The sequence below is a fragment of the Spermophilus citellus genome (assembly GCF_964194105.1).
Source record: "Spermophilus citellus genome assembly, chromosome: 11".
In the NCBI taxonomy this organism is placed as follows: domain Eukaryota; kingdom Metazoa; phylum Chordata; class Mammalia; order Rodentia; family Sciuridae; genus Spermophilus; species Spermophilus citellus.
In genome coordinates, this window is record NC_138192.1 from 11,029,081 (window position 1) to 11,101,169 (window position 72,089).

Genomic DNA, 72,089 nt, shown 5'->3' on the forward strand with positions numbered 1-72,089 from the left:
TGAAAGTATCATCCAGTTTGGGTGAAAAAATATTTGCTGAGATTTCTGGAGATTCGTAATTTTGGGAAGCCTGGCAACCCCTTTCCATGAAAGTGTTTCTCGCCAGTCACTGCTTAGGGCTACATCAAGAGGAAACAAAACATAGAGATAGAACGTGAAACTACTTTATTGTGTCAAGTTTCAAGAAGCTAGCACAAACCGTGTTGGATTTAGAGTTCCAAATACATCTATCAATATAGGAGAAAACAGAGTGAAACCTAAAAATTCAGAGTGTTACTGCAAATGAACGCTTCAACATAGAAGAACGAAATTTGGGGAACCAAGTCGGCTTAGTGTACTGATCATTACTTCAAAGTATCATCCAGTTTGGGTGAAAAAATATTTGCTGAGATTTCTGGAGATTCGTAATTTTTGGCAGCTTGGCAAACCCTTTCCATGAAAGTGTTTCTCGCCAGTCACTGCTTAGGTATACATCAAGAGGAAATAAAACACAGAGATAGAACGTGAAACTACTTTATTGTGTCCGGTTTGAAGAAGTTAGCACAAACCGTGTTGGATTTAGAGTTCCAAACACATATATCAATATAGGAGAATACAGAGTGAAACCTAAAAATTCAAACTGTTACTGGAAATGAACGCTTCAAGATAGAAGAACGATATTTGGGGAACCAAGTCGCCTTAGTGCACTGATCAATACCTGAAAGTATCATCCAGTTTGGGTGAAAAAATGTTTGCTGAGATTTCTGGAGATTCGTATTTTTGGAAGCTTGGCAATCCCTTTCAATGAACGTGTTTCTCGCCAGTCACTGCTTAGGGCTACATCAAGAGGAAAGAAACCATAGAGATAGAACGTGAAACTACTTTATTGTGTCATGTTTCAAGAACCTAGCACAAACCGTGTTGGATTTAGAGTTCCAAATACATCTATCAATATAGGAGAAAACAGAGTGAAACCTAAAAATTCAAACTGTTACTGCAAACGAACGATGCAACATAGAAGAACAAAATTTGGGGAACCAAGTCGGCTTAGTGTACTGATCATTACCTGAAAGTATCATCCAGTTTGGGTGAAAATATATTTGCTGGGATTTCTGGAGATTCCTAATTTTTGGAAGCTTGGCAACACCTTTTCATGAAAGTGTTTCTCGCCAGTCACTGCTTAGGGCTACATCAAGAGGAAACAAAACGTAGAGATAGAACGAGAAAGTACTTTATTGCTTCAAGTTTCAAGAAGCTAGCACAAACCGTGTTGGATTTAGAGTTCCAAATACATGTGTCAATATAGGAGAAAACAGAGTGAAACCTAAAAATTCAAACTGTTACTGGAAACGAACGCTTCAACATAGAAGAACGAAATTTGGGGAACCAAGTCGCCTTAGTGTACTGATCATTACCTGAAAGTATCATCCAGTTTGGGTGAAAAAATATTTGCTGAGATTTCTGGAGATTCGTAATTTTGGGAAGCCTGGCAACCCCTTTCCATGAAAGTGTTTCTCGCCAGTCACTGCATTGGGCTACATCAAGAGGAAACAAAACATAGAGATAGAACGTGAAACTACTTTATTGTATCATGTTTCAAGAAGCCAGCACAAACCGTGTTGGATTTAGAGTTCCAAATACATCTATCAATATAGGAGAAAACAGAGTGAAATCTAAAAATTCAAACTGTTACTGGAAACGAATGCTTCAACATAGAAGTACGAAATTTGGAGAAGCAAGAAGGTTTAGTGTACTGAACATTACCTGAAAGTATCATCCAGTTTGGGTGAAAAAATATTTGCTGAGATATCTGGAGATTCGTAATTTTAGGAAGCCTGGCAACCCCTTTCCATGAAAGTGTTTCCCGCCAGTAACTGCTTAGGGCTACATCAAGAGGAAACAAAACTTAGAGATAGAACGTGAAACTACTTTATTGTGTCAAGTTTCAAGAAGCCAGCACAAACCCTGTTGGATTTAGAGTTCCAAATACATCTATCAATATAGGAGAAAACAGAGTGAAACCTAAAAATTCAAACTGTTACTGGAAACGAACGCTTCAACATAGAAGAACGAAATTTGGGGAACCAAGTCGCCTTAGTGTACTGATCATTACCTGAAAGTATCATCCAGTTTGGTTGAAAAAATATTTGCTGAGATTTCTGGAGATTCTTAATTTTGGGAAGCCTGGCAACCCCTTTCCATGAAAGTGTTTCTCGCCAGTCACTGCTTAGGGCTACATCAAGAGGAAACAAAACATAGAGATAGAACGTGAAACTACTTTATTGTGTCAAGTTTCAAGAAGCCAGCACAAACCCTGTTGGATTTAGAGTTCCAAATACATCTATCAATATAGGAGAAAACAGAGTGAAACCTAAAAATTCAAACTGTTACTGGAAACGAACGCTTCAACATAGAAGAACGAAATTTGGGGAACCAAGTCGCCTTAGTGTACTGATCATTACCTGAAAGTATCATCCAGTTTGGGTGAAAAAATATTTGCTGAGATATCTGGAGATTCGTAATTTTGGGAAGCCTGGCAACCCCTTTCCATGAAAGTGTTTCTTGCCAGTCACTGAATTGGGCTACATCAAGAGGAAACAAAACATAGAGATAGAACGTGAAACTACTTTATTGTGTCATGTTTCAAGAAGCCAGCACAAACCGTGTTGGATTTAGAGTTCCAAATACATCTATCAATATAGGAGAAAACAGAGTGAAACCTAAAAATTCAAACTGTTACTGGAAACGAACGCTTCAACATAGAAGAACGAAATTTGGGGAACCAAGTCGCCTTAGTGTACTGATCATTACCTGAAAGTATCATCCAGTTTGGGTGAAAAAATATTTGCTGAGATTTCTGGAGATTCGTAATTTTAGGAAGCTTGGCAACCCCTTTCCATGAAAGTGTTTCCCGCCAGTAACTGCTTAGGGCTACATCAAGAGGAAACAAAACGTAGAGATAGAACGTGAAACTACTTTATTGTGTCAAGTTTCAAGAAGCTAGCACAAACCCTGTTGGATTTAGAGTTCCAAATACATCTATCAATATAGGAGAAAACAGAGTGAAACCTAAAAATTCAAACTGTTACTGGAAACGAACGCTTCAACATAGAAGAACGAAATTTGGGGAACCAAGTCGCCTTAGTGTACTGATCATTACCTGAAAGTATCATCCAGTTTGGGTGAAAAAATATTTGCTGAGATTTCTGGAGATTCGTAATTTTAGGAAGCTTGGCAACCTCTTTCCATGAAAGTGTTTCCCGCCAGTAACTGCTTAGGGCTACATCAAGAGGAAACAAAACGTAGAGATAGAACGTGAAACTACTTTATTGTGTCAAGTTTCAAGAAGCTAGCACAAACCGTGTTGGATTTAGAGTTCCAAATACATCTATCAATATAGTAGAAAACAGAGTGAAACCTAAAAATTCAGAGTGTTACTGGAAACGAACGCTTCAACATAGAAGAACGAAATTTGGGGAACCAAGTCGCCTTAGTGTACTGATCATTACCTGAAAGTATCATCCAGTTTGGGTGAAAAAATATTTGCTGAGATATCTGGAGATTCGTAATTTTAGGAAGCTTGGCAACCCCTTTCCTTGAAAGTGTTTCTCGCCAGTCACTGCTTAAGGCTACATCAAGAGGAAACAAAACGTAGAGATAGAACGTGAAACTACTTTATTGTGTCAAGTTTCAAGAAGCTAGCACAAACCGTGTTGGATTTAGAGTTCCAAATACATCTATCAATATAGGAGAAAACAGAGTGAAACCTAAAAATTAAAACTGTTACTGGAAACGAACGCTTCAACATAGAAGAACGAAATTTGGGGAACCAAGTCGCCTTAGTGTACTGATCATTACCTGAAAGTATCATCCAGTTTGGGTGAAAAAATATTTGCTGAGATTTCTGGAGATTCGTAATTTTGGGAAGCCTGGCAACCCCTTTCCATGAAAGTGTTTCTCGCCAGTCACTGCTTAGGGCTACATCAAGAGGAAACAAAACATAGAGATAGAACGTGAAACTACTTTATTGTGTCAAGTTTCAAGAAGCTAGCACAAACCGTGTTGGATTTAGAGTTCCAAATACATCTATCAATATAGTAGAAAACAGAGTGAAACCTAAAAATTCAGAGTGTTACTGCAAACGAATGCTTCAACATAGAAGAACGAAATTTGGGGAACCAAGTCGCTTTAGTGTACTGATCATTACCTGAAAGTATCATCCAGTTTGGGTGAAAAAATATTTGCTGAGATTTCTCGAGATTCGTAATTTTAGGAAGCTTGGCAACCCCTTTCCATGAAAGTGTTTCTCGCCAGTTACTGCTTAGGGCTACATCAAGAGGAAACAAAACGTAGAGATAGAACGTGAAACTACTTTATTGTGTCAAGTTTCAAGAAGCTAGCACAAACCCTGTTGGATTTAGAGTTCCAAATACATCTATCAATATAGGAGAAAACAGAGTGAAACCTAAAAATTCAAACTGTTACTGGAAACGAACGCTTCAACATAGAAGAACGAAATTTGGGGAACCAAGTCGCCTTAGTGTACTGATCATTACCTGAAAGTATCATCCAGTTTGGGTGAAAAAATATTTGCTGAGATATCTGGAGATTCGTAATTTTGGGAAGCTTGGCAACCCCTTTCCTTGAAAGTGTTTCTCGCCAGTCACTGCTTAAGGATACATCAAGAGGAAACAAAAGGTAGAGATAGAACGTGAAACTACTTTATTGTGTCAAGTTTCAAGAAGCTAGCACAAACCGTGTTGGATTTAGAGTTCCAAATACATCTATCAATATAGGAGAAAACAGAGTGAAACCTAAAAATTAAAACTGTTACTGGAAACGAACGCTTCAACATAGAAGAACGAAATTTTGGGAACCAAGTCGCCTTAGTGTACTGATCATTACCTGAAAGTATCATCCAGTTTGGGTGAAAAAATATTTGCTGAGATTTCTGGAGATTCGTAATTTTGGGAAGCCTGGCAACCCCTTTCCATGAAAGTGTTTCTCGCCAGTCACTGCTTAGGGCTACATCAAGAGGAAACAAAACATAGAGATAGAACGTGAAACTACTTTATTGTGTCAAGTTTCAAGAAGCTAGCACAAACCGTGTTGGATTTAGAGTTCCAAATACATCTATCAATATAGTAGAAAACAGAGTGAAACCTAAAAATTCAGAGTGTTACTGCAAACGAACGCTTCAACATAGAAGAACGAAATTTGGGGAACCAAGTCGCTTTAGTGTACTGATCATTACCTGAAAGTATCATCCAGTTTGGGTGAAAAAATATTTGCTGAGATTTCTCGAGATTCGTAATTTTAGGAAGCTTGGCAACCCCTTTCCATGAAAGTGTTTCTCGCCAGTTACTGCTTAGGGCTACATCAAGAGGAAACAAAACGTAGAGATAGAACGTGAAACTACTTTATTGTGTCAAGTTTCAAGAAGCTAGCACAAACCCTGTTGGATTTAGAGTTCCAAATACATCTATCAATATAGGAGAAAACAGAGTGAAACCTAAAAATTCAAACTGTTACTGGAAACGAACGCTTCAACATAGAAGAACGAAATTTGGGGAACCAAGTCGCCTTAGTGTACTGATCATTACCTGAAAGTATCATCCAGTTGGGTGAAAAAATATTTGCTGAGATATCTGGAGATTCGTAATTTTGGGAAGCTTGGCAACCCCTTTCCTTGAAAGTGTTTCTCGCCAGTCACTGCTTAAGGCTACATCAAGAGGAAACAAAACGTAGAGATAGAACGTGAAACTACTTTATTGTGTCAAGTTTCAAGGAGCTAGCACAATCCGTGTTGGATTTAGAGTTCCAAATACATCTATCAATATAGGAGAAAACAGAGTGAAACCTAAAAATTTAAAGTGTTACTGGAAACGAACGCTTCAACATAGAAGAACGAAATTTGGGGAACCAAGTCGCCTTAGTGTACTGATCATTACCTGAAAGTATCATCCAGTTTGGGTGAAAAAATATTTGCTGAGATTTCTGGAGATTCTTAATTTTGGGAAGCCTGGCAACCCCTTTCCATGAAAGTGTTTCTCGCCAGTCACTTCTTAGGGCTACATCAAGAGGAAACAAAACATAGAGATAGAACGTGAAACTACTTTATTGTGTCAAGTTTCAAGAAGCCAGCACAAACCCTGTTGGATTTAGAGTTCCAAATACATCTATCAATATAGGAGAAAACAGAGTGAAACCTAAAAATTCAAACTGTTACTGGAAACGAACGCTTCAATAGAAGAACGAAATTTGGGGAACCAAGTCGCCTTAGTGTACTGATCATTACCTGAAAGTATCATCCAGTTTGGGTGAAAAAATATTTGCTGAGATATCTGGAGATTCGTAATTTTGGGAAGCCTGGCAACCCCTTTCCATGAAAGTGTTTCTTGCCAGTCACTGAATTGGGCTACATCAAGAGGAAACAAAACATAGAGATAGAACGTGAAACTACTTTATTGTGTCATGTTTCAAGAAGCCAGCACAAACCGTGTTGGATTTAGAGTTCCAAATACATCTATCAATATAGGAGAAAACAGAGTGAAACCTAAAAATTCAAACTGTTACTGGAAACGAACGCTTCAACATAGAAGAACGAAATTTGGGGAACCAAGTCGCCTTAGTGTACTGATCATTACCTGAAAGTATCATCCAGTTTGGGTGAAAAAATATTTGCTGAGATTTCTGGAGATTCGTAATTTTAGGAAGCTTGGCAACCCCTTTCCATGAAAGTGTTTCCCGCCAGTAACTGCTTAGGGCTACATCAAGAGGAAACAAAACGTAGAGATAGAACGTGAAACTACTTTATTGTGTCAAGTTTCAAGAAGCTAGCACAAACCCTGTTGGATTTAGAGTTCCAAATACATCTATCAATATAGGAGAAAACAGAGTGAAACCTAAAAATTCAAACTGTTACTGGAAACGAACGCTTCAACATAGAAGAACGAAATTTGGGGAACCAAGTCGCCTTAGTGTACTGATCATTACCTGAAAGTATCATCCAGTTTGGGTGAAAAAATATTTGCTGAGATTTCTGGAGATTCGTAATTTTAGGAAGCTTGGCAACCTCTTTCCATGAAAGTGTTTCCCGCCAGTAACTGCTTAGGGCTACATCAAGAGGAAACAAAACGTAGAGATAGAACGTGAAACTACTTTATTGTGTCAAGTTTCAAGAAGCTAGCACAAACCGTGTTGGATTTAGAGTTCCAAATACATCTATCAATATAGTAGAAAACAGAGTGAAACCTAAAAATTCAGAGTGTTACTGCAAATGAACGCTTCAACATAGAAGAACGAAATTTGGGGAACCAAGTCGCTTTAGGGTACTGATCATTACCTGAAAGTATCATCCAGTTTGGGTGAAAAAATATTTGCTGAGATATCTGGAGATTCGTAATTTTAGGAAGCTTGGCAACCCCTTTCCTTGAAAGTGTTTCTCGCCAGTCACTGCTTAAGGCTACATCAAGAGGAAACAAAACGTAGAGATAGAACGTGAAACTACTTTATTGTGTCAAGTTTCAAGAAGCTAGCACAAACCGTGTTGGATTTAGAGTTCCAAATACATCTATCAATATAGGAGAAAACAGAGTGAAACCTAAAAATTAAAACTGTTACTGGAAACGAACGCTTCAACATAGAAGAACGAAATTTGGGGAACCAAGTCGCCTTAGTGTACTGATCATTACCTGAAAGTATCATCCAGTTTGGGTGAAAAAATATTTGCTGAGATTTCTGGAGATTCGTAATTTTGGGAAGCCTGGCAACCCCTTTCCATGAAAGTGTTTCTCGCCAGTCACTGCTTAGGGCTACATCAAGAGGAAACAAAACATAGAGATAGAACGTGAAACTACTTTATTGTGTCAAGTTTCAAGAAGCTAGCACAAACCGTGTTGGATTTAGAGTTCCAAATACATCTATCAATATAGTAGAAAACAGAGTGAAACCTAAAAATTCAGAGTGTTACTGCAAACGAATGCTTCAACATAGAAGAACGAAATTTGGGGAACCAAGTCGCTTTAGTGTACTGATCATTACCTGAAAGTATCATCCAGTTTGGGTGAAAAAATATTTGCTGAGATTTCTCGAGATTCGTAATTTTAGGAAGCTTGGCAACCCCTTTCCATGAAAGTGTTTCTCGCCAGTTACTGCTTAGGGCTACATCAAGAGGAAACAAAACGTAGAGATAGAACGTGAAACTACTTTATTGTGTCAAGTTTCAAGAAGCTAGCACAAACCCTGTTGGATTTAGAGTTCCAAATACATCTATCAATATAGGAGAAAACAGAGTGAAACCTAAAAATTCAAACTGTTACTGGAAACGAACGCTTCAACATAGAAGAACGAAATTTGGGGAACCAAGTCGCCTTAGTGTACTGATCATTACCTGAAAGTATCATCCAGTTTGGGTGAAAAAATATTTGCTGAGATATCTGGAGATTCGTAATTTTGGGAAGCTTGGCAACCCCTTTCCTTGAAAGTGTTTCTCGCCAGTCACTGCTTAAGGATACATCAAGAGGAAACAAAAGGTCGAGATAGAACGTGAAACTACTTTATTGTGTCAAGTTTCAAGAAGCTAGCACAAACCGTGTTGGATTTAGAGTTCCAAATACATCTATCAATATAGGAGAAAACAGAGTGAAACCTAAAAATTAAAACTGTTACTGGAAACGAACGCTTCAACATAGAAGAACGAAATTTTGGGAACCAAGTCGCCTTAGTGTACTGATCATTACCTGAAAGTATCATCCAGTTTGGGTGAAAAAATATTTGCTGAGATTTCTGGAGATTCGTAATTTTGGGAAGCCTGGCAACCCCTTTCCATGAAAGTGTTTCTCGCCAGTCACTGCTTAGGGCTACATCAAGAGGAAACAAAACATAGAGATAGAACGTGAAACTACTTTATTGTGTCAAGTTTCAAGAAGCTAGCACAAACCGTGTTGGATTTAGAGTTCCAAATACATCTATCAATATAGTAGAAAACAGAGTGAAACCTAAAAATTCAGAGTGTTACTGCAAACGAACGCTTCAACATAGAAGAACGAAATTTGGGGAACCAAGTCGCTTTAGTGTACTGATCATTACCTGAAAGTATCATCCAGTTTGGGTGAAAAAATATTTGCTGAGATTTCTCGAGATTCGTAATTTTAGGAAGCTTGGCAACCCCTTTCCATGAAAGTGTTTCTCGCCAGTTACTGCTTAGGGCTACATCAAGAGGAAACAAAACGTAGAGATAGAACGTGAAACTACTTTATTGTGTCAAGTTTCAAGAAGCTAGCACAAACCCTGTTGGATTTAGAGTTCCAAATACATCTATCAATATAGGAGAAAACAGAGTGAAACCTAAAAATTCAAACTGTTACTGGAAACGAACGCTTCAACATAGAAGAACGAAATTTGGGGAACCAAGTCGCCTTAGTGTACTGATCATTACCTGAAAGTATCATCCAGTTTGGGTGAAAAAATATTTGCTGAGATATCTGGAGATTCGTAATTTTGGGAAGCTTGGCAACCCCTTTCCTTGAAAGTGTTTCTCGCCAGTCACTGCTTAAGGCTACATCAAGAGGAAACAAAACGTAGAGATAGAACGTGAAACTACTTTATTGTGTCAAGTTTCAAGGAGCTAGCACAATCCGTGTTGGATTTAGAGTTCCAAATACATCTATCAATATAGGAGAAAACAGAGTGAAACCTAAAAATTTAAAGTGTTACTGGAAACGAACGCTTCAACATAGAAGAACGAAATTTGGGGAACCAAGTCGCCTTAGTGTACTGATCATTACCTGAAAGTATCATCCAGTTTGGGTGAAAAAATATTTGCTGAGATTTCTGGAGATTCGTAATTTTAGGAAGCTTGGCAACCACTTTCCATGAAAGTGTTTCTCGCCAGTAACTGCTTAGGGCTACATCAAGAGGAAACAAAACGTAGAGATAGAACTTGAAACTACTTTATTGTGTCAAGTTTCAAGAAGCTAGCACAAACCCTGTTGGATTTAGAGTTCCAAATACATCTATCAATATAGGAGAAAACAGAGTGAAACCTAAAAATTCAAACTGTTACTGGAAACGAACGCTTCAACATAGAAGAACGAAATTTGGGGAACCAAGTCGCCTTAGTGTACTGATCATTACCTGAAAGTATCATCCAGTTTGGGTGAAAAAATATTTGCTGAGATTTCTGGAGATTCGTAATTTTGGGAAGCCTGGCAACCCCTTTCCATGAAAGTGTTTCTCGCCAGTCACTGCTTAGGGCTACATCAAGAGGAAACAAAACATAGAGATAGAACGTGAAACTACTTTATTGTAGTAGTTGAACGAGAAAGTGCTTTATTGCTTCAAGTTTCAAGAAGCTAGCACAAACCGTGTTGGATTTAGAGTTCCAAATACATGTGTCAATATAGGAGAAAACAGAGTGAAACCTAAAAATTCAAACTGTTACTGGAAACGAACGCTTCAACATAGAAGAACGAAGTTTGGGGAACCAAGTCGGCTTAGTGTACTGATCATTACCTGAAAGTATCATCCAGGTTGGGTGAAAAACTATTTGCTGAGATTTCTGGAGATTCGTAATTTTAGGAAGCTTGGCAACCCCTTTCCATGAAAGTGTTTCTCGCCAGTCACTGCTTAAGGCTACATCAAGAGGAAACAAAACATATAGAACGTGAAACTACTTTATTGTGTCAAGTTTCAAGAAGCTAGCACAAACCGTGTTCGATTTAGAGTTCCAAACACATCTATCAATATAGGAGAAAACAGAGTGAAACCTAAAAATTCAAACTGTTACTGGAAACGAACGCTTCAACATAGAAGAACGAAATTTGGGGAACCAAGTCGCCTTAGTGTACTGATCATTACCTGAAAGTATCATCCAGTTTGGGTGAAAAAATATTTGCTGAGATTTCTGGAGATTCGTAATTTTAGGAAGCTTGGCAACCCCTTTCCATGAAAGTGTTTCCCGCCAGTAACTGCTTAGGGCTACATCAAGAGGAAACAAAACGTAGAGATAGAACGTGAAACTACATTATTGTGTCAAGTTTCAAGTAGCTAGCACAAACCCTGTTGGATTTAGAGTTCCAAATACATCTATCAATATAGGAGAAAACAGAGTGAAACCTAAAAATTCAAACTGTTACTGGAAACGAACGCTTCAACATAGAAGAACGAAATTTGGGGAACCAAGTCGCCTTAGTGTACTGATCATTATCTGAAAGTATCATCCAGTTTGGGTGAAAAAATATTTGCTGAGATATCCGGAGATTCGTAATTTTAGGAAGCTTGGCAACCCCTTTCCTTGAAAGTGTTTCTCGCCAGTCACTGCTTAAGGCTACATCAAGAGGAAACAAAAAGTAGAGATAGAACGTGAAACTACTTTATTGTGTCAAGTTTCAAGAAGCTAGCACAAACCGTGTTGGATTTAGAGTTCCAAATACATCTATCAATATAGGAGAAAACAGAGTGAAACCTAAAAATTAAAACTGTTACTGGAAACGAACGCTTCAACATAGAAGAACGAAATTTGGGGAACCAAGTCGCCTTAGTGTACTGATCATTACCTGAAAGTATCATCCAGTTTGGGTGAAAAAATATTTGCTGAGATTTCTGGAGATTCGTAATTTTGGGAAGCCTGGCAACCCCTTTCCATGAAAGTGTTTCTCGCCAGTCACTGCTTAGGGCTACATCAAGAGGAAACAAAACATAGAGATAGAACGTGAAACTACTTTATTGTGTCAAGTTTCAAGAAGCTAGCACAAACCGTGTTGGATTTAGAGTTCCAAATACATCTATCAATATAGTAGAAAACAGAGTGAAACCTAAAAATTCAGAGTGTTACTGCAAACGAATGCTTCAACATAGAAGAACGAAATTTGGGGAACCAAGTCGCTTTAGTGTACTGATCATTACCTGAAAGTATCATCCAGTTTGGGTGAAAAAATATTTGCTGAGATTTCTCGAGATTCGTAATTTTAGGAAGCTTGGCAACCCCTTTCCATGAAAGTGTTTCTCGCCAGTTACTGCTTAGGGCTACATCAAGAGGAAACAAAACGTAGAGATAGAACGTGAAACTACTTTATTGTGTCAAGTTTCAAGAAGCTAGCACAAACCCTGTTGGATTTAGAGTTCCAAATACATCTATCAATATAGGAGAAAACAGAGTGAAACCTAAAAATTCAAACTGTTACTGGAAACGAACGCTTCAACATAGAAGAACGAAATTTGGGGAACCAAGTCGCCTTAGTGTACTGATCATTACCTGAAAGTATCATCCAGTTTGGGTGAAAAAATATTTGCTGAGATTTCTGGAGATTCGTAATTTTAGGAAGCTTGGCAACCCCTTTCCATGAAAGTGTTTCCCGCCAGTAACTGCTTAGGGCTACATCAAGAGGAAACAAAACGTAGAGATAGAACGTGAAACTACATTATTGTGTCAAGTTTCAAGTAGCTAGCACAAACCCTGTTGGATTTAGAGTTCCAAATACATCTATCAATATAGGAGAAAACAGAGTGAAACCTAAAAATTCAAACTGTTACTGGAAACGAACGCTTCAACATAGAAGAACGAAATTTGGGGAACCAAGTCGCCTTAGTGTACTGATCATTATCTGAAAGTATCATCCAGTTTGGGTGAAAAAATATTTGCTGAGATATCTGGAGATTCGTAATTTTAGGAAGCTTGGCAACCCCTTTCCTTGAAAGTGTTTCTCGCCAGTCACTGCTTAAGGCTACATCAAGAGGAAACAAAAAGTAGAGATAGAACGTGAAACTACTTTATTGTGTCAAGTTTCAAGAAGCTAGCACAAACCGTGTTGGATTTAGAGTTCCAAATACATCTATCAATATAGGAGAAAACAGAGTGAAACCTAAAAATTCAAACTGTTACTGGAAACGAACGCTTCAACATAGAAGAACGAAATTTGGGGAACCAAGTCGCCTTAGTGTACTGATCATTACCTGAAAGTATCATCCAGTTTGGGTGAAAAAATATTTGCTGAGATTTCTGGAGATTCGTAATTTTGGGAAGCCTGGCAACCCCTTTCCATGAAAGTGTTTCTCGCCAGTCACTGCTTAGGGCTACATCAAGAGGAAACAAAACATAGAGATAGAACGTGAAACTACTTTATTGTGTCAAGTTTCAAGAAGCTAGCACAAACCGTGTTGGATTTAGAGTTCCAAATACATCTATCAATATAGGAGAAAACAGAGTGAAACCTAAAAATTCAGAGTGTTACTGCAAACGAACGCTTCAACATAGAAGAACGAAATTTGGGGAACCAAGTCGCCTTAGTGTACTGATCATTACCTGAAAGTATCATCCAGTTTGGGTGAAAAAATATTTGCTGAGATTTCTGGAGATTCGTAATTTTAGGAAGCTTGGCAACCCCTTTCCATGAAAGTGTTTCCCGCCAGTAACTGCTTAGGGCTACATCAAGAGGAAACAAAACGTAGAGATAGAACGTGAAACTACATTATTGTGTCAAGTTTCAAGTAGCTAGCACAAACCCTGTTGGATTTAGAGTTCCAAATACATCTATCAATATAGGAGAAAACAGAGTGAAACCTAAAAATTCAAACTGTTACTGGAAACGAACGCTTCAACATAGAAGAACGAAATTTGGGGAACCAAGTCGCCTTAGTGTACTGATCATTACCTGAAAGTATCATCCAGTTTGGGTGAAAAAATATTTGCTGAGATATCTGGAGATTCGTAATTTTAGGAAGCTTGGCAACCCCTTTCCTTGAAAGTGTTTCTCGCCAGTCACTGCTTAAGGCTACATCAAGAGGAAACAAAACGTAGAGATAGAACGTGAAACTACTTTATTGTGTCAAGTTTCAAGAAGCCAGCACAAACCGTGTTGGATTTAGAGTTCCAAATACATCTATCAATATAGGAGAAAACAGAGTGAAACCTAAAAATTAAAACTGTTACTGGAAACGAACGCTTCAACATAGAAGAACGAAATTTGGGGAACCAAGTCGCCTTAGTGTACTGATCATTACCTGAAAGTATCATCCAGTTTGGGTGAAAAAATATTTGCTGAGATTTCTGGAGATTCGTAATTTTAGGAAGCTTGGCAACCCCTTTCCATGAAAGTGTTTCCCGCCAGTAACTGCTTAGGGCTACATCAAGAGGAAACAAAACGTAGAGATAGAACGTGAAACTACATTATTGTGTCAAGTTTCAAGTAGCTAGCACAAACCCTGTTGGATTTAGAGTTCCAAATACATCTATCAATATAGGAGAAAACAGAGTGAAACCTAAAAATTCAAACTGTTACTGGAAACGAACGCTTCAACATAGAAGAACGAAATTTGGGGAACCAAGTCGCCTTAGTGTACTGATCATTATCTGAAAGTATCATCCAGTTTGGGTGAAAAAATATTTGCTGAGATATCTGGAGATTCGTAATTTTAGGAAGCTTGGCAACCCCTTTCCTTGAAAGTGTTTCTCGCCAGTCACTGCTTAAGGCTACATCAAGAGGAAACAAAACGTAGAGATAGAACGTGAAACTACTTTATTGTGTCAAGTTTCAAGAAGCCAGCACAAACCGTGTTGGATTTAGAGTTCCAAATACATCTATCAATATAGGAGAAAACAGAGTGAAACCTAAAAATTAAAACTGTTACTGGAAACGAACGCTTCAACATAGAAGAACGAAATTTGGGGAACCAAGTCGCCTTAGTGTACTGATCATTACCTGAAAGTGTCATCCAGTTTGGGTGAAAAAATATTTGCTGAGATTTCTGGAGATTCGTAATTTTAGGAAGCTTGGCAACCCCTTTCCATGAAAGTGTTTCCCGCCAGTAACTGCTTAGGGCTACATCAAGAGGAAACAAAACGTAGAGATAGAACGTGAAACTACATTATTGTGTCAAGTTTCAAGTAGCTAGCACAAACCCTGTTGGATTTAGAGTTCCAAATACATCTATCAATATAGGAGAAAACAGAGTGAAACCTAAAAATTCAAACTGTTACTGGAAACGAACGCTTCAACATAGAAGAACGAAATTTGGGGAACCAAGTCGCCTTAGTGTACTGATCATTATCTGAAAGTATCATCCAGTTTGGGTGAAAAAATATTTGCTGAGATATCTGGAGATTCGTAATTTTAGGAAGCTTGGCAACCCCTTTCCTTGAAAGTGTTTCTCGCCAGTCACTGCTTAAGGCTACATCAAGAGGAAACAAAAAGTAGAGATAGAACGTGAAACTACTTTATTGTGTCAAGTTTCAAGAAGCTAGCACAAACCGTGTTGGATTTAGAGTTCCAAATACATCTATCAATATAGGAGAAAACAGAGTGAAACCTAAAAATTAAAACTGTTACTGGAAACGAACGCTTCAACATAGAAGAACGAAATTTGGGGAACCAAGTCGCCTTAGTGTACTGATCATTACCTGAAAGTATCATCCAGTTTGGGTGAAAAAATATTTGCTGAGATTTCTGGAGATTCGTAATTTTGGGAAGCCTGGCAACCCCTTTCCATGAAAGTGTTTCTCGCCAGTCACTGCTTAGGGCTACATCAAGAGGAAACAAAACATAGAGATAGAACGTGAAACTACTTTATTGTGTCAAGTTTCAAGAAGCTAGCACAAACCGTGTTGGATTTAGAGTTCCAAATACATCTATCAATATAGGAGAAAACAGAGTGAAACCTAAAAATTCAGAGTGTTACTGCAAACGAACGCTTCAACATAGAAGAACGAAATTTGGGGAACCAAGTCGCCTTAGTGTACTGATCATTACCTGAAAGTATCATCCAGTTTGGGTGAAAAAATATTTGCTGAGATTTCTGGAGATTCGTAATTTTAGGAAGCTTGGCAACCCCTTTCCATGAAAGTGTTTCCCGCCAGTAACTGCTTAGGGCTACATCAAGAGGAAACAAAACGTAGAGATAGAACGTGAAACTACATTATTGTGTCAAGTTTCAAGTAGCTAGCACAAACCTTGTTGGATTTAGAGTTCCAAATACATCTATCAATATAGGAGAAAACAGAGTGAAACCTAAAAATTCAAACTGTTACTGGAAACGAACGCTTCAACATAGAAGAACGAAATTTGGGGAACCAAGTCGCCTTAGTGTACTGATCATTACCTGAAAGTATCATCCAGTTTGGGTGAAAAAATATTTGCTGAGATATCTGGAGATTCGTAATTTTAGGAAGCTTGGCAACCCCTTTCCTTGAAAGTGTTTCTCGCCAGTCACTGCTTAAGGCTACATCAAGAGGAAACAAAACGTAGAGATAGAACGTGAAACTACTTTATTGTGTCAAGTTTCAAGAAGCCAGCACAAACCGTGTTGGATTTAGAGTTCCAAATACATCTATCAATATAGGAGAAAACAGAGTGAAACCTAAAAATTAAAACTGTTACTGGAAACGAACGCTTCAACATAGAAGAACGAAATTTGGGGAACCAAGTCGCCTTAGTGTACTGATCATTACCTGAAAGTATCATCCAGTTTGGGTGAAAAAATATTTGCTGAGATTTCTGGAGATTCGTAATTTTCGGAAGCCTGGCAACCCCTTTCCATGAAAGTGTTTCTCGCCAGTCACTGCTTAGGGCTACATCAAGAGGAAACAAAACATAGAGATAGAACGTGAAACTACTTTATTGTGTCAAGTTTCAAGAAGCTAGCACAAACCGTGTTGGATTTAGAGTTCCAAATACATCTATCAATATAGGAGAAAACAGAGTGAAACCTAAAAATTCAGAGTGTTACTGCAAACGAACGCTTCAACATAGAAGAACGAAATTTGGGGAACCAAGTCGGCTTAGTGTACTGATCATTACTTCAAAGTATCATCCAGTTTGGGTGAAAAAATATTTGCTGAGATTTCTGGAGATTCGTAATTTTTGGCAGCTTGGCAAACCCTTTCCATGAAAGTGTTTCTCGCCAGTCACTGCTTAGGTATACATCAAGAGGAAATAAAACACAGAGATAGAACGTGAAACTACTTTATTGTGTCCGGTTTGAAGAAGTTAGCACAAACCGTGTTGGATTTAGAGTTCCAAACACATATATCAATATAGGAGAATACAGAGTGAAACCTAAAAATTCAAACTGTTACTGGAAATGAACGCTTCAAGATAGAAGAACGATATTTGGGGAACCAAGTCGCCTTAGTGCACTGATCAATACCTGAAAGTATCATCCAGTTTGGGTGAAAAAATGTTTGCTGAGATTTCTGGAGATTCGTATTTTTGGAAGCTTGGCAATCCCTTTCAATGAACGTGTTTCTCGCCAGTCACTGCTTAGGGCTACATCAAGAGGAAAGAAACCATAGAGATAGAATGTGAAACTACTTTATTGTTTCAAGTTTCAAGAACCTAGCACAAACCGTGTTGGATTTAGAGTTCCAAATACATCTATCAATATAGGAGAAAACAGAGTGAAACCTAAAAATTCAAACTGTTACTGCAAACGAACGATGCAACATAGAAGAACAAAATTTGGGGAACCAAGTCGGCTTAGTGTACTGATCATTACCTGAAAGTATCATCCAGTTTGGGTGAAAATATATTTGCTGGGATTTCTGGAGATTCCTAATTTTTGGAAGCTTGGCAACACCTTTTCATGAAAGTGTTTCTCGCCAGTCACTGCTTAGGGCTACATCAAGAGGAAACAAAACGTAGAGATAGAACGAGAAAGTACTTTATTGCTTCAAGTTTCAAAAAGCTAGCACAAACCGTGTTGGATTTAGAGTTCCAAATACATGTGTCAATATAGGAGAAAACAGAGTGAAACCTAAAAATTCAAACTGTTACTGGAAACGAACGCTTCAATATAGAAGAACGAAGTTTGGGGAACCAAGTCGGCTTAGTGTACTGATCATTACCTGAAAGTATCATCCAGTTTGGGTGAAAAAATATTTGCTGAGATTTCTGGAGATTCGTAATTTTGGGAAGCCTGGCAACCCCTTTCCATGAAAGTGTTTCTCGCCAGTCACTGCATTGGGCTACATCAAGAGGAAACAAAACATAGAGATAGAACGTGAAACTACTTTATTGTATCATGTTTCAAGAAGCCAGCACAAACCGTGTTCGATTTAGAGTTCCAAACACATCTATCAATATAGGAGAAAACAGAGTGAAACCTAAAAATTCAAACTGTTACTGGAAACGAACGCTTCAACATAGAAGAACGAAATTTGGGGAACCAAGTCGCCTTAGTGTACTGATCATTACCTGAAAGTATCATCCAGTTTGGGTGAAAAAATATTTGCTGAGATTTCTGGAGATTCGTAATTTTAGGAAGCTTGGCAACCCCTTTCCATGAAAGTGTTTCCCGCCAGTAACTGCTTAGGGCTACATCAAGAGGAAACAAAACGTAGAGATAGAACGTGAAACTACATTATTGTGTCAAGTTTCAAGTAGCTAGCACAAACCCTGTTGGATTTAGAGTTCCAAATACATCTATCAATATAGGAGAAAACAGAGTGAAACCTAAAAATTCAAACTGTTACTGGAAACGAACGCTTCAACATAGAAGAACGAAATTTGGGGAACCAAGTCGCCTTAGTGTACTGATCATTACCTGAAAGTATCATCCAGTTTGGGTGAAAAAATATTTGCTGAGATATCTGGAGATTCGTAATTTTAGGAAGCTTGGCAACCCCTTTCCTTGAAAGTGTTTCTCGCCAGTCACTGCTTAAGGCTACATCAAGAGGAAACAAAACGTAGAGATAGAACGTGAAACTACTTTATTGTGTCAAGTTTCAAGAAGCCAGCACAAACCGTGTTGGATTTAGAGTTCCAAATACATCTATCAATATAGGAGAAAACAGAGTGAAACCTAAAAATTAAAACTGTTACTGGAAACGAACGCTTCAACATAGAAGAACGAAATTTGGGGAACCAAGTCGCCTTAGTGTACTGATCATTACCTGAAAGTATCATCCAGTTTGGGTGAAAAAATATTTGCTGAGATTTCTGGAGATTCGTAATTTTGGGAAGCCTGGCAACCCCTTTCCATGAAAGTGTTTCTCGCCAGTCACTGCTTAGGGCTACATCAAGAGGAAACAAAACATAGAGATAGAACGTGAAACTACTTTATTGTGTCAAGTTTCAAGAAGCTAGCACAAACCGTGTTGGATTTAGAGTTCCAAATACATCTATCAATATAGGAGAAAACAGAGTGAAACCTAAAAATTCAGAGTGTTACTGCAAACGAACGCTTCAACATAGAAGAACGAAATTTGGGGAACCAAGTCGGCTTAGTGTACTGATCATTACTTCAAAGTATCATCCAGTTTGGGTGAAAAAATATTTGCTGAGATTTCTGGAGATTCGTAATTTTTGGCAGCTTGGCAAACCCTTTCCATGAAAGTGTTTCTCGCCAGTCACTGCTTAGGTATACATCAAGAGGAAATAAAACACAGAGATAGAACGTGAAACTACTTTATTGTGTCCGGTTTGAAGAAGTTAGCACAAACCGTGTTGGATTTAGAGTTCCAAACACATATATCAATATAGGAGAATACAGAGTGAAACCTAAAAATTCAAACTGTTACTGGAAATGAACGCTTCAAGATAGAAGAACGATATTTGGGGAACCAAGTCGCCTTAGTGCACTGATCAATACCTGAAAGTATCATCCAGTTTGGGTGAAAAAATGTTTGCTGAGATTTCTGGAGATTCGTATTTTTGGAAGCTTGGCAATCCCTTTCAATGAACGTGTTTCTCGCCAGTCACTGCTTAGGGCTACATCAAGAGGAAAGAAACCATAGAGATAGAATGTGAAACTACTTTATTGTTTCAAGTTTCAAGAACCTAGCACAAACCGTGTTGGATTTAGAGTTCCAAATACATCTATCAATATAGGAGAAAACAGAGTGAAACCTAAAAATTCAAACTGTTACTGCAAACGAACGATGCAACATAGAAGAACAAAATTTGGGGAACCAAGTCGGCTTAGTGTACTGATCATTACCTGAAAGTATCATCCAGTTTGGGTGAAAATATATTTGCTGGGATTTCTGGAGATTCCTAATTTTTGGAAGCTTGGCAACACCTTTTCATGAAAGTGTTTCTCGCCAGTCACTGCTTAGGGCTACATCAAGAGGAAACAAAACGTAGAGATAGAACGAGAAAGTACTTTATTGCTTCAAGTTTCAAAAAGCTAGCACAAACCGTGTTGGATTTAGAGTTCCAAATACATGTGTCAATATAGGAGAAAACAGAGTGAAACCTAAAAATTCAAACTGTTACTGGAAACGAACGCTTCAATATAGAAGAACGAAGTTTGGGGAACCAAGTCGGCTTAGTGTACTGATCATTACCTGAAAGTATCATCCAGTTTGGGTGAAAAAATATTTGCTGAGATTTCTGGAGATTCGTAATTTTAGGAAGCTTGGCAACCCCTTTCCATGAAAGTGTTTCTCGCCAGTCACTGCTTAAGGCTACATCAAGAGGAAACAAAACATAGAGATAGAACGTGAAACTACTTTATTGTATCATGTTTCAAGAAGCCAGCACAAACCGTGTTCGATTTAGAGTTCCAAACACATCTATCAATATAGGAGAAAACAGAGTGAAACCTAAAAATTCAAACTGTTACTGGAAACGAACGCTTCAACATAGAAGAACGAAATTTGGGGAACCAAGTCGCCTTAGTGTACTGATCATTACCTGAAAGTATCATCCAGTTTGGGTGAAAAAATATTTGCTGAGATTTCTGGAGATTCGTAATTTTGGGAAGCCTGGCAACCCCTTTCCATGAAAGTGTTTCTCGCCAGTCACTGCATTGGGCTACATCAAGAGGAAACAAAACATAGAGATAGAACGTGAAACTACTTTATTGTATCATGTTTCAAGAAGCCAGCACAAACCGTGTTCGATTTAGAGTTCCAAACACATCTATCAATATAGGAGAAAACAGAGTGAAACCTAAAAATTCAAACTGTTACTGGAAACGAACGCTTCAACATAGAAGAACGAAATTTGGGGAACCAAGTCGCCTTAGTGTACTGATCATTACCTGAAAGTATCATCCAGTTTGGGTGAAAAAATATTTGCTGAGATTTCTGGAGATTCGTAATTTTGGGAAGCCTGGCAACCCCTTTCCATGAAAGTGTTTCTCGCCAGTCACTGCATTGGGCTACATCAAGAGGAAACAAAACATAGAGATAGAACGTGAAACTACTTTATTATATCATGTTTCAAGAAGCCAGCACAAACCGTGTTGGATTTAGAGTTCCAAATACATCTATCAATATAGGAGAAAACAGAGTGAAATCTAAAAATTCAAACTGTTACTGGAAACGAACGCTTCAACATAGAAGTACGAAATTTGGAGAAGCAAGAAGGTTTAGTGTACTGAGCATTACCTGAAAGTATCATCCAGTTTGGGTGAAAAAATATTTGCTGAGATATCTGGAGATTCGTAATTTTAGGAAGCCTGGCAACCCCTTTCCATGAAAGTGTTTCCCGCCAGTAACTGCTTAGGGCTACATCAAGAGGAAACAAAACTTAGAGATAGAACGTGAAACTACTTTATTGTGTCAAGTTTCAAGAAGCCAGCACAAACCCTGTTGGATTTAGAGTTCCAAATACATCTATCAATATAGGAGAAAACAGAGTGAAACCTAAAAATTCAAACTGTTACTGGAAACGAACGCTTCAACATAGAAGAACGAAATTTGGGGAACCAAGTCGCCTTAGTGTACTGATCATTACCTGAAAGTATCATCCAGTTTGGGTGAAAAAATATTTGCTGAGATTTCTGGAGATTCGTAATTTTAGGAAGCTTGGCAACCTCTTTCCATGAAAGTGTTTCCCGCCAGTAACTGCTTAGGGCTACATCAAGAGGAAACAAAACGTAGAGATAGAACGTGAAACTACTTTATTGTGTCAAGTTTCAAGTAGCTAGCACAAACCCTGTTGGATTTAGAGTTCCAAATACATCTATCAATATAGGAGAAAACAGAGTGAAACCTAAAAATTCAAACTGTTACTGGAAACGAACGCTTCAACATAGAAGAACGAAATTTGGGGAACCAAGTCGCCTTAGTGTACTGATCATTACCTGAAAGTATCATCCAGTTTGGGTGAAAAAATATTTGCTGAGATAACTGGAGATTCGTAATTTTAGGAAGCTTGGCAACCCCTTTCCTTGAAAGTGTTTCTCGCCAGTCACTGCTTAAGGCTACATCAAGAGGAAACAAAAAGTAGAGATAGAACGTGAAACTACTTTATTGTGTCAAGTTTCAAGAAGCTAGCACAAACCGTGTTGGATTTAGAGTTCCAAATACATCTATCAATATAGGAGAAAACAGAGTGAAACCTAAAAATTAAAACTGTTACTGGAAACGAACGCTTCAACATAGAAGAACGAAATTTGGGGAACCAAGTCGCCTTAGTGTACTGATCATTACCTGAAAGTATCATCCAGTTTGGGTGAAAAAATATTTGCTGAGATTTCTGGAGATTCGTAATTTTGGGAAGCCTGGCAACCCCTTTCCATGAAAGTGTTTCTCGCCAGTCACTGCTTAGGGCTACATCAAGAGGAAACAAAACATAGAGATAGAACGTGAAACTACTTTATTGTGTCAAGTTTCAAGAAGCTAGCACAAACCGTGTTGGATTTAGAGTTCCAAATACATCTATCAATATAGGAGAAAACAGAGTGAAACCTAAAAATTCAGAGTGTTACTGCAAATGAACGCTTCAACATAGAAGAACGAAATTTGGGGAACCAAGTCGGCTTAGTGTACTGATCATTACTTCAAAGTATCATCCAGTTTGGGTGAAAAAATATTTGCTGAGATTTCTGGAGATTCGTAATTTTTGGCAGCTTGGCAAACCCTTTCCATGAAAGTGTTTCTCGCCAGTCACTGCTTAGGTATACATCAAGAGGAAATAAAACACAGAGATAGAACGTGAAACTACTTTATTGTGTCCGGTTTGAAGAAGTTAGCACAAACCGTGTTGGATTTAGAGTTCCAAACACATATATCAATATAGGAGAATACAGAGTGAAACCTAAAAATTCAAACTGTTACTGGAAATGAACGCTTCAAGATAGAAGAACGATATTTGGGGAACCAAGTCGCCTTAGTGCACTGATCAATACCTGAAAGTATCATCCAGTTTGGGTGAAAAAATGTTTGCTGAGATTTCTGGAGATTCGTATTTTTGGAAGCTTGGCAATCCCTTTCAATGAACGTGTTTCTCGCCAGTCACTGCTTAGGGCTACATCAAGAGGAAAGAAACCATAGAGATAGAACGTGAAACTACTTTATTGTGTCATGTTTCAAGAACCTAGCACAAACCGTGTTGGATTTAGAGTTCCAAATACATCTATCAATATAGGAGAAAACAGAGTGAAACCTAAAAATTCAAACTGTTACTGCAAACGAACGATGCAACATAGAAGAACAAAATTTGGGGAACCAAGTCGGCTTAGTGTACTGATCATTAACTGAAAGTATCATCCAGTTTGGGTGAAAATATATTTGCTGGGATTTCTGGAGATTCCTAATTTTTGGAAGCTTGGCAACACCTTTTCATGAAAGTGTTTCTCGCCAGTCACTGCTTAGGGCTACATCAAGAGGAAACAAAACGTAGAGATAGAACGAGAAAGTACTTTATTGCTTCAAGTTTCAAGAAGCTAGCACAAACCGTGTTGGATTTAGAGTTCCAAATACATGTGTCAATATAGGAGAAAACAGAGTGAAACCTAAAAATTCAAACTGTTACTGGAAACGAACGCTTCAACATAGAAGAACGAAATTTGGGGAACCAAGTCGCCTTAGTGTACTGATCATTACCTGAAAGTATCATCCAGTTTGGGTGAAAAAATATTTGCTGAGATTTCTGGAGATTCGTAATTTTGGGAAGCCTGGCAACCCCTTTCCATGAAAGTGTTTCTCGCCAGTCACTGCATTGGGCTACATCAAGAGGAAACAAAACATAGAGATAGAACGTGAAACTACTTTATTGTATCATGTTTCAAGAAGCCAGCACAAACCGTGTTGGATTTAGAGTTCCAAATACATCTATCAATATAGGAGAAAACAGAGTGAAATCTAAAAATTCAAACTGTTACTGGAAACGAACGCTTCAACATAGAAGTACGAAATTTGGAGAAGCAAGAAGGTTTAGTGTACTGAACATTACCTGAAAGTATCATCCAGTTTGGGTGAAAAAATATTTGCTGAGATATCTGGAGATTCGTAATTTTAGGAAGCCTGGCAACCCCTTTCCATGAAAGTGTTTCCCGCCAGTAACTGCTTAGGGCTACATCAAGAGGAAACAAAACTTAGAGATAGAACGTGAAACTACTTTATTGTGTCAAGTTTCAAGAAGCCAGCACAAACCCTGTTGGATTTAGAGTTCCAAATACATCTATCAATATAGGAGAAAACAGAGTGAAACCTAAAAATTCAAACTGTTACTGGAAACGAACGCTTCAACATAGAAGAACGAAATTTGGGGAACCAAGTCGCCTTAGTGTACTGATCATTACCTGAAAGTATCATCCAGTTTGGTTGAAAAAATATTTGCTGAGATTTCTGGAGATTCTTAATTTTGGGAAGCCTGGCAACCCCTTTCCATGAAAGTGTTTCTCGCCAGTCACTGCTTAGGGCTACATCAAGAGGAAACAAAACATAGAGATAGAACGTGAAACTACTTTATTGTGTCAAGTTTCAAGAAGCCAGCACAAACCCTGTTGGATTTAGAGTTCCAAATACATCTATCAATATAGGAGAAAACAGAGTGAAACCTAAAAATTCAAACTGTTACTGGAAACGAACGCTTCAACATAGAAGAACGAAATTTGGGGAACCAAGTCGCCTTAGTGTACTGATCATTACCTGAAAGTATCATCCAGTTTGGGTGAAAAAATATTTGCTGAGATATCTGGAGATTCGTAATTTTGGGAAGCCTGGCAACCCCTTTCCATGAAAGTGTTTCTTGCCAGTCACTGAATTGGGCTACATCAAGAGGAAACAAAACATAGAGATAGAACGTGAAACTACTTTATTGTGTCATGTTTCAAGAAGCCAGCACAAACCGTGTTGGATTTAGAGTTCCAAATACATCTATCAATATAGGAGAAAACAGAGTGAAACCTAAAAATTCAAACTGTTACTGGAAACGAACGCTTCAACATAGAAGAACGAAATTTGGGGAACCAAGTCGCCTTAGTGTACTGATCATTACCTGAAAGTATCATCCAGTTTGGGTGAAAAAATATTTGCTGAGATTTCTGGAGATTCGTAATTTTAGGAAGCTTGGCAACCCCTTTCCATGAAAGTGTTTCCCGCCAGTAACTGCTTAGGGCTACATCAAGAGGAAACAAAACGTAGAGATAGAACGTGAAACTACTTTATTGTGTCAAGTTTCAAGAAGCTAGCACAAACCCTGTTGGATTTAGAGTTCCAAATACATCTATCAGTATAGTAGAAAACAGAGTGAAACCTAAAAATTCAGAGTGTTACTGCAAACGAATGCTTCAACATAGAAGAACGAAATTTGGGGAACCAAGTCGCTTTAGTGTACTGATCATTACCTGAAAGTATCATCCAGTTTGGGTGAAAAAATATTTGCTGAGATTTCTCGAGATTCGTAATTTTAGGAAGCTTGGCAACCCCTTTCCATGAAAGTGTTTCTCGCCAGTTACTGCTTAGGGCTACATCAAGAGGAAACAAAACGTAGAGATAGAACGTGAAACTACTTTATTGTGTCAAGTTTCAAGAAGCTAGCACAAACCCTGTTGGATTTAGAGTTCCAAATACATCTATCAATATAGGAGAAAACAGAGTGAAACCTAAAAATTCAAACTGTTACTGGAAACGAACGCTTCAACATAGAAGAACGAAATTTGGGGAACCAAGTCGCCTTAGTGTACTGATCATTACCTGAAAGTATCATCCAGTTTGGGTGAAAAAATATTTGCTGAGATATCTGGAGATTCGTAATTTTGGGAAGCTTGGCAACCCCTTTCCTTGAAAGTGTTTCTCGCCAGTCACTGCTTAAGGATACATCAAGAGGAAACAAAAGGTAGAGATAGAACGTGAAACTACTTTATTGTGTCAAGTTTCAAGAAGCTAGCACAAACCGTGTTGGATTTAGAGTTCCAAATACATCTATCAATATAGGAGAAAACAGAGTGAAACCTAAAAATTCAAACTGTTACTGGAAACGAACGCTTCAACATAGAAGAACGAAATTTTGGGAACCAAGTCGCCTTAGTGTACTGATCATTACCTGAAAGTATCATCCAGTTTGGGTGAAAAAATATTTGCTGAGATTTCTGGAGATTCGTAATTTTGGGAAGCCTGGCAACCCCTTTCCATGAAAGTGTTTCTCGCCAGTCACTGCTTAGGGCTACATCAAGAGGAAACAAAACATAGAGATAGAACGTGAAACTACTTTATTGTGTCAAGTTTCAAGAAGCTAGCACAAACCGTGTTGGATTTAGAGTTCCAAATACATCTATCAATATAGTAGAAAACAGAGTGAAACCTAAAAATTCAGAGTGTTACTGCAAACGAACGCTTCAACATAGAAGAACGAAATTTGGGGAACCAAGTCGCTTTAGTGTACTGATCATTACCTGAAAGTATCATCCAGTTTGGGTGAAAAAATATTTGCTGAGATTTCTCGAGATTCGTAATTTTAGGAAGCTTGGCAACCCCTTTCCATGAAAGTGTTTCTCGCCAGTTACTGCTTAGGGCTACATCAAGAGGAAACAAAACGTAGAGATAGAACGTGAAACTACTTTATTGTGTCAAGTTTCAAGAAGCTAGCACAAACCCTGTTGGATTTAGAGTTCCAAATACATCTATCAATATAGGAGAAAACAGAGTGAAACCTAAAAATTCAAACTGTTACTGGAAACGAACGCTTCAACATAGAAGAACGAAATTTGGGGAACCAAGTCGCCTTAGTGTACTGATCATTACCTGAAAGTATCATCCAGTTGGGTGAAAAAATATTTGCTGAGATATCTGGAGATTCGTAATTTTGGGAAGCTTGGCAACCCCTTTCCTTGAAAGTGTTTCTCGCCAGTCACTGCTTAAGGCTACATCAAGAGGAAACAAAACGTAGAGATAGAACGTGAAACTACTTTATTGTGTCAAGTTTCAAGGAGCTAGCACAATCCGTGTTGGATTTAGAGTTCCAAATACATCTATCAATATAGGAGAAAACAGAGTGAAACCTAAAAATTTAAAGTGTTACTGGAAACGAACGCTTCAACATAGAAGAACGAAATTTGGGGAACCAAGTCGCCTTAGTGTACTGATCATTACCTGAAAGTATCATCCAGTTTGGGTGAAAAAATATTTGCTGAGATTTCTGGAGATTCTTAATTTTGGGAAGCCTGGCAACCCCTTTCCATGAAAGTGTTTCTCGCCAGTCACTGCTTAGGGCTACATCAAGAGGAAACAAAACATAGAGATAGAACGTGAAACTACTTTATTGTGTCAAGTTTCAAGAAGCCAGCACAAACCCTGTTGGATTTAGAGTTCCAAATACATCTATCAATATAGGAGAAAACAGAGTGAAACCTAAAAATTCAAACTGTTACTGGAAACGAACGCTTCAATAGAAGAACGAAATTTGGGGAACCAAGTCGCCTTAGTGTACTGATCATTACCTGAAAGTATCATCCAGTTTGGTTGAAAAAATATTTGCTGAGATTTCTGGAGATTCTTAATTTTGGGAAGCCTGGCAACCCCTTTCCATGAAAGTGTTTCTCGCCAGTCACTGCTTAGGGCTACATCAAGAGGAAACAAAACATAGAGATAGAACGTGAAACTACTTTATTGTGTCAAGTTTCAAGAAGCCAGCACAAACCCTGTTGGATTTAGAGTTCCAAATACATCTATCAATATAGGAGAAAACAGAGTGAAACCTAAAAATTCAAACTGTTACTGGAAACGAACGCTTCAACATAGAAGAACGAAATTTGGGGAACCAAGTCGCCTTAGTGTACTGATCATTACCTGAAAGTATCATCCAGTTTGGGTGAAAAAATATTTGCTGAGATATCTGGAGATTCGTAATTTTGGGAAGCCTGGCAACCCCTTTCCATGAAAGTGTTTCTTGCCAGTCACTGAATTGGGCTACATCAAGAGGAAACAAAACATAGAGATAGAACGTGAAACTACTTTATTGTGTCATGTTTCAAGAAGCCAGCACAAACCGTGTTGGATTTAGAGTTCCAAATACATCTATCAATATAGGAGAAAACAGAGTGAAACCTAAAAATTCAAACTGTTACTGGAAACGAACGCTTCAACATAGAAGAACGAAATTTGGGGAACCAAGTCGCCTTAGTGTACTGATCATTACCTGAAAGTATCATCCAGTTTGGGTGAAAAAATATTTGCTGAGATTTCTGGAGATTCGTAATTTTAGGAAGCTTGGCAACCCCTTTCCATGAAAGTGTTTCCCGCCAGTAACTGCTTAGGGCTACATCAAGAGGAAACAAAACGTAGAGATAGAACGTGAAACTACTTTATTGTGTCAAGTTTCAAGAAGCTAGCACAAACCCTGTTGGATTTAGAGTTCCAAATACATCTATCAATATAGGAGAAAACAGAGTGAAACCTAAAAATTCAAACTGTTACTGGAAACGAACGCTTCAACATAGAAGAACGAAATTTGGGGAACCAAGTCGCCTTAGTGTACTGATCATTACCTGAAAGTATCATCCAGTTTGGGTGAAAAAATATTTGCTGAGATTTCTGGAGATTCGTAATTTTAGGAAGCTTGGCAACCTCTTTCCATGAAAGTGTTTCCCGCCAGTAACTGCTTAGGGCTACATCAAGAGGAAACAAAACGTAGAGATAGAACGTGAAACTACTTTATTGTGTCAAGTTTCAAGAAGCTAGCACAAACCCTGTTGGATTTAGAGTTCCAAATACATCTATCAATATAGGAGAAAACAGAGTGAAACCTAAAAATTCAGAGTGTTACTGGAAACGAACGCTTCAACATAGAAGAACGAAATTTGGGGAACCAAGTCGCCTTAGTGTACTGATCATTACCTGAAAGTATCATCCAGTTTGGGTGAAAAAATATTTGCTGAGATATCTGGAGATTCGTAATTTTAGGAAGCTTGGCAACCCCTTTCCTTGAAAGTGTTTCTCGCCAGTCACTGCTTAAGGCTACATCAAGAGGAAACAAAACGTAGAGATAGAACGTGAAACTACTTTATTGTGTCAAGTTTCAAGAAGCTAGCACAAACCGTGTTGGATTTAGAGTTCCAAATACATCTATCAATATAGGAGAAAACAGAGTGAAACCTAAAAATTAAAACTGTTACTGGAAACGAACGCTTCAACATAGAAGAACGAAATTTGGGGAACCAAGTCGCCTTAGTGTACTGATCATTACCTGAAAGTATCATCCAGTTTGGGTGAAAAAATATTTGCTGAGATTTCTGGAGATTCGTAATTTTGGGAAGCCTGGCAACCCCTTTCCATGAAAGTGTTTCTCGCCAGTCACTGCTTAGGGCTACATCAAGAGGAAACAAAACATAGAGATAGAACGTGAAACTACTTTATTGTGTCAAGTTTCAAGAAGCTAGCACAAACCGTGTTGGATTTAGAGTTCCAAATACATCTATCAATATAGTAGAAAACAGAGTGAAACCTAAAAATTCAGAGTGTTACTGCAAACGAATGCTTCAACATAGAAGAACGAAATTTGGGGAACCAAGTCGCTTTAGTGTACTGATCATTACCTGAAAGTATCATCCAGTTTGGGTGAAAAAATATTTGCTGAGATTTCTCGAGATTCGTAATTTTAGGAAGCTTGGCAACCCCTTTCCATGAAAGTGTTTCTCGCCAGTTACTGCTTAGGGCTACATCAAGAGGAAACAAAACGTAGAGATAGAACGTGAAACTACTTTATTGTGTCAAGTTTCAAGAAGCTAGCACAAACCCTGTTGGATTTAGAGTTCCAAATACATCTATCAATATAGGAGAAAACAGAGTGAAACCTAAAAATTCAAACTGTTACTGGAAACGAACGCTTCAACATAGAAGAACGAAATTTGGGGAACCAAGTCGCCTTAGTGTACTGATCATTACCTGAAAGTATCATCCAGTTTGGGTGAAAAAATATTTGCTGAGATATCTGGAGATTCGTAATTTTGGGAAGCTTGGCAACCCCTTTCCTTGAAAGTGTTTCTCGCCAGTCACTGCTTAAGGATACATCAAGAGGAAACAAAAGGTAGAGATAGAACGTGAAACTACTTTATTGTGTCAAGTTTCAAGAAGCTAGCACAAACCGTGTTGGATTTAGAGTTCCAAATACATCTATCAATATAGGAGAAAACAGAGTGAAACCTAAAAATTAAAACTGTTACTGGAAACGAACGCTTCAACATAGAAGAACGAAATTTTGGGAACCAAGTCGCCTTAGTGTACTGATCATTACCTGAAAGTATCATCCAGTTTGGGTGAAAAAATATTTGCTGAGATTTCTGGAGATTCGTAATTTTGGGAAGCCTGGCAACCCCTTTCCATGAAAGTGTTTCTCGCCAGTCACTGCTTAGGGCTACATCAAGAGGAAACAAAACATAGAGATAGAACGTGAAACTACTTTATTGTGTCAAGTTTCAAGAAGCTAGCACAAACCGTGTTGGATTTAGAGTTCCAAATACATCTATCAATATAGTAGAAAACAGAGTGAAACCTAAAAATTCAGAGTGTTACTGCAAACGAACGCTTCAACATAGAAGAACGAAATTTGGGGAACCAAGTCGCTTTAGTGTACTGATCATTACCTGAAAGTATCATCCAGTTTGGGTGAAAAAATATTTGCTGAGATTTCTCGAGATTCGTAATTTTAGGAAGCTTGGCAACCCCTTTCCATGAAAGTGTTTCTCGCCAGTTACTGCTTAGGGCTACATCAAGAGGAAACAAAACGTAGAGATAGAACGTGAAACTACTTTATTGTGTCAAGTTTCAAGAAGCTAGCACAAACCCTGTTGGATTTAGAGTTCCAAATACATCTATCAATATAGGAGAAAACAGAGTGAAACCTAAAAATTCAAACTGTTACTGGAAACGAACGCTTCAACATAGAAGAACGAAATTTGGGGAACCAAGTCGCCTTAGTGTACTGATCATTACCTGAAAGTATCATCCAGTTGGGTGAAAAAATATTTGCTGAGATATCTGGAGATTCGTAATTTTGGGAAGCTTGGCAACCCCTTTCCTTGAAAGTGTTTCTCGCCAGTCACTGCTTAAGGCTACATCAAGAGGAAACAAAACGTAGAGATAGAACGTGAAACTACTTTATTGTGTCAAGTTTCAAGGAGCTAGCACAATCCGTGTTGGATTTAGAGTTCCAAATACATCTATCAATATAGGAGAAAACAGAGTGAAACCTAAAAATTTAAAGTGTTACTGGAAACGAACGCTTCAACATAGAAGAACGAAATTTGGGGAACCAAGTCGCCTTAGTGTACTGATCATTACCTGAAAGTATCATCCAGTTTGGGTGAAAAAATATTTGCTGAGATTTCTGGAGATTCTTAATTTTGGGAAGCCTGGCAACCCCTTTCCATGAAAGTGTTTCTCGCCAGTCACTGCTTAGGGCTACATCAAGAGGAAACAAAACATAGAGATAGAACGTGAAACTACTTTATTGTGTCAAGTTTCAAGAAGCCAGCACAAACCCTGTTGGATTTAGAGTTCCAAATACATCTATCAATATAGGAGAAAACAGAGTGAAACCTAAAAATTCAAACTGTTACTGGAAACGAACGCTTCAATAGAAGAACGAAATTTGGGGAACCAAGTCGCCTTAGTGTACTGATCATTACCTGAAAGTATCATCCAGTTTGGGTGAAAAAATATTTGCTGAGATATCTGGAGATTCGTAATTTTGGGAAGCCTGGCAACCCCTTTCCATGAAAGTGTTTCTTGCCAGTCACTGAATTGGGCTACATCAAGAGGAAACAAAACATAGAGATAGAACGTGAAACTACTTTATTGTGTCATGTTTCAAGAAGCCAGCACAAACCGTGTTGGATTTAGAGTTCCAAATACATCTATCAATATAGGAGAAAACAGAGTGAAACCTAAAAATTCAAACTGTTACTGGAAACGAACGCTTCAACATAGAAGAACGAAATTTGGGGAACCAAGTCGCCTTAGTGTACTGATCATTACCTGAAAGTATCATCCAGTTTGGGTGAAAAAATATTTGCTGAGATTTCTGGAGATTCGTAATTTTAGGAAGCTTGGCAACCCCTTTCCATGAAAGTGTTTCCCGCCAGTAACTGCTTAGGGCTACATCAAGAGGAAACAAAACGTAGAGATAGAACGTGAAACTACTTTATTGTGTCAAGTTTCAAGAAGCTAGCACAAACCCTGTTGGATTTAGAGTTCCAAATACATCTATCAATATAGGAGAAAACAGAGTGAAACCTAAAAATTCAAACTGTTACTGGAAACGAACGCTTCAACATAGAAGAACGAAATTTGGGGAACCAAGTCGCCTTAGTGTACTGATCATTACCTGAAAGTATCATCCAGTTTGGGTGAAAAAATATTTGCTGAGATTTCTGGAGATTCGTAATTTTAGGAAGCTTGGCAACCTCTTTCCATGAAAGTGTTTCCCGCCAGTAACTGCTTAGGGCTACATCAAGAGGAAACAAAACGTAGAGATAGAACGTGAAACTACTTTATTGTGTCAAGTTTCAAGAAGCTAGCACAAACCGTGTTGGATTTAGAGTTCCAAATACATCTATCAATATAGTAGAAAACAGAGTGAAACCTAAAAATTCAGAGTGTTACTGCAAATGAACGCTTCAACATAGAAGAACGAAATTTGGGGAACCAAGTCGCTTTAGGGTACTGATCATTACCTGAAAGTATCATCCAGTTTGGGTGAAAAAATATTTGCTGAGATATCTGGAGATTCGTAATTTTAGGAAGCTTGGCAACCCCTTTCCTTGAAAGTGTTTCTCGCCAGTCACTGCTTAAGGCTACATCAAGAGGAAACAAAACGTAGAGATAGAACGTGAAACTACTTTATTGTGTCAAGTTTCAAGAAGCTAGCACAAACCGTGTTGGATTTAGAGTTCCAAATACATCTATCAATATAGGAGAAAACAGAGTGAAACCTAAAAATTAAAACTGTTACTGGAAACGAACGCTTCAACATAGAAGAACGAAATTTGGGGAACCAAGTCGCCTTAGTGTACTGATCATTACCTGAAAGTATCATCCAGTTTGGGTGAAAAAATATTTGCTGAGATTTCTGGAGATTCGTAATTTTGGGAAGCCTGGCAACCCCTTTCCATGAAAGTGTTTCTCGCCAGTCACTGCTTAGGGCTACATCAAGAGGAAACAAAACATAGAGATAGAACGTGAAACTACTTTATTGTGTCAAGTTTCAAGAAGCTAGCACAAACCGTGTTGGATTTAGAGTTCCAAATACATCTATCAATATAGGAGAAAACAGAGTGAAACCTAAAAATTAAAACTGTTACTGGAAACGAACGCTTCAACATAGAAGAACGAAATTTGGGGAACCAAGTCGCCTTAGTGTACTGATCATTACCTGAAAGTATCATCCAGTTTGGGTGAAAAAATATTTGCTGAGATTTCTGGAGATTCGTAATTTTGGGAAGCCTGGCAACCCCTTTCCATGAAAGTGTTTCTCGCCAGTCACTGCTTAGGGCTACATCAAGAGGAAACAAAACATAGAGATAGAACGTGAAACTACTTTATTGTGTCAAGTTTCAAGAAGCTAGCACAAACCGTGTTGGATTTAGAGTTCCAAATACATCTATCAATATAGTAGAAAACAGAGTGAAACCTAAAAATTCAGAGTGTTACTGCAAACGAATGCTTCAACATAGAAGAACGAAATTTGGGGAACCAAGTCGCTTTAGTGTACTGATCATTACCTGAAAGTATCATCCAGTTTGGGTGAAAAAATATTTGCTGAGATTTCTCGAGATTCGTAATTTTAGGAAGCTTGGCAACCCCTTTCCATGAAAGTGTTTCTCGCCAGTTACTGCTTAGGGCTACATCAAGAGGAAACAAAACGTAGAGATAGAACGTGAAACTACTTTATTGTGTCAAGTTTCAAGAAGCTAGCACAAACCCTGTTGGATTTAGAGTTCCAAATACATCTATCAATATAGGAGAAAACAGAGTGAAACCTAAAAATTCAAACTGTTACTGGAAACGAACGCTTCAACATAGAAGAACGAAATTTGGGGAACCAAGTCGCCTTAGTGTACTGATCATTACCTGAAAGTATCATCCAGTTTGGGTGAAAAAATATTTGCTGAGATATCTGGAGATTCGTAATTTTGGGAAGCTTGGCAACCCCTTTCCTTGAAAGTGTTTCTCGCCAGTCACTGCTTAAGGATACATCAAGAGGAAACAAAAGGTCGAGATAGAACGTGAAACTACTTTATTGTGTCAAGTTTCAAGAAGCTAGCACAAACCGTGTTGGATTTAGAGTTCCAAATACATCTATCAATATAGGAGAAAACAGAGTGAAACCTAAAAATTAAAACTGTTACTGGAAACGAACGCTTCAACATAGAAGAATGAAATTTTGGGAACCAAGTCGCCTTAGTGTACTGATCATTACCTGAAAGTATCATCCAGTTTGGGTGAAAAAATATTTGCTGAGATTTCTGGAGATTCGTAATTTTGGGAAGCCTGGCAACCCCTTTCCATGAAAGTGTTTCTCGCCAGTCACTGCTTAGGGCTACATCAAGAGGAAACAAAACATAGAGATAGAACGTGAAACTACTTTATTGTGTCAAGTTTCAAGAAGCTAGCACAAACCGTGTTGGATTTAGAGTTCCAAATACATCTATCAATATAGTAGAAAACAGAGTGAAACCTAAAAATTCAGAGTGTTACTGCAAACGAACGCTTCAACATAGAAGAACGAAATTTGGGGAACCAAGTCGCTTTAGTGTACTGATCATTACCTGAAAGTATCATCCAGTTTGGGTGAAAAAATATTTGCTGAGATTTCTCGAGATTCGTAATTTTAGGAAGCTTGGCAACCCCTTTCCATGAAAGTGTTTCTCGCCAGTTACTGCTTAGGGCTACATCAAGAGGAAACAAAACGTAGAGATAGAACGTGAAACTACTTTATTGTGTCAAGTTTCAAGAAGCTAGCACAAACCCTGTTGGATTTAGAGTTCCAAATACATCTATCAATATAGGAGAAAACAGAGTGAAACCTAAAAATTCAAACTGTTACTGGAAACGAACGCTTCAACATAGAAGAACGAAATTTGGGGAACCAAGTCGCCTTAGTGTACTGATCATTACCTGAAAGTATCATCCAGTTTGGGTGAAAAAATATTTGCTGAGATATCTGGAGATTCGTAATTTTGGGAAGCTTGGCAACCCCTTTCCTTGAAAGTGTTTCTCGCCAGTCACTGCTTAAGGCTACATCAAGAGGAAACAAAACGTAGAGATAGAACGTGAAACTACTTTATTGTGTCAAGTTTCAAGGAGCTAGCACAATCCGTGTTGGATTTAGAGTTCCAAATACATCTATCAATATAGGAGAAAACAGAGTGAAACCTAAAAATTTAAAGTGTTACTGGAAACGAACGCTTCAACATAGAAGAACGAAATTTGGGGAACCAAGTCGCCTTAGTGTACTGATCATTACCTGAAAGTATCATCCAGTTTGGGTGAAAAAATATTTGCTGAGATTTCTGGAGATTCGTAATTTTAGGAAGCTTGGCAACCACTTTCCATGAAAGTGTTTCTCGCCAGTAACTGCTTAGGGCTACATCAAGAGGAAACAAAACGTAGAGATAGAACTTGAAACTACTTTATTGTGTCAAGTTTCAAGAAGCTAGCACAAACCCTGTTGGATTTAGAGTTCCAAATACATCTATCAATATAGGAGAAAACAGAGTGAAACCTAAAAATTCAAACTGTTACTGGAAACGAACGCTTCAACATAGAAGAACGAAATTTGGGGAACCAAGTCGCCTTAGTGTACTGATCATTACCTGAAAGTATCATCCAGTTTGGGTGAAAAAATATTTGCTGAGATTTCTGGAGATTCGTAATTTTGGGAAGCCTGGCAACCCCTTTCCATGAAAGTGTTTCTCGCCAGTCACTGCTTAGGGCTACATCAAGAGGAAACAAAACATAGAGATAGAACGTGAAACTACTTTATTGTAGTAGTTGAACGAGAAAGTGCTTTATTGCTTCAAGTTTCAAGAAGCTAGCACAAACCGTGTTGGATTTAGAGTTCCAAATACATGTGTCAATATAGGAGAAAACAGAGTGAAACCTAAAAATTCAAACTGTTACTGGAAACGAACGCTTCAACATAGAAGAACGAAGTTTGGGGAACCAAGTCGGCTTAGTGTACTGATCATTACCTGAAAGTATCATCCAGGTTGGGTGAAAAACTATTTGCTGAGATTTCTGGAGATTCGTAATTTTAGGAAGCTTGGCAACCCCTTTCCATGAAAGTGTTTCTCGCCAGTCACTGCTTAAGGCTACATCAAGAGGAAACAAAACATATAGAACGTGAAACTACTTTATTGTGTCAAGTTTCAAGAAGCTAGCACAAACCGTGTTCGATTTAGAGTTCCAAACACATCTATCAATATAGGAGAAAACAGAGTGAAACCTAAAAATTCAAACTGTTACTGGAAACGAACGCTTCAACATAGAAGAACGAAATTTGGGGAACCAAGTCGCCTTAGTGTACTGATCATTACCTGAAAGTATCATCCAGTTTGGGTGAAAAAATATTTGCTGAGATTTCTGGAGATTCGTAATTTTAGGAAGCTTGGCAACCCCTTTCCATGAAAGTGTTTCCCGCCAGTAACTGCTTAGGGCTACATCAAGAGGAAACAAAACGTAGAGATAGAACGTGAAACTACATTATTGTGTCAAGTTTCAAGTAGCTAGCACAAACCCTGTTGGATTTAGAGTTCCAAATACATCTATCAATATAGGAGAAAACAGAGTGAAACCTAAAAATTCAAACTGTTACTGGAAACGAACGCTTCAACATAGAAGAACGAAATTTGGGGAACCAAGTCGCCTTAGTGTACTGATCATTATCTGAAAGTATCATCCAGTTTGGGTGAAAAAATATTTGCTGAGATATCTGGAGATTCGTAATTTTAGGAAGCTTGGCAACCCCTTTCCTTGAAAGTGTTTCTCGCCAGTCACTGCTTAAGGCTACATCAAGAGGAAACAAAAAGTAGAGATAGAACGTGAAACTACTTTATTGTGTCAAGTTTCAAGAAGCTAGCACAAACCGTGTTGGATTTAGAGTTCCAAATACATCTATCAATATAGGAGAAAACAGAGTGAAACCTAAAAATTAAAACTGTTACTGGAAACGAACGCTTCAACATAGAAGAACGAAATTTGGGGAACCAAGTCGCCTTAGTGTACTGATCATTACCTGAAAGTATCATCCAGTTTGGGTGAAAAAATATTTGCTGAGATTTCTGGAGATTCGTAATTTTGGGAAGCCTGGCAACCCCTTTCCATGAAAGTGTTTCTCGCCAGTCACTGCTTAGGGCTACATCAAGAGGAAACAAAACATAGAGATAGAACGTGAAACTACTTTATTGTGTCAAGTTTCAAGAAGCTAGCACAAACCGTGTTGGATTTAGAGTTCCAAATACATCTATCAATATAGGAGAAAACAGAGTGAAACCTAAAAATTCAGAGTGTTACTGCAAACGAACGCTTCAACATAGAAGAACGAAATTTGGGGAACCAAGTCGCCTTAGTGTACTGATCATTACCTGAAAGTATCATCCAGTTTGGGTGAAAAAATATTTGCTGAGATTTCTGGAGATTCGTAATTTTAGGAAGCTTGGCAACCCCTTTCCATGAAAGTGTTTCCCGCCAGTAACTGCTTAGGGCTACATCAAGAGGAAACAAAACGTAGAGATAGAACGTGAAACTACATTATTGTGTCAAGTTTCAAGTAGCTAGCACAAACCCTGTTGGATTTAGAGTTCCAAATACATCTATCAATATAGGAGAAAACAGAGTGAAACCTAAAAATTCAAACTGTTACTGGAAACGAACGCTTCAACATAGAAGAACGAAATTTGGGGAACCAAGTCGCCTTAGTGTACTGATCATTATCTGAAAGTATCATCCAGTTTGGGTGAAAAAATATTTGCTGAGATATCTGGAGATTCGTAATTTTAGGAAGCTTGGCAACCCCTTTCCTTGAAAGTGTTTCTCGCCAGTCACTGCTTAAGGCTACATCAAGAGGAAACAAAAAGTAGAGATAGAACGTGAAACTACTTTATTGTGTCAAGTTTCAAGAAGCTAGCACAAACCGTGTTGGATTTAGAGTTCCATATACATCTATCAATATAGGAGAAAACAGAGTGAAACCTAAAAATTAAAACTGTTACTGGAAACGAACGCTTCAACATAGAAGAACGAAATTTGGGGAACCAAGTCGCCTTAGTGTACTGATCATTACCTGAAAGTATCATCCAGTTTGGGTGAAAAAATATTTGCTGAGATTTCTGGAGATTCGTAATTTTGGGAAGCCTGGCAACCCCTTTCCATGAAAGTGTTTCTCGCCAGTCACTGCTTAGGGCTACATCAAGAGGAAACAAAACATAGAGATAGAACGTGAAACTACTTTATTGTGTCAAGTTTCAAGAAGCTAGCACAAACCGTGTTGGATTTAGAGTTCCAAATACATCTATCAATATAGGAGAAAACAGAGTGAAACCTAAAAATTCAGAGTGTTACTGCAAACGAACGCTTCAACATAGAAGAACGAAATTTGGGGAACCAAGTCGCCTTAGTGTACTGATCATTACCTGAAAGTATCATCCAGTTTGGGTGAAAAAATATTTGCTGAGATTTCTGGAGATTCGTAATTTTAGGAAGCTTGGCAACCCCTTTCCATGAAAGTGTTTCCCGCCAGTAACTGCTTAGGGCTACATCAAGAGGAAACAAAACGTAGAGATAGAACGTGAAACTACATTATTGTGTCAAGTTTCAAGTAGCTAGCACAAACCCTGTTGGATTTAGAGTTCCAAATACATCTATCAATATAGGAGAAAACAGAGTGAAACCTAAAAATTCAAACTGTTACTGGAAACGAACGCTTCAACATAGAAGAACGAAATTTGGGGAACCAAGTCGGCTTAGTGTACTGATCATTACTTCAAAGTATCATCCAGTTTGGGTGAAAAAATATTTGCTGAGATTTCTGGAGATTCGTAATTTTTGGCAGCTTGGCAAACCCTTTCCATGAAAGTGTTTCTCGCCAGTCACTGCTTAGGTATACATCAAGAGGAAATAAAACACAGAGATAGAACGTGAAACTACTTTATTGTGTCCGGTTTGAAGAAGTTAGCACAAACCGTGTTGGATTTAGAGTTCCAAACACATATATCAATATAGGAGAATACAGAGTGAAACCTAAAAATTCAAACTGTTACTGGAAATGAACGCTTCAAGATAGAAGAACGATATTTGGGGAACCAAGTCGCCTTAGTGCACTGATCAATACCTGAAAGTATCATCCAGTTTGGGTGAAAAAATGTTTGCTGAGATTTCTGGAGATTCGTATTTTTGGAAGCTTGGCAATCCCTTTCAATGAACGTGTTTCTCGCCAGTCACTGCTTAGGGCTACATCAAGAGGAAAGAAACCATAGAGATAGAATGTGAAACTACTTTATTGTTTCAAGTTTCAAGAACCTAGCACAAACCGTGTTGGATTTAGAGTTCCAAATACATCTATCAATATAGGAGAAAACAGAGTGAAACCTAAAAATTCAAACTGTTACTGCAAACGAACGATGCAACATAGAAGAACAAAATTTGGGGAACCAAGTCGGCTTAGTGTACTGATCATTACCTGAAAGTATCATCCAGTTTGGGTGAAAATATATTTGCTGGGATTTCTGGAGATTCCTAATTTTTGGAAGCTTGGCAACACCTTTTCATGAAAGTGTTTCTCGCCAGTCACTGCTTAGGGCTACATCAAGAGGAAACAAAACGTAGAGATAGAACGAGAAAGTACTTTATTGCTTCAAGTTTCAAGAAGCTAGCACAAACCGTGTTGGATTTAGAGTTCCAAATACATGTGTCAATATAGGAGAAAACAGAGTGAAACCTAAAAATTCAAACTGTTACTGGAAACGAACGCTTCAATATAGAAGAACGAAGTTTGGGGAACCAAGTCGGCTTAGTGTACTGATCATTACCTGAAAGTATCATCCAGTTTGGGTGAAAAAATATTTGCTGAGATTTCTGGAGATTCGTAATTTTAGGAAGCTTGGCAACCCCTTTCCATGAAAGTGTTTCTCGCCAGTCACTGCTTAAGGCTACATCAAGAGGAAACAAAACATAGAGATAGAACGTGAAACTACTTTATTGTGTCAAGTTTCAAGAAGCTAGCACAAACCGTGTTCGATTTAGAGTTCCAAACACATCTATCAATATAGGAGAAAACAGAGTGAAACCTAAAAATTCAAACTGTTACTGGAAACGAACGCTTCAACATAGAAGAACGAAATTTGGGGAACCAAGTCGCCTTAGTGTACTGATCATTACCTGAAAGTATCATCCAGTTTGGGTGAAAAAATATTTGCTGAGATTTCTGGAGATTCGTAATTTTGGGAAGCCTGGCAACCCCTTTCCATGAAAGTGTTTCTCGCCAGTCACTGCTTAGGGCTACATCAAGAGGAAACAAAACATAGAGATAGAACGTGAAACTACTTTATTGTGTCAAGTTTCAAGAAGCTAGCACAAACCGTGTTGGATTTAGAGTTCCAAATACATCTATCAATATAGGAGAAAACAGAGTGAAACCTAAAAATTCAGAGTGTTACTGCAAACGAACGCTTCAACATAGAAGAACGAAATTTGGGGAACCAAGTCGCCTTAGTGTACTGATCATTACCTGAAAGTATCATCCAGTTTGGGTGAAAAAATATTTGCTGAGATTTCTGGAGATTCGTAATTTTAGGAAGCTTGGCAACCCCTTTCCATGAAAGTGTTTCCCGCCAGTAACTGCTTAGGGCTACATCAAGAGGAAACAAAACGTAGAGATAGAACGTGAAACTACATTATTGTGTCAAGTTTCAAGTAGCTAGCACAAACCCTGTTGGATTTAGAGTTCCAAATACATCTATCAATATAGGAGAAAACAGAGTGAAACCTAAAAATTCAAACTGTTACTGGAAACGAACGCTTCAACATAGAAGAACGAAATTTGGGGAACCAAGTCGCCTTAGTGTACTGATCATTATCTGAAAGTATCATCCAGTTTGGGTGAAAAAATATTTGCTGAGATATCTGGAGATTCGTAATTTTAGGAAGCTTGGCAACCCCTTTCCTTGAAAGTGTTTCTCGCCAGTCACTGCTTAAGGCTACATCAAGAGGAAACAAAAAGTAGAGATAGAACGTGAAACTACTTTATTGTGTCAAGTTTCAAGAAGCTAGCACAAACCGTGTTGGATTTAGAGTTCCATATACATCTATCAATATAGGAGAAAACAGAGTGAAACCTAAAAATTAAAACTGTTACTGGAAACGAACGCTTCAACATAGAAGAACGAAATTTGGGGAACCAAGTCGCCTTAGTGTACTGATCATTACCTGAAAGTATCATCCAGTTTGGGTGAAAAAATATTTGCTGAGATTTCTGGAGATTCGTAATTTTGGGAAGCCTGGCAACCCCTTTCCATGAAAGTGTTTCTCGCCAGTCACTGCTTAGGGCTACATCAAGAGGAAACAAAACATAGAGATAGAACGTGAAACTACTTTATTGTGTCAAGTTTCAAGAAGCTAGCACAAACCGTGTTGGATTTAGAGTTCCAAATACATCTATCAATATAGGAGAAAACAGAGTGAAACCTAAAAATTCAGAGTGTTACTGCAAACGAACGCTTCAACATAGAAGAACGAAATTTGGGGAACCAAGTCGCCTTAGTGTACTGATCATTACCTGAAAGTATCATCCAGTTTGGGTGAAAAAATATTTGCTGAGATTTCTGGAGATTCGTAATTTTAGGAAGCTTGGCAACCCCTTTCCATGAAAGTGTTTCCCGCCAGTAACTGCTTAGGGCTACATCAAGAGGAAACAAAACGTAGAGATAGAACGTGAAACTACATTATTGTGTCAAGTTTCAAGTAGCTAGCACAAACCCTGTTGGATTTAGAGTTCCAAATACATCTATCAATATAGGAGAAAACAGAGTGAAACCTAAAAATTCAAACTGTTACTGGAAACGAACGCTTCAACATAGAAGAACGAAATTTGGGGAACCAAGTCGGCTTAGTGTACTGATCATTACTTCAAAGTATCATCCAGTTTGGGTGAAAAAATATTTGCTGAGATTTCTGGAGATTCGTAATTTTTGGCAGCTTGGCAAACCCTTTCCATGAAAGTGTTTCTCGCCAGTCACTGCTTAGGTATACATCAAGAGGAAATAAAACACAGAGATAGAACGTGAAACTACTTTATTGTGTCCGGTTTGAAGAAGTTAGCACAAACCGTGTTGGATTTAGAGTTCCAAACACATATATCAATATAGGAGAATACAGAGTGAAACCTAAAAATTCAAACTGTTACTGGAAATGAACGCTTCAAGATAGAAGAACGATATTTGGGGAACCAAGTCGCCTTAGTGCACTGATCAATACCTGAAAGTATCATCCAGTTTGGGTGAAAAAATGTTTGCTGAGATTTCTGGAGATTCGTATTTTTGGAAGCTTGGCAATCCCTTTCAATGAACGTGTTTCTCGCCAGTCACTGCTTAGGGCTACATCAAGAGGAAAGAAACCATAGAGATAGAATGTGAAACTACTTTATTGTTTCAAGTTTCAAGAACCTAGCACAAACCGTGTTGGATTTAGAGTTCCAAATACATCTATCAATATAGGAGAAAACAGAGTGAAACCTAAAAATTCAAACTGTTACTGCAAACGAACGATGCAACATAGAAGAACAAAATTTGGGGAACCAAGTCGGCTTAGTGTACTGATCATTACCTGAAAGTATCATCCAGTTTGGGTGAAAATATATTTGCTGGGATTTCTGGAGATTCCTAATTTTTGGAAGCTTGGCAACACCTTTTCATGAAAGTGTTTCTCGCCAGTCACTGCTTAGGGCTACATCAAGAGGAAACAAAACGTAGAGATAGAACGAGAAAGTACTTTATTGCTTCAAGTTTCAAGAAGCTAGCACAAACCGTGTTGGATTTAGAGTTCCAAATACATGTGTCAATATAGGAGAAAACAGAGTGAAACCTAAAAATTCAAACTGTTACTGGAAACGAACGCTTCAATATAGAAGAACGAAGTTTGGGGAACCAAGTCGGCTTAGTGTACTGATCATTACCTGAAAGTATCATCCAGTTTGGGTGAAAAAATATTTGCTGAGATTTCTGGAGATTCGTAATTTTAGGAAGCTTGGCAACCCCTTTCCATGAAAGTGTTTCTCGCCAGTCACTGCTTAAGGCTACATCAAGAGGAAACAAAACATAGAGATAGAACGTGAAACTACTTTATTGTGTCAAGTTTCAAGAAGCTAGCACAAACCGTGTTCGATTTAGAGTTCCAAACACATCTATCAATATAGGAGAAAACAGAGTGAAACCTAAAAATTCAAACTGTTACTGGAAACGAACGCTTCAACATAGAAGAACGAAATTTGGGGAACCAAGTCGCCTTAGTGTACTGATCATTACCTGAAAGTATCATCCAGTTTGGGTGAAAAAATATTTGCTGAGATTTCTGGAGATTCGTAATTTTGGGAAGCCTGGCAACCCCTTTCCATGAAAGTGTTTCTCGCCAGTCACTGCATTGGGCTACATCAAGAGGAAACAAAACGTAGATATAGAACGTGAAACTACTTTATTGTATCATGTTTCAAGAAGCCAGCACAAACCGTGTTGGATTTAGAGTTCCAAATACATCTATCAATATAGGAGAAAACAGAGTGAAACCGAAAAATTCAAACTGTTACTGGAAACGAACGCTTCAACATAGAAGAACGAAATTTGGGGAACCAAGTCGCCTTAGTGTACTGATCATTACCTGAAAGTATCATCCAGTTTGGGTGAAAAAATATTTGCTGAGATTTCTGGAGATTCGTAATTTTAGGAAGCCTGGCAACCCCTTTCCATGAAAGTGTTTCCCGCCAGTAACTGCTTAGGGCTACATCAAGAGGAAACAAAACGTAGAGATAGAACGTGAAACTACTTTATTGTGTCAAGTTTCAAGAAGCTAGCACAAACCCTGTTGGATTTAGAGTTCCAAATACATCTATCAATATAGGAGAAAACAGAGTGAAACCTAAAAATTCAAACTGTTACTGGAAACGAACGCTTCAACATAGAAGAACGAAATTTGGGGAACCAAGTCGCCTTAGTGTACTGATCATTACCTGAAAGTATCATCCAGTTTGGGTGAAAAAATATTTGCTGAGATTTCTGGAGATTCGTAATTTTAGGAAGCTTGGCAACCCCTTTCCATGAAAGTGTTTCCCGCCAGTAACTGCTTAGGGCTACATCAAGAGGAAACAAAACGTAGAGATAGAACGTGAAACTACATTATTGTGTCAAGTTTCAAGTAGCTAGCACAAACCCTGTTGGATTTAGAGTTCCAAATACATCTATCAATATAGGAGAAAACAGAGTGAAACCTAAAAATTCAAACTGTTACTGGAAACGAACGCTTCAACATAGAAGAACGAAATTTGGGGAACCAAGTCGCCTTAGTGTACTGATCATTATCTGAAAGTATCATCCAGTTTGGGTGAAAAAATATTTGCTGAGATATCTGGAGATTCGTAATTTTAGGAAGCTTGGCAACCCCTTTCCTTGAAAGTGTTTCTCGCCAGTCACTGCTTAAGGCTACATCAAGAGGAAACAAAAAGTAGAGATAGAACGTGAAACTACTTTATTGTGTCAAGTTTCAAGAAGCTAGCACAAACCGTGTTGGATTTAGAGTTCCAAATACATCTATCAATATAGGAGAAAACAGAGTGAAACCTAAAAATTAAAACTGTTACTGGAAACGAACGCTTCAACATAGAAGAACGAAATTTGGGGAACCAAGTCGCCTTAGTGTACTGATCATTACCTGAAAGTATCATCCAGTTTGGGTGAAAAAATATTTGCTGAGATTTCTGGAGATTCGTAATTTTGGGAAGCCTGGCAACCCCTTTCCATGAAAGTGTTTCTCGCCAGTCACTGCTTAGGGCTACATCAAGAGGAAACAAAACATAGAGATAGAACGTGAAACTACTTTATTGTGTCAAGTTTCAAGAAGCTAGCACAAACCGTGTTGGATTTAGAGTTCCAAATACATCTATCAATATAGGAGAAAACAGAGTGAAACCTAAAAATTCAGAGTGTTACTGCAAACGAACGCTTCAACATAGAAGAACGAAATTTGGGGAACCAAGTCGGCTTAGTGTACTGATCATTACTTCAAAGTATCATCCAGTTTGGGTGAAAAAATATTTGCTGAGATTTCTGGAGATTCGTAATTTTTGGCAGCTTGGCAAACCCTTTCCATGAAAGTGTTTCTCGCCAGTCACTGCTTAGGTATACATCAAGAGGAAATAAAACACAGAGATAGAACGTGAAACTACTTTATTGTGTCCGGTTTGAAGAAGTTAGCACAAACCGTGTTGGATTTAGAGTTCCAAACACATATATCAATATAGGAGAATACAGAGTGAAACCTAAAAATTCAAACTGTTACTGGAAATGAACGCTTCAAGATAGAAGAACGATATTTGGGGAACCAAGTCGCCTTAGTGCACTGATCAATACCTGAAAGTATCATCCAGTTTGGGTGAAAAAATGTTTGCTGAGATTTCTGGAGATTCGTATTTTTGGAAGCTTGGCAATCCCTTTCAATGAACGTGTTTCTCGCCAGTCACTGCTTAGGGCTACATCAAGAGGAAAGAAACCATAGAGATAGAACGTGAAACTACTTTATTGTGTCATGTTTCAAGAACCTAGCACAAACCGTGTTGGATTTAGAGTTCCAAATACATCTATCAATATAGGAGAAAACAGAGTGAAACCTAAAAATTCAAACTGTTACTGCAAACGAACGATGCAACATAGAAGAACAAAATTTGGGGAACCAAGTCGGCTTAGTGTACTGATCATTACCTGAAAGTATCATCCAGTTTGGGTGAAAATATATTTGCTGGGATTTCTGGAGATTCCTAATTTTTGGAAGCTTGGCAACACCTTTTCATGAAAGTGTTTCTCGCCAGTCACTGCTTAGGGCTACATCAAGAGGAAACAAAACGTAGAGATAGAACGAGAAAGTACTTTATTGCTTCAAGTTTCAAGAAGCTAGCACAAACCGTGTTGGATTTAGAGTTCCAAATACATGTGTCAATATAGGAGAAAACAGAGTGAAACCTAAAAATTCAAACTGTTACTGGAAACGAACGCTTCAATATAGAAGAACGAAGTTTGGGGAACCAAGTCGGCTTAGTGTACTGATCATTACCTGAAAGTATCATCCAGTTTGGGTGAAAAAATATTTGCTGAGATTTCTGGAGATTCGTAATTTTAGGAAGCTTGGCAACCCCTTTCCATGAAAGTGTTTCTCGCCAGTCACTGCTTAAGGCTACATCAAGAGGAAACAAAACATAGAGATAGAACGTGAAACTACTTTATTGTATCATGTTTCAAGAAGCCAGCACAAACCGTGTTCGATTTAGAGTTCCAAACACATCTATCAATATAGGAGAAAACAGAGTGAAACCTAAAAATTCAAACTGTTACTGGAAACGAACGCTTCAACATAGAAGAACGAAATTTGGGGAACCAAGTCGCCTTAGTGTACTGATCATTACCTGAAAGTATCATCCAGTTTGGGTGAAAAAATATTTGCTGAGATTTCTGGAGATTCGTAATTTTGGGAAGCCTGGCAACCCCTTTCCATGAAAGTGTTTCTCGCCAGTCACTGCATTGGGCTACATCAAGAGGAAACAAAACATAGAGATAGAACGTGAAACTACTTTATTGTATCATGTTTCAAGAAGCCAGCACAAACCGTGTTCGATTTAGAGTTCCAAACACATCTATCAATATAGGAGAAAACAGAGTGAAACCTAAAAATTCAAACTGTTACTGGAAACGAACGCTTCAACATAGAAGAACGAAATTTGGGGAACCAAGTCGCCTTAGTGTACTGATCATTACCTGAAAGTATCATCCAGTTTGGGTGAAAAAATATTTGCTGAGATTTCTGGAGATTCGTAATTTTGGGAAGCCTGGCAACCCCTTTCCATGAAAGTGTTTCTCGCCAGTCACTGCATTGGGCTACATCAAGAGGAAACAAAACATAGAGATAGAACGTGAAACTACTTTATTGTATCATGTTTCAAGAAGCCAGCACAAACCGTGTTGGATTTAGAGTTCCAAATACATCTATCAATATAGGAGAAAACAGAGTGAAATCTAAAAATTCAAACTGTTACTGGAAACGAACGCTTCAACATAGAAGTACGAAATTTGGAGAAGCAAGAAGGTTTAGTGTACTGAGCATTACCTGAAAGTATCATCCAGTTTGGGTGAAAAAATATTTGCTGAGATATCTGGAGATTCGTAATTTTAGGAAGCCTGGCAACCCCTTTCCATGAAAGTGTTTCCCGCCAGTAACTGCTTAGGGCTACATCAAGAGGAAACAAAACTTAGAGATAGAACGTGAAACTACTTTATTGTGTCAAGTTTCAAGAAGCCAGCACAAACCCTGTTGGATTTAGAGTTCCAAATACATCTATCAATATAGGAGAAAACAGAGTGAAACCTAAAAATTCAAACTGTTACTGGAAACGAACGCTTCAACATAGAAGAACGAAATTTGGGGAACCAAGTCGCCTTAGTGTACTGATCATTACCTGAAAGTATCATCCAGTTTGGGTGAAAAAATATTTGCTGAGATTTCTGGAGATTCTTAATTTTGGGAAGCCTGGCAACCCCTTTCCATGAAAGTGTTTCTCGCCAGTCACTGCTTAGGGCTACATCAAGAGGAAACAAAACATAGAGATAGAACGTGAAACTACTTTATTGTGTCAAGTTTCAAGAAGCCAGCACAAACCCTGTTGGATTTAGAGTTCCAAATACATCTATCAATATAGGAGAAAACAGAGTGAAACCTAAAAATTCAAACTGTTACTGGAAACGAACGCTTCAACATAGAAGAACGAAATTTGGGGAACCAAGTCGCCTTAGTGTACTGATCATTACCTGAAAGTATCATCCAGTTTGGGTGAAAAAATATTTGCTGAGATATCTGGAGATTCGTAATTTTGGGAAGCCTGGCAACCCCTTTCCATGAAAGTGTTTCTTGCCAGTCACTGCATTGGGCTACATCAAGAGGAAACAAAACATAGAGATAGAACGTGAAACTACTTTATTGTGTCATGTTTCAAGAAGCCAGCACAAACCGTGTTGGATTTAGAGTTCCAAATACATCTATCAATATAGGAGAAAACAGAGTGAAACCTAAAAATTCAAACTGTTACTGGAAACGAACGCTTCAACATAGAAGAACGAAATTTGGGGAACCAAGTCGCCTTAGTGTACTGATCATTACCTGAAAGTATCATCCAGTTTGGGTGAAAAAATATTTGCTGAGATTTCTGGAGATTCGTAATTTTAGGAAGCTTGGCAACCCCTTTCCATGAAAGTGTTTCCCGCCAGTAACTGCTTAGGGCTACATCAAGAGGAAACAAAACGTAGAGATAGAACGTGAAACTACATTATTGTGTCAAGTTTCAAGTAGCTAGCACAAACCCTGTTGGATTTAGAGTTCCAAATACATCTATCAATATAGGAGAAAACAGAGTGAAACCTAAAAATTCAAACTGTTACTGGAAACGAACGCTTCAACATAGAAGAACGAAATTTGGGGAACCAAGTCGCCTTAGTGTACTGATCATTATCTGAAAGTATCATCCAGTTTGGGTGAAAAAATATTTGCTGAGATATCTGGAGATTCGTAATTTTAGGAAGCTTGGCAACCCCTTTCCTTGAAAGTGTTTCTCGCCAGTCACTGCTTAAGGCTACATCAAGAGGAAACAAAAAGTAGAGATAGAACGTGAAACTACTTTATTGTGTCAAGTTTCAAGAAGCTAGCACAAACCGTGTTGGATTTAGAGTTCCATATACATCTATCAATATAGGAGAAAACAGAGTGAAACCTAAAAATTAAAACTGTTACTGGAAACGAACGCTTCAACATAGAAGAACGAAATTTGGGGAACCAAGTCGCCTTAGTGTACTGATCATTACCTGAAAGTATCATCCAGTTTGGGTGAAAAAATATTTGCTGAGATTTCTGGAGATTCGTAATTTTGGGAAGCCTGGCAACCCCTTTCCATGAAAGTGTTTCTCGCCAGTCACTGCTTAGGGCTACATCAAGAGGAAACAAAACATAGAGATAGAACGTGAAACTACTTTATTGTGTCAAGTTTCAAGAAGCTAGCACAAACCGTGTTGGATTTAGAGTTCCAAATACATCTATCAATATAGGAGAAAACAGAGTGAAACCTAAAAATTCAGAGTGTTACTGCAAACGAACGCTTCAACATAGAAGAACGAAATTTGGGGAACCAAGTCGCCTTAGTGTACTGATCATTATCTGAAAGTATCATCCAGTTTGGGTGAAAAAATATTTGCTGAGATATCTGGAGATTCGTAATTTTAGGAAGCTTGGCAACCCCTTTCCTTGAAAGTGTTTCTCGCCAGTCACTGCTTAAGGCTACATCAAGAGGAAACAAAAAGTAGAGATAGAACGTGAAACTACTTTATTGTGTCAAGTTTCAAGAAGCTAGCACAAACCGTGTTGGATTTAGAGTTCCAAATACATCTATCAATATAGGAGAAAACAGAGTGAAACCTAAAAATTAAAACTGTTACTGGAAACGAACGCTTCAACATAGAAGAACGAAATTTGGGGAACCAAGTCGGCTTAGTGTACTGATCATTACTTCAAAGTATCATCCAGTTTGGGTGAAAAAATATTTGCTGAGATTTCTGGAGATTCGTAATTTTTGGCAGCTTGGCAAACCCTTTCCATGAAAGTGTTTCTCGCCAGTCACTGCTTAGGTATACATCAAGAGGAAATAAAACACAGAGATAGAACGTGAAACTACTTTATTGTGTCCGGTTTGAAGAAGTTAGCACAAACCGTGTTGGATTTAGAGTTCCAAACACATATATCAATATAGGAGAATACAGAGTGAAACCTAAAAATTCAAACTGTTACTGGAAATGAACGCTTCAAGATAGAAGAACGATATTTGGGGAACCAAGTCGCCTTAGTGCACTGATCAATACCTGAAAGTATCATCCAGTTTGGGTGAAAAAATGTTTGCTGAGATTTCTGGAGATTCGTATTTTTGGAAGCTTGGCAATCCCTTTCAATGAACGTGTTTCTCGCCAGTCACTGCTTAGGGCTACATCAAGAGGAAAGAAACCATAGAGATAGAATGTGAAACTACTTTATTGTTTCAAGTTTCAAGAACCTAGCACAAACCGTGTTGGATTTAGAGTTCCAAATACATCTATCAATATAGGAGAAAACAGAGTGAAACCTAAAAATTCAAACTGTTACTGCAAACGAACGATGCAACATAGAAGAACAAAATTTGGGGAACCAAGTCGGCTTAGTGTACTGATCATTACCTGAAAGTATCATCCAGTTTGGGTGAAAATATATTTGCTGGGATTTCTGGAGATTCCTAATTTTTGGAAGCTTGGCAACACCTTTTCATGAAAGTGTTTCTCGCCAGTCACTGCTTAGGGCTACATCAAGAGGAAACAAAACGTAGAGATAGAACGAGAAAGTACTTTATTGCTTCAAGTTTCAAGAAGCTAGCACAAACCGTGTTGGATTTAGAGTTCCAAATACATGTGTCAATATAGGAGAAAACAGAGTGAAACCTAAAAATTCAAACTGTTACTGGAAACGAACGCTTCAATATAGAAGAACGAAGTTTGGGGAACCAAGTCGGCTTAGTGTACTGATCATTACCTGAAAGTATCATCCAGTTTGGGTGAAAAAATATTTGCTGAGATTTCTGGAGATTCGTAATTTTAGGAAGCTTGGCAACCCCTTTCCATGAAAGTGTTTCTCGCCAGTCACTACTTAAGGCTACATCAAGAGGAAACAAAACATAGAGATAGAACGTGAAACTACTTTATTGTGTCAAGTTTCAAGAAGCTAGCACAAACCGTGTTCGATTTAGAGTTCCAAACACATCTATCAATATAGGAGAAAACAGAGTGAAACCTAAAAATTCAAACTGTTACTGGAAACGAACGCTTCAACATAGAAGAACGAAATTTGGGGAACCAAGTCGCCTTAGTGTACTGATCATTACCTGAAAGTATCATCCAGTTTGGGTGAAAAAATATTTGCTGAGATTTCTGGAGATTCGTAATTTTGGGAAGCCTGGCAACCCCTTTCCATGAAAGTGTTTCTCGCCAGTCACTGCATTGGGCTACATCAAGAGGAAACAAAACGTAGATATAGAACGTGAAACTACTTTATTGTATCATGTTTCAAGAAGCCAGCACAAACCGTGTTGGATTTAGAGTTCCAAATACATCTATCAATATAGGAGAAAACAGAGTGAAACCGAAAAATTCAAACTGTTACTGGAAACGAACGCTTCAACATAGAAGAACGAAATTTGGGGAACCAAGTCGCCTTAGTGTACTGATCATTACCTGAAAGTATCATCCAGTTTGGGTGAAAAAATATTTGCTGAGATTTCTGGAGATTCGTAATTTTAGGAAGCCTGGCAACCCCTTTCCATGAAAGTGTTTCCCGCCAGTAACTGCTTAGGGCTACATCAAGAGGAAACAAAACGTAGAGATAGAACGTGAAACTACTTTATTGTGTCAAGTTTCAAGAAGCTAGCACAAACCCTGTTGGATTTAGAGTTCCAAATACATCTATCAATATAGGAGAAAACAGAGTGAAACCTAAAAATTCAAACTGTTACTGGAAACGAACGCTTCAACATAGAAGAACGAAATTTGGGGAACCAAGTCGCCTTAGTGTACTGATCATTACCTGAAAGTATCATCCAGTTTGGGTGAAAAAATATTTGCTGAGATTTCTGGAGATTCGTAATTTTAGGAAGCTTGGCAACCCCTTTCCATGAAAGTGTTTCCCGCCAGTAACTGCTTAGGGCTACATCAAGAGGAAACAAAACGTAGAGATAGAACGTGAAACTACATTATTGTGTCAAGTTTCAAGTAGCTAGCACAAACCCTGTTGGATTTAGAGTTCCAAATACATCTATCAATATAGGAGAAAACAGAGTGAAACCTAAAAATTCAAACTGTTACTGGAAACGAACGCTTCAACATAGAAGAACGAAATTTGGGGAACCAAGTCGCCTTAGTGTACTGATCATTATCTGAAAGTATCATCCAGTTTGGGTGAAAAAATATTTGCTGAGATTTCTGGAGATTCGTAATTTTGGGAAGCCTGGCAACCCCTTTCCATGAAAGTGTTTCTCGCCAGTCACTGCTTAGGGCTACATCAAGAGGAAACAAAACATAGAGATAGAACGTGAAACTACTTTATTGTGTCAAGTTTCAAGAAGCTAGCACAAACCGTGTTGGATTTAGAGTTCCAAATACATCTATCAATATAGGAGAAAACAGAGTGAAACCTAAAAATTCAGAGTGTTACTGCAAACGAACGCTTCAACATAGAAGAACGAAATTTGGGGAACCAAGTCGCCTTAGTGTACTGATCATTATCTGAAAGTATCATCCAGTTTGGGTGAAAAAATATTTGCTGAGATATCTGGAGATTCGTAATTTTAGGAAGCTTGGCAACCCCTTTCCTTGAAAGTGTTTCTCGCCAGTCACTGCTTAAGGCTACATCAAGAGGAAACAAAAAGTAGAGATAGAACGTGAAACTACTTTATTGTGTCAAGTTTCAAGAAGCTAGCACAAACCGTGTTGGATTTAGAGTTCCAAATACATCTATCAATATAGGAGAAAACAGAGTGAAACCTAAAAATTAAAACTGTTACTGGAAACGAACGCTTCAACATAGAAGAACGAAATTTGGGGAACCAAGTCGGCTTAGTGTACTGATCATTACTTCAAAGTATCATCCAGTTTGGGTGAAAAAATATTTGCTGAGATTTCTGGAGATTCGTAATTTTTGGCAGCTTGGCAAACCCTTTCCATGAAAGTGTTTCTCGCCAGTCACTGCTTAGGTATACATCAAGAGGAAATAAAACACAGAGATAGAACGTGAAACTACTTTATTGTGTCCGGTTTGAAGAAGTTAGCACAAACCGTGTTGGATTTAGAGTTCCAAACACATATATCAATATAGGAGAATACAGAGTGAAACCTAAAAATTCAAACTGTTACTGGAAATGAACGCTTCAAGATAGAAGAACGATATTTGGGGAACCAAGTCGCCTTAGTGCACTGATCAATACCTGAAAGTATCATCCAGTTTGGGTGAAAAAATGTTTGCTGAGATTTCTGGAGATTCGTATTTTTGGAAGCTTGGCAATCCCTTTCAATGAACGTGTTTCTCGCCAGTCACTGCTTAGGGCTACATCAAGAGGAAAGAAACCATAGAGATAGAATGTGAAACTACTTTATTGTTTCAAGTTTCAAGAACCTAGCACAAACCGTGTTGGATTTAGAGTTCCAAATACATCTATCAATATAGGAGAAAACAGAGTGAAACCTAAAAATTCAAACTGTTACTGCAAACGAACGATGCAACATAGAAGAACAAAATTTGGGGAACCAAGTCGGCTTAGTGTACTGATCATTACCTGAAAGTATCATCCAGTTTGGGTGAAAATATATTTGCTGGGATTTCTGGAGATTCCTAATTTTTGGAAGCTTGGCAACACCTTTTCATGAAAGTGTTTCTCGCCAGTCACTGCTTAGGGCTACATCAAGAGGAAACAAAACGTAGAGATAGAACGAGAAAGTACTTTATTGCTTCAAGTTTCAAGAAGCTAGCACAAACCGTGTTGGATTTAGAGTTCCAAATACATGTGTCAATATAGGAGAAAACAGAGTGAAACCTAAAAATTCAAACTGTTACTGGAAACGAACGCTTCAATATAGAAGAACGAAGTTTGGGGAACCAAGTCGGCTTAGTGTACTGATCATTACCTGAAAGTATCATCCAGTTTGGGTGAAAAAATATTTGCTGAGATTTCTGGAGATTCGTAATTTTAGGAAGCTTGGCAACCCCTTTCCATGAAAGTGTTTCTCGCCAGTCACTACTTAAGGCTACATCAAGAGGAAACAAAACATAGAGATAGAACGTGAAACTACTTTATTGTGTCAAGTTTCAAGAAGCTAGCACAAACCGTGTTCGATTTAGAGTTCCAAACACATCTATCAATATAGGAGAAAACAGAGTGAAACCTAAAAATTCAAACTGTTACTGGAAACGAACGCTTCAACATAGAAGAACGAAATTTGGGGAACCAAGTCGCCTTAGTGTACTGATCATTACCTGAAAGTATCATCCAGTTTGGGTGAAAAAATATTTGCTGAGATTTCTGGAGATTCGTAATTTTGGGAAGCCTGGCAACCCCTTTCCATGAAAGTGTTTCTCGCCAGTCACTGCATTGGGCTACATCAAGAGGAAACAAAACGTAGATATAGAACGTGAAACTACTTTATTGTATCATGTTTCAAGAAGCCAGCACAAACCGTGTTGGATTTAGAGTTCCAAATACATCTATCAATATAGGAGAAAACAGAGTGAAATCTAAAAATTCAAACTGTTACTGGAAACGAACGCTTCAACATAGAAGTACGAAATTTGGAGAAGCAAGAAGGTTTAGTGTACTGAGCATTACCTGAAAGTATCATCCAGTTTGGGTGAAAAAATATTTGCTGAGATTTCTGGAGATTCGTAATTTTGGGAAGCCTGGCAACCCCTTTCCATGAAAGTGTTTCTCGCCAGTCACTGCTTAGGGCTACATCAAGAGGAAACAAAACATAGAGATAGAACGTGAAACTACTTTATTGTGTCAAGTTTCAAGAAGCTAGCACAAACCGTGTTGGATTTAGAGTTCCAAATACATCTATCAATATAGGAGAAAACAGAGTGAAACCTAAAAATTCAGAGTGTTACTGCAAACGAACGCTTCAACATAGAAGAACGAAATTTGGGGAACCAAGTCGGCTTAGTGTACTGATCATTACTTCAAAGTATCATCCAGTTTGGGTGAAAAAATATTTGCTGAGATTTCTGGAGATTCGTAATTTTTGGCAGCTTGGCAAACCCTTTCCATGAAAGTGTTTCTCGCCAGTCACTGCTTAGGTATACATCAAGAGGAAATAAAACACAGAGATAGAACGTGAAACTACTTTATTGTGTCCGGTTTGAAGAAGTTAGCACAAACCGTGTTGGATTTAGAGTTCCAAACACATATATCAATATAGGAGAATACAGAGTGAAACCTAAAAATTCAAACTGTTACTGGAAATGAACGCTTCAAGATAGAAGAACGATATTTGGGGAACCAAGTCGCCTTAGTGCACTGATCAATACCTGAAAGTATCATCCAGTTTGGGTGAAAAAATGTTTGCTGAGATTTCTGGAGATTCGTATTTTTGGAAGCTTGGCAATCCCTTTCAATGAACGTGTTTCTCGCCAGTCACTGCTTAGGGCTACATCAAGAGGAAAGAAACCATAGAGATAGAATGTGAAACTACTTTATTGTTTCAAGTTTCAAGAACCTAGCACAAACCGTGTTGGATTTAGAGTTCCAAATACATCTATCAATATAGGAGAAAACAGAGTGAAACCTAAAAATTCAAACTGTTACTGCAAACGAACGATGCAACATAGAAGAACAAAATTTGGGGAACCAAGTCGGCTTAGTGTACTGATCATTACCTGAAAGTATCATCCAGTTTGGGTGAAAATATATTTGCTGGGATTTCTGGAGATTCCTAATTTTTGGAAGCTTGGCAACACCTTTTCATGAAAGTGTTTCTCGCCAGTCACTGCTTAGGGCTACATCAAGAGGAAACAAAACGTAGAGATAGAACGAGAAAGTACTTTATTGCTTCAAGTTTCAAGAAGCTAGCACAAACCGTGTTGGATTTAGAGTTCCAAATACATGTGTCAATATAGGAGAAAACAGAGTGAAACCTAAAAATTCAAACTGTTACTGGAAACGAACGCTTCAATATAGAAGAACGAAGTTTGGGGAACCAAGTCGGCTTAGTGTACTGATCATTACCTGAAAGTATCATCCAGTTTGGGTGAAAAAATATTTGCTGAGATTTCTGGAGATTCGTAATTTTAGGAAGCTTGGCAACCCCTTTCCATGAAAGTGTTTCTCGCCAGTCACTACTTAAGGCTACATCAAGAGGAAACAAAACATAGAGATAGAACGTGAAACTACTTTATTGTGTCAAGTTTCAAGAAGCTAGCACAAACCGTGTTCGATTTAGAGTTCCAAACACATCTATCAATATAGGAGAAAACAGAGTGAAACCTAAAAATTCAAACTGTTACTGGAAACGAACGCTTCAACATAGAAGAACGAAATTTGGGGAACCAAGTCGCCTTAGTGTACTGATCATTACCTGAAAGTATCATCCAGTTTGGGTGAAAAAATATTTGCTGAGATTTCTGGAGATTCGTAATTTTGGGAAGCCTGGCAACCCCTTTCCATGAAAGTGTTTCTCGCCAGTCACTGCATTGGGCTACATCAAGAGGAAACAAAACGTAGATATAGAACGTGAAACTACTTTATTGTATCATGTTTCAAGAAGCCAGCACAAACCGTGTTGGATTTAGAGTTCCAAATACATCTATCAATATAGGAGAAAACAGAGTGAAACCGAAAAATTCAAACTGTTACTGGAAACGAACGCTTCAACATAGAAGAACGAAATTTGGGGAACCAAGTCGCCTTAGTGTACTGATCATTACCTGAAAGTATCATCCAGTTTGGGTGAAAAAATATTTGCTGAGATTTCTGGAGATTCGTAATTTTAGGAAGCCTGGCAACCCCTTTCCATGAAAGTGTTTCCCGCCAGTAACTGCTTAGGGCTACATCAAGAGGAAACAAAACGTAGAGATAGAACGTGAAACTACTTTATTGTGTCAAGTTTCAAGAAGCTAGCACAAACCCTGTTGGATTTAGAGTTCCAAATACATCTATCAATATAGGAGAAAACAGAGTGAAACCTAAAAATTCAAACTGTTACTGGAAACGAACGCTTCAACATAGAAGAACGAAATTTGGGGAACCAAGTCGCCTTAGTGTACTGATCATTACCTGAAAGTATCATCCAGTTTGGGTGAAAAAATATTTGCTGAGATTTCTGGAGATTCGTAATTTTAGGAAGCTTGGCAACCCCTTTCCATGAAAGTGTTTCCCGCCAGTAACTGCTTAGGGCTACATCAAGAGGAAACAAAACGTAGAGATAGAACGTGAAACTACATTATTGTGTCAAGTTTCAAGTAGCTAGCACAAACCCTGTTGGATTTAGAGTTCCAAATACATCTATCAATATAGGAGAAAACAGAGTGAAACCTAAAAATTCAAACTGTTACTGGAAACGAACGCTTCAACATAGAAGAACGAAATTTGGGGAACCAAGTCGCCTTAGTGTACTGATCATTATCTGAAAGTATCATCCAGTTTGGGTGAAAAAATATTTGCTGAGATATCTGGAGATTCGTAATTTTAGGAAGCTTGGCAACCCCTTTCCTTGAAAGTGTTTCTCGCCAGTCACTGCTTAAGGCTACATCAAGAGGAAACAAAAAGTAGAGATAGAACGTGAAACTACTTTATTGTGTCAAGTTTCAAGAAGCTAGCACAAACCGTGTTGGATTTAGAGTTCCAAATACATCTATCAATATAGGAGAAAACAGAGTGAAACCTAAAAATTAAAACTGTTACTGGAAACGAACGCTTCAACATAGAAGAACGAAATTTGGGGAACCAAGTCGCCTTAGTGTACTGATCATTACCTGAAAGTATCATCCAGTTTGGGTGAAAAAATATTTGCTGAGATTTCTGGAGATTCGTAATTTTGGGAAGCCTGGCAACCCCTTTCCATGAAAGTGTTTCTCGCCAGTCACTGCTTAGGGCTACATCAAGAGGAAACAAAACATAGAGATAGAACGTGAAACTACTTTATTGTGTCAAGTTTCAAGAAGCTAGCACAAACCGTGTTGGATTTAGAGTTCCAAATACATCTATCAATATAGGAGAAAACAGAGTGAAACCTAAAAATTCAGAGTGTTACTGCAAACGAACGCTTCAACATAGAAGAACGAAATTTGGGGAACCAAGTCGGCTTAGTGTACTGATCATTACTTCAAAGTATCATCCAGTTTGGGTGAAAAAATATTTGCTGAGATTTCTGGAGATTCGTAATTTTTGGCAGCTTGGCAAACCCTTTCCATGAAAGTGTTTCTCGCCAGTCACTGCTTAGGTATACATCAAGAGGAAATAAAACACAGAGATAGAACGTGAAACTACTTTATTGTGTCCGGTTTGAAGAAGTTAGCACAAACCGTGTTGGATTTAGAGTTCCAAACACATATATCAATATAGGAGAATACAGAGTGAAACCTAAAAATTCAAACTGTTACTGGAAATGAACGCTTCAAGATAGAAGAACGATATTTGGGGAACCAAGTCGCCTTAGTGCACTGATCAATACCTGAAAGTATCATCCAGTTTGGGTGAAAAAATGTTTGCTGAGATTTCTGGAGATTCGTATTTTTGGAAGCTTGGCAATCCCTTTCAATGAACGTGTTTCTCGCCAGTCACTGCTTAGGGCTACATCAAGAGGAAAGAAACCATAGAGATAGAACGTGAAACTACTTTATTGTGTCATGTTTCAAGAACCTAGCACAAACCGTGTTGGATTTAGAGTTCCAAATACATCTATCAATATAGGAGAAAACAGAGTGAAACCTAAAAATTCAAACTGTTACTGCAAACGAACGATGCAACATAGAAGAACAAAATTTGGGGAACCAAGTCGGCTTAGTGTACTGATCATTACCTGAAAGTATCATCCAGTTTGGGTGAAAATATATTTGCTGGGATTTCTGGAGATTCCTAATTTTTGGAAGCTTGGCAACACCTTTTCATGAAAGTGTTTCTCGCCAGTCACTGCTTAGGGCTACATCAAGAGGAAACAAAACGTAGAGATAGAACGAGAAAGTACTTTATTGCTTCAAGTTTCAAGAAGCTAGCACAAACCGTGTTGGATTTAGAGTTCCAAATACATGTGTCAATATAGGAGAAAACAGAGTGAAACCTAAAAATTCAAACTGTTACTGGAAACGAACGCTTCAATATAGAAGAACGAAGTTTGGGGAACCAAGTCGGCTTAGTGTACTGATCATTACCTGAAAGTATCATCCAGTTTGGGTGAAAAAATATTTGCTGAGATTTCTGGAGATTCGTAATTTTAGGAAGCTTGGCAACCCCTTTCCATGAAAGTGTTTCTCGCCAGTCACTGCTTAAGGCTACATCAAGAGGAAACAAAACATAGAGATAGAACGTGAAACTACTTTATTGTATCATGTTTCAAGAAGCCAGCACAAACCGTGTTCGATTTAGAGTTCCAAACACATCTATCAATATAGGAGAAAACAGAGTGAAACCTAAAAATTCAAACTGTTACTGGAAACGAACGCTTCAACATAGAAGAACGAAATTTGGGGAACCAAGTCGCCTTAGTGTACTGATCATTACCTGAAAGTATCATCCAGTTTGGGTGAAAAAATATTTGCTGAGATTTCTGGAGATTCGTAATTTTGGGAAGCCTGGCAACCCCTTTCCATGAAAGTGTTTCTCGCCAGTCACTGCATTGGGCTACATCAAGAGGAAACAAAACATAGAGATAGAACGTGAAACTACTTTATTGTATCATGTTTCAAGAAGCCAGCACAAACCGTGTTCGATTTAGAGTTCCAAACACATCTATCAATATAGGAGAAAACAGAGTGAAACCTAAAAATTCAAACTGTTACTGGAAACGAACGCTTCAACATAGAAGAACGAAATTTGGGGAACCAAGTCGCCTTAGTGTACTGATCATTACCTGAAAGTATCATCCAGTTTGGGTGAAAAAATATTTGCTGAGATTTCTGGAGATTCGTAATTTTGGGAAGCCTGGCAACCCCTTTCCATGAAAGTGTTTCTCGCCAGTCACTGCATTGGGCTACATCAAGAGGAAACAAAACATAGAGATAGAACGTGAAACTACTTTATTGTATCATGTTTCAAGAAGCCAGCACAAACCGTGTTGGATTTAGAGTTCCAAATACATCTATCAATATAGGAGAAAACAGAGTGAAATCTAAAAATTCAAACTGTTACTGGAAACGAACGCTTCAACATAGAAGTACGAAATTTGGAGAAGCAAGAAGGTTTAGTGTACTGAGCATTACCTGAAAGTATCATCCAGTTTGGGTGAAAAAATATTTGCTGAGATATCTGGAGATTCGTAATTTTAGGAAGCCTGGCAACCCCTTTCCATGAAAGTGTTTCCCGCCAGTAACTGCTTAGGGCTACATCAAGAGGAAACAAAACTTAGAGATAGAACGTGAAACTACTTTATTGTGTCAAGTTTCAAGAAGCCAGCACAAACCCTGTTGGATTTAGAGTTCCAAATACATCTATCAATATAGGAGAAAACAGAGTGAAACCTAAAAATTCAAACTGTTACTGGAAACGAACGCTTCAACATAGAAGAACGAAATTTGGGGAACCAAGTCGCCTTAGTGTACTGATCATTACCTGAAAGTATCATCCAGTTTGGTTGAAAAAATATTTGCTGAGATTTCTGGAGATTCTTAATTTTGGGAAGCCTGGCAACCCCTTTCCATGAAAGTGTTTCTCGCCAGTCACTGCTTAGGGCTACATCAAGAGGAAACAAAACATAGAGATAGAACGTGAAACTACTTTATTGTGTCAAGTTTCAAGAAGCCAGCACAAACCCTGTTGGATTTAGAGTTCCAAATACATCTATCAATATAGGAGAAAACAGAGTGAAACCTAAAAATTCAAACTGTTACTGGAAACGAACGCTTCAACATAGAAGAACGAAATTTGGGGAACCAAGTCGCCTTAGTGTACTGATCATTACCTGAAAGTATCATCCAGTTTGGGTGAAAAAATATTTGCTGAGATATCTGGAGATTCGTAATTTTGGGAAGCCTGGCAACCCCTTTCCATGAAAGTGTTTCTTGCCAGTCACTGCATTGGGCTACATCAAGAGGAAACAAAACATAGAGATAGAACGTGAAACTACTTTATTGTGTCATGTTTCAAGAAGCCAGCACAAACCGTGTTGGATTTAGAGTTCCAAATACATCTATCAATATAGGAGAAAACAGAGTGAAACCTAAAAATTCAAACTGTTACTGGAAACGAACGCTTCAACATAGAAGAACGAAATTTGGGGAACCAAGTCGCCTTAGTGTACTGATCATTACCTGAAAGTATCATCCAGTTTGGGTGAAAAAATATTTGCTGAGATTTCTGGAGATTCGTAATTTTAGGAAGCTTGGCAACCCCTTTCCATGAAAGTGTTTCCCGCCAGTAACTGCTTAGGGCTACATCAAGAGGAAACAAAACGTAGAGATAGAACGTGAAACTACTTTATTGTGTCAAGTTTCAAGAAGCTAGCACAAACCCTGTTGGATTTAGAGTTCCAAATACATCTATCAATATAGGAGAAAACAGAGTGAAACCTAAAAATTCAAACTGTTACTGGAAACGAACGCTTCAACATAGAAGAACGAAATTTGGGGAACCAAGTCGCCTTAGTGTACTGATCATTACCTGAAAGTATCATCCAGTTTGGGTGAAAAAATATTTGCTGAGATTTCTGGAGATTCGTAATTTTAGGAAGCTTGGCAACCTCTTTCCATGAAAGTGTTTCCCGCCAGTAACTGCTTAGGGCTACATCAAGAGGAAACAAAACGTAGAGATAGAACGTGAAACTACTTTATTGTGTCAAGTTTCAAGTAGCTAGCACAAACCCTGTTGGATTTAGAGTTCCAAATACATCTATCAATATAGGAGAAAACAGAGTGAAACCTAAAAATTCAAACTGTTACTGGAAACGAACGCTTCAACATAGAAGAACGAAATTTGGGGAACCAAGTCGCCTTAGTGTACTGATCATTACCTGAAAGTATCATCCAGTTTGGGTGAAAAAATATTTGCTGAGATATCTGGAGATTCGTAATTTTAGGAAGCTTGGCAACCCCTTTCCTTGAAAGTGTTTCTCGCCAGTCACTGCTTAAGGCTACATCAAGAGGAAACAAAACGTAGAGATAGAACGTGAAACTACTTTATTGTGTCAAGTTTCAAGAAGCTAGCACAAACCGTGTTGGATTTAGAGTTCCAAATACATCTATCAATATAGGAGAAAACAGAGTGAAACCTAAAAATTCAAACTGTTACTGGAAACGAACGCTTCAACATAGAAGAACGAAATTTGGGGAACCAAGTCGCCTTAGTGTACTGATCATTACCTGAAAGTATCATCCAGTTTGGGTGAAAAAATATTTGCTGAGATTTCTGGAGATTCGTAATTTTGGGAAGCCTGGCAACCCCTTTCCATGAAAGTGTTTCTCGCCAGTCACTGCTTAGGGCTACATCAAGAGGAAACAAAACATAGAGATAGAACGTGAAACTACTTTATTGTGTCAAGTTTCAAGAAGCTAGCACAAACCGTGTTGGATTTAGAGTTCCAAATACATCTATCAATATAGGAGAAAACAGAGTGAAACCTAAAAATTCAGAGTGTTACTGCAAACGAACGCTTCAACATAGAAGAACGAAATTTGGGGAACCAAGTCGCCTTAGTGTACTGATCATTACTTCAAAGTATCATCCAGTTTGGGTGAAAAAATATTTGCTGAGATTTCTGGAGATTCGTAATTTTTGGCAGCTTGGCAAACCCTTTCCATGAAAGTGTTTCTCGCCAGTCACTGCTTAGGTATACATCAAGAGGAAATAAAACACAGAGATAGAACGTGAAACTACTTTATTGTGTCCGGTTTGAAGAAGTTAGCACAAACCGTGTTGGATTTAGAGTTCCAAACACATATATCAATATAGGAGAATACAGAGTGAAACCTAAAAATTCAAACTGTTACTGGAAATGAACGCTTCAAGATAGAAGAACGATATTTGGGGAACCAAGTCGCCTTAGTGCACTGATCAATACCTGAAAGTATCATCCAGTTTGGGTGAAAAAATGTTTGCTGAGATTTCTGGAGATTCGTATTTTTGGAAGCTTGGCAATCCCTTTCAATGAACGTGTTTCTCGCCAGTCACTGCTTAGGGCTACATCAAGAGGAAAGAAACCATAGAGATAGAACGTGAAACTACTTTATTGTGTCATGTTTCAAGAACCTAGCACAAACCGTGTTGGATTTAGAGTTCCAAATACATCTATCAATATAGGAGAAAACAGAGTGAAACCTAAAAATTCAAACTGTTACTGCAAACGAACGATGCAACATAGAAGAACAAAATTTGGGGAACCAAGTCGGCTTAGTGTACTGATCATTACCTGAAAGTATCATCCAGTTTGGGTGAAAATATATTTGCTGGGATTTCTGGAGATTCCTAATTTTTGGAAGCTTGGCAACACCTTTTCATGAAAGTGTTTCTCGCCAGTCACTGCTTAGGGCTACATCAAGAGGAAACAAAACGTAGAGATAGAATGAGAAAGTACTTTATTGCTTCAAGTTTCAAGAAGCTAGCACAAACCGTGTTGGATTTAGAGTTCCAAATACATGTGTCAATATAGGAGAAAACAGAGTGAAACCTAAAAATTCAAACTGTTACTGGAAACGAACGCTTCAACATAGAAGAACGAAATTTTGGGAACCAAGTCGCCTTAGTGTACTGATCATTACCTGAAAGTATCATCCAGTTTGGGTGAAAAAATATTTGCTGAGATTTCTGGAGATTCGTAATTTTGGGAAGCCTGGCAACCCCTTTCCATGAAAGTGTTTCTCGCCAGTCACTGCTTAGGGCTACATCAAGAGGAAACAAAACATAGAGATAGAACGTGAAACTACTTTATTGTGTCAAGTTTCAAGAAGCTAGCACAAACCGTGTTGGATTTAGAGTTCCAAATACATCTATCAATATAGTAGAAAACAGAGTGAAACCTAAAAATTCAGAGTGTTACTGCAAACGAACGCTTCAACATAGAAGAACGAAATTTGGGGAACCAAGTCGCTTTAGTGTACTGATCATTACCTGAAAGTATCATCCAGTTTGGGTGAAAAAATATTTGCTGAGATTTCTCGAGATTCGTAATTTTAGGAAGCTTGGCAACCCCTTTCCATGAAAGTGTTTCTCGCCAGTTACTGCTTAGGGCTACATCAAGAGGAAACAAAACGTAGAGATAGAACGTGAAACTACTTTATTGTGTCAAGTTTCAAGAAGCTAGCACAAACCCTGTTGGATTTAGAGTTCCAAATACATCTATCAATATAGGAGAAAACAGAGTGAAACCTAAAAATTCAAACTGTTACTGGAAACGAACGCTTCAACATAGAAGAACGAAATTTGGGGAACCAAGTCGCCTTAGTGTACTGATCATTACCTGAAAGTATCATCCAGTTTGGGTGAAAAAATATTTGCTGAGATATCTGGAGATTCGTAATTTTGGGAAGCTTGGCAACCCCTTTCCTTGAAAGTGTTTCTCGCCAGTCACTGCTTAAGGCTACATCAAGAGGAAACAAAACGTAGAGATAGAACGTGAAACTACTTTATTGTGTCAAGTTTCAAGGAGCTAGCACAATCCGTGTTGGATTTAGAGTTCCAAATACATCTATCAATATAGGAGAAAACAGAGTGAAACCTAAAAATTTAAAGTGTTACTGGAAACGAACGCTTCAACATAGAAGAACGAAATTTGGGGAACCAAGTCGCCTTAGTGTACTGATCATTACCTGAAAGTATCATCCAGTTTGGGTGAAAAAATATTTGCTGAGATTTCTGGAGATTCGTAATTTTAGGAAGCTTGGCAACCCCTTTCCATGAAAGTGTTTCTCGCCAGTTACTGCTTAGGGCTACATCAAGAGGAAACAAAACGTAGAGATAGAACGTGAAACTACTTTATTGTGTCAAGTTTCAAGAAGCCAGCACAAACCCTGTTGGATTTAGAGTTCCAAATACATCTATCAATATAGGAGAAAACAGAGTGAAACCTAAAAATTCAAACTGTTACTGGAAACGAACGCTTCAACATAGAAGAACGAAATTTGGGGAACCAAGTCGCCTTAGTGTACTGATCATTACCTGAAAGTATCATCCAGTTTGGTTGAAAAAATATTTGCTGAGATTTCTGGAGATTCTTAATTTTGGGAAGCCTGGCAACCCCTTTCCATGAAAGTGTTTCTCGCCAGTCACTGCTTAGGGCTACATCAAGAGGAAACAAAACATAGAGATAGAACGTGAAACTACTTTATTGTGTCAAGTTTCAAGAAGCCAGCACAAACCCTGTTGGATTTAGAGTTCCAAATACATCTATCAATATAGGAGAAAACAGAGTGAAACCTAAAAATTCAAACTGTTACTGGAAACGAACGCTTCAACATAGAAGAACGAAATTTGGGGAACCAAGTCGCCTTAGTGTACTGATCATTACCTGAAAGTATCATCCAGTTTGGGTGAAAAAATATTTGCTGAGATATCTGGAGATTCGTAATTTTGGGAAGCCTGGCAACCCCTTTCCATGAAAGTGTTTCTTGCCAGTCACTGAATTGGGCTACATCAAGAGGAAACAAAACATAGAGATAGAACGTGAAACTACTTTATTGTGTCATGTTTCAAGAAGCCAGCACAAACCGTGTTGGATTTAGAGTTCCAAATACATCTATCAATATAGGAGAAAACAGAGTGAAACCTAAAAATTCAAACTGTTACTGGAAACGAACGCTTCAACATAGAAGAACGAAATTTGGGGAACCAAGTCGCCTTAGTGTACTGATCATTACCTGAAAGTATCATCCAGTTTGGGTGAAAAAATATTTGCTGAGATTTCTGGAGATTCGTAATTTTAGGAAGCTTGGCAACCCCTTTCCATGAAAGTGTTTCCCGCCAGTAACTGCTTAGGGCTACATCAAGAGGAAACAAAACGTAGAGATAGAACGTGAAACTACTTTATTGTGTCAAGTTTCAAGAAGCTAGCACAAACCCTGTTGGATTTAGAGTTCCAAATACATCTATCAATATAGGAGAAAACAGAGTGAAACCTAAAAATTCAAACTGTTACTGGAAACGAACGCTTCAACATAGAAGAACGAAATTTGGGGAACCAAGTCGCCTTAGTGTACTGATCATTACCTGAAAGTATCATCCAGTTTGGGTGAAAAAATATTTGCTGAGATTTCTGGAGATTCGTAATTTTAGGAAGCTTGGCAACCTCTTTCCATGAAAGTGTTTCCCGCCAGTAACTGCTTAGGGCTACATCAAGAGGAAACAAAACGTAGAGATAGAACGTGAAACTACTTTATTGTGTCAAGTTTCAAGAAGCTAGCACAAACCGTGTTGGATTTAGAGTTCCAAATACATCTATCAATATAGTAGAAAACAGAGTGAAACCTAAAAATTCAGAGTGTTACTGCAAATGAACGCTTCAACATAGAAGAACGAAATTTGGGGAACCAAGTCGCCTTAGTGTACTGATCATTACCTGAAAGTATCATCCAGTTTGGGTGAAAAAATATTTGCTGAGATTTCTGGAGATTCGTAATTTTGGGAAGCCTGGCAACCCCTTTCCATGAAAGTGTTTCTCGCCAGTCACTGCTTAGGGCTACATCAAGAGGAAACAAAACATAGAGATAGAACGTGAAACTACTTTATTGTGTCAAGTTTCAAGAAGCTAGCACAAACCGTGTTGGATTTAGAGTTCCAAATACATCTATCAATATAGTAGAAAACAGAGTGAAACCTAAAAATTCAGAGTGTTACTGCAAACGAATGCTTCAACATAGAAGAACGAAATTTGGGGAACCAAGTCGCTTTAGTGTACTGATCATTACCTGAAAGTATCATCCAGTTTGGGTGAAAAAATATTTGCTGAGATTTCTCGAGATTCGTAATTTTAGGAAGCTTGGCAACCCCTTTCCATGAAAGTGTTTCTCGCCAGTTACTGCTTAGGGCTACATCAAGAGGAAACAAAACGTAGAGATAGAACGTGAAACTACTTTATTGTGTCAAGTTTCAAGAAGCTAGCACAAACCCTGTTGGATTTAGAGTTCCAAATACATCTATCAATATAGGAGAAAACAGAGTGAAACCTAAAAATTCAAACTGTTACTGGAAACGAACGCTTCAACATAGAAGAACGAAATTTGGGGAACCAAGTCGCCTTAGTGTACTGATCATTACCTGAAAGTATCATCCAGTTTGGGTGAAAAAATATTTGCTGAGATATCTGGAGATTCGTAATTTTGGGAAGCTTGGCAACCCCTTTCCTTGAAAGTGTTTCTCGCCAGTCACTGCTTAAGGATACATCAAGAGGAAACAAAAGGTAGAGATAGAACGTGAAACTACTTTATTGTGTCAAGTTTCAAGAAGCTAGCACAAACCGTGTTGGATTTAGAGTTCCAAATACATCTATCAATATAGGAGAAAACAGAGTGAAACCTAAAAATTAAAACTGTTACTGGAAACGAACGCTTCAACATAGAAGAACGAAATTTTGGGAACCAAGTCGCCTTAGTGTACTGATCATTACCTGAAAGTATCATCCAGTTTGGGTGAAAAAATATTTGCTGAGATTTCTGGAGATTCGTAATTTTGGGAAGCCTGGCAACCCCTTTCCATGAAAGTGTTTCTCGCCAGTCACTGCTTAGGGCTACATCAAGAGGAAACAAAACATAGAGATAGAACGTGAAACTACTTTATTGTGTCAAGTTTCAAGAAGCTAGCACAAACCGTGTTGGATTTAGAGTTCCAAATACATCTATCAATATAGTAGAAAACAGAGTGAAACCTAAAAATTCAGAGTGTTACTGCAAACGAACGCTTCAACATAGAAGAACGAAATTTGGGGAACCAAGTCGCTTTAGTGTACTGATCATTACCTGAAAGTATCATCCAGTTTGGGTGAAAAAATATTTGCTGAGATTTCTCGAGATTCGTAATTTTAGGAAGCTTGGCAACCCCTTTCCATGAAAGTGTTTCTCGCCAGTTACTGCTTAGGGCTACATCAAGAGGAAACAAAACCTAGAGATAGAACGTGAAACTACTTTATTGTGTCAAGTTTCAAGAAGCTAGCACAAACCCTGTTGGATTTAGAGTTCCAAATACATCTATCAATATAGGAGAAAACAGAGTGAAACCTAAAAATTCAAACTGTTACTGGAAACGAACGCTTCAACATAGAAGAACGAAATTTGGGGAACCAAGTCGCCTTAGTGTACTGATCATTACCTGAAAGTATCATCCAGTTTGGGTGAAAAAATATTTGCTGAGATATCTGGAGATTCGTAATTTTGGGAAGCTTGGCAACCCCTTTCCTTGAAAGTGTTTCTCGCCAGTCACTGCTTAAGGCTACATCAAGAGGAAACAAAACGTAGAGATAGAACGTGAAACTACTTTATTGTGTCAAGTTTCAAGGAGCTAGCACAATCCGTGTTGGATTTAGAGTTCCAAATACATCTATCAATATAGGAGAAAACAGAGTGAAACCTAAAAATTTAAAGTGTTACTGGAAACGAACGCTTCAACATAGAAGAACGAAATTTGGGGAACCAAGTCGCCTTAGTGTACTGATCATTACCTGAAAATATCATCCAGTTTGGGTGAAAAAATATTTGCTGAGATTTCTGGAGATTCGTAATTTTAGGAAGCTTGGCAACCACTTTCCATGAAAGTGTTTCTCGCCAGTAACTGCTTAGGGCTACATCAAGAGGAAACAAAACGTAGAGATAGAACTTGAAACTACTTTATTGTGTCAAGTTTCAAGAAGCTAGCACAAACCCTGTTGGATTTAGAGTTCCAAATACATCTATCAATATAGGAGAAAACAGAGTGAAACCTAAAAATTCAAACTGTTACTGGAAACGAACGCTTCAACATAGAAGAACGAAATTTGGGGAACCAAGTCGCCTTAGTGTACTGATCATTACCTGAAAGTATCATCCAGTTTGGGTGAAAAAATATTTGCTGAGATTTCTGGAGATTCGTAATTTTGGGAAGCCTGGCAACCCCTTTCCATGAAAGTGTTTCTCGCCAGTCACCGCTTAGGGCTACATCAAGAGGAAACAAAACATAGAGATAGAACGTGAAACTACTTTATTGTAGTAGTTGAACGAGAAAGTGCTTTATTGCTTCAAGTTTCAAGAAGCTAGCACAAACCGTGTTGGATTTAGAGTTCCAAATACATGTGTCAATATAGGAGAAAACAGAGTGAAACCTAAAAATTCAAACTGTTACTGGAAACGAACGCTTCAACATAGAAGAACGAAGTTTGGGGAACCAAGTCGGCTTAGTGTACTGATCATTACCTGAGTGTATCATCCAGGTTGGGTGAAAAACTATTTGCTGAGATTTCTGGAGATTCGTAATTTTAGGAAGCTTGGCAACCCCTTTCCATGAAAGTGTTTCTCGCCAGTCACTGCTTAAGGCTACATCAAGAGGAAACAAAACATATAGAACGTGAAACTACTTTATTGTGTCAAGTTTCAAGAAGCTAGCACAAACCGTGTTCGATTTAGAGTTCCAAACACATCTATCAATATAGAAGAAAACAGAGTGAAACCTAAAAATTCAAACTGTTACTGGAAACGAACGCTTCAACATAGAAGAACGAAATTTGGGGAACCAAGTCGCCTTAGTGTACTGATCATTACCTGAAAGTATCATCCAGTTTGGGTGAAAAAATATTTGCTGAGATTTCTGGAGATTCGTAATTTTGGGAAGCCTGGCAACCCCTTTCCATGAAAGTGTTTCTCGCCAGTCACTGCATTGGGCTACATCAAGAGGAAACAAAACATAGATATAGAACGTGAAACTAGTTTATTGTATCATGTTTCAAGAAGCCAGCACAAACCGTGTTGGATTTAGAGTTCCAAATACATCTATCAATATAGGAGAAAACAGAGTGAAACCGAAAAATTCAAACTGTTACTGGAAACGAACGCTTCAACATAGAAGAACGAAATTTGGGGAACCAAGTCGCCTTAGTGTACTGATCATTACCTGAAAGTATCATCCAGTTTGGGTGAAAAAATATTTGCTGAGATTTCTGGAGATTCGTAATTTTAGGAAGCCTGGCAACCCCTTTCCATGAAAGTGTTTCCCGCCAGTAACTGCTTAGGGCTACATCAAGAGGAAACAAAACGTAGAGATAGAACGTGAAACTACTTTATTGTGTCAAGTTTCAAGAAGCTAGCACAAACCCTGTTGGATTTAGAGTTCCAAATACATCTATCAATATAGGAGAAAACAGAGTGAAACCTAAAAATTCAAACTGTTACTGGAAACGAACGCTTCAACATAGAAGAACGAAATTTGGGGAACCAAGTCGCCTTAGTGTACTGATCATTATCTGAAAGTATCATCCAGTTTGGGTGAAAAAATATTTGCTGAGATATCTGGAGATTCGTAATTTTAGGAAGCTTGGCAACCCCTTTCCTTGAAAGTGTTTCTCGCCAGTCACTGCTTAAGGCTACATCAAGAGGAAACAAAAAGTAGAGATAGAACGTGAAACTACTTTATTGTGTCAAGTTTCAAGAAGCTAGCACAAACCGTGTTGGATTTAGAGTTCCATATACATCTATCAATATAGGAGAAAACAGAGTGAAACCTAAAAATTAAAACTGTTACTGGAAACGAACGCTTCAACATAGAAGAACGAAATTTGGGGAACCAAGTCGCCTTAGTGTACTGATCATTACCTGAAAGTATCATCCAGTTTGGGTGAAAAAATATTTGCTGAGATTTCTGGAGATTCGTAATTTTGGGAAGCCTGGCAACCCCTTTCCATGAAAGTGTTTCTCGCCAGTCACTGCTTAGGGCTACATCAAGAGGAAACAAAACATAGAGATAGAACGTGAAACTACTTTATTGTGTCAAGTTTCAAGAAGCTAGCACAAACCGTGTTGGATTTAGAGTTCCAAATACATCTATCAATATAGGAGAAAACAGAGTGAAACCTAAAAATTCAGAGTGTTACTGCAAACGAACGCTTCAACATAGAAGAACGAAATTTGGGGAACCAAGTCGCCTTAGTGTACTGATCATTACCTGAAAGTATCATCCAGTTTGGGTGAAAAAATATTTGCTGAGATTTCTGGAGATTCGTAATTTTAGGAAGCTTGGCAACCCCTTTCCATGAAAGTGTTTCCCGCCAGTAACTGCTTAGGGCTACATCAAGAGGAAACAAAACGTAGAGATAGAACGTGAAACTACATTATTGTGTCAAGTTTCAAGTAGCTAGCACAAACCCTGTTGGATTTAGAGTTCCAAATACATCTATCAATATAGGAGAAAACAGAGTGAAACCTAAAAATTCAAACTGTTACTGGAAACGAACGCTTCAACATAGAAGAACGAAATTTGGGGAACCAAGTCGCCTTAGTGTACTGATCATTACCTGAAAGTATCATCCAGTTTGGGTGAAAAAATATTTGCTGAGATATCTGGAGATTCGTAATTTTAGGAAGCTTGGCAACCCCTTTCCTTGAAAGTGTTTCTCGCCAGTCACTGCTTAAGGCTACATCAAGAGGAAACAAAACGTAGAGATAGAACGTGAAACTACTTTATTGTGTCAAGTTTCAAGAAGCCAGCACAAACCGTGTTGGATTTAGAGTTCCAAATACATCTATCAATATAGGAGAAAACAGAGTGAAACCTAAAAATTAAAACTGTTACTGGAAACGAACGCTTCAACATAGAAGAACGAAATTTGGGGAACCAAGTCGCCTTAGTGTACTGATCATTACCTGAAAGTATCATCCAGTTTGGGTGAAAAAATATTTGCTGAGATTTCTGGAGATTCGTAATTTTCGGAAGCCTGGCAACCCCTTTCCATGAAAGTGTTTCTCGCCAGTCACTGCTTCGGGCTACATCAAGAGGAAACAAAAC